Source organism: Aulonocara sp. 'chitande type north' Nkhata Bay, linkage group LG7, assembly GCF_057382095.1.
Source record: "Aulonocara sp. 'chitande type north' Nkhata Bay isolate Kocher_YH1m ecotype deep benthic linkage group LG7, A_spYH_male_GT1.1, whole genome shotgun sequence".
NCBI classification, from domain to species: domain Eukaryota; kingdom Metazoa; phylum Chordata; class Actinopteri; order Cichliformes; family Cichlidae; genus Aulonocara; species Aulonocara sp. 'chitande type north' Nkhata Bay.
In genome coordinates this window covers 20770076-20842164 of record NC_141350.1, presented here as the reverse complement: position 1 = coordinate 20842164, position 72089 = coordinate 20770076, and the positions used below count along the sequence as shown (strand labels likewise).

At 40.5% G+C, this 72089-nt stretch overlaps 4 protein-coding genes across 6 annotated transcripts; 2 read left to right on the top strand and 2 right to left on the bottom strand.

The window, feature by feature from the left end:
- The first annotated feature begins 21225 nt into the window (after nt 1-21225).
- On the top strand, nt 21226-68324 carry LOC147325064 (uncharacterized). 3 transcript variants are annotated; one of them, XR_015130558.1, is made up of 3 exons: nt 21226-21372; nt 52723-52807; nt 67193-68324. XR_015130558.1 is itself a non-coding variant. In XM_086302407.1 (3 exons), the coding sequence occupies exons 1-3, from the start codon at nt 27457-27459 to the stop codon at nt 67316-67318; spliced, it is 387 nt and encodes a 128-aa protein (XP_086158533.1). In that variant the 5' UTR covers nt 27341-27456; the 3' UTR covers nt 67319-68324. The 3 variants fall into 3 exon arrangements, 1 of the variants encoding a protein (XP_086158533.1); XR_015130559.1 differs by having other exon boundaries at nt 21341-21441; XM_086302407.1 differs by lacking the exon at nt 21226-21372 and adding an exon at nt 27341-27632.
- Nucleotides 22768-26462, top strand: LOC147325067 (uncharacterized). Its single transcript, XM_086299341.1, has 2 exons — nt 22768-23081; nt 24103-26462. Exons 1-2 carry the CDS (start codon nt 22768-22770, stop codon nt 24485-24487), a joined length of 699 nt encoding a protein of 232 aa, XP_086155467.1. The 3' UTR covers nt 24488-26462.
- On the bottom strand, nt 24714-26994 carry LOC147325066 (uncharacterized). Its single transcript, XM_086299340.1, has 4 exons — nt 26793-26994; nt 26400-26651; nt 25742-25831; nt 24714-25570 (listed from the first exon to the last, which is right to left on the bottom strand). The coding sequence occupies exons 1-4, from the start codon at nt 26920-26922 to the stop codon at nt 25311-25313; spliced, it is 732 nt and encodes a 243-aa protein (XP_086155466.1). The 5' UTR covers nt 26923-26994; the 3' UTR covers nt 24714-25310.
- On the bottom strand, nt 56489-58118 carry LOC147325065 (uncharacterized). Its single transcript, XM_086302406.1, has 2 exons — nt 56806-58118; nt 56489-56562 (listed from the first exon to the last, which is right to left on the bottom strand). The coding sequence occupies exon 1, from the start codon at nt 58101-58103 to the stop codon at nt 57156-57158; it is 948 nt and encodes a 315-aa protein (XP_086158532.1). The 5' UTR covers nt 58104-58118; the 3' UTR covers nt 56489-56562; nt 56806-57155.
- Nucleotides 68325-72089: the final 3765 nt, after the last annotated feature.

Sequence of the window (72089 nt, the reverse complement as noted above, 5' to 3'; positions counted from 1 at the left end):
GATAGAGAGTTTTGAGATGTGAGAGATTTGTGATGTTTAGCGTGTTTGTAGTGTGTAGTTAATGTGTTGTCTTGTGTAGTTAGTGTGTAGTGTTGTGGATAGTTTTGTGTTGTGTGTCAGAACAATGAGGCGACTGCTGAATGAAAACAGGAGGAGTGATACACCTCCTGCTGTGATGTTCTCCTTTATAGTGCCAGAAATTATTTTTTTGGAGTGGCACAAATAATTTGTGTGGCATCTTATTGAATGCAGAACAGCTGATTGTTATGTAAATAGTTTGAAATGGTTATTTTAAAAAAGGGTAAAAAGTAAATGGCTGCAAATAACTTTGTTATTTGCAAAACTTGTGCATATGATTTTAAAATTGGCAATTTATATTTGCATTTAAAGTTATGAAATATGATTCAATAAACATGTTTGTGTACAGTAAAAAATATAACCTTTTTTACTCGGATTTTGTTTTTTGTCTGATTTCAGATCAATTGTGTTAATACAAAAAATGTCAAAATGAAAACATAACTGTAAATTCAGACAGGCGAGGTTGTGCTTAAAAGAATGATACCAAACAAGGCAAAGTAAATAGTTTTTAAAGGTGAAATGTAGAGGGAACATCGAAAGTAGTTAAAAATGGCCAATTATACCCTGGACCCCAGAGGGTTAAACTTTTTTTTTTAAGTAGCATAATAGTTACTTTTCAAGTAATTAATTACTTTTAGAATATTGTAACTCAGTTACTAGTTACTTCTTCAAAAAAAGTAACTATAATTAATTACTTTTTCAAAGTAACTTGCCCAACACTGGCGTATGCTTATATCAGCATGCACAACAACATGGTTGCAATGTTAGCATGGATGACAATGCTCATTTACAAATGCTAACTTGCACTGTAGTACCACTGAGGAAGATGTGATTATCAGCAGCTTTTCATTTGGTCTTTTTTCAGTATGAAGAGATCTTCAAATGCTTTAAAGGAAACCAACATTTCTATACAAACATTCAAAATGAGAAGGGTCAGAGAAACAGTGAGGAGGGACAATACCTGAAAAAGGGGTACATCCAAGAATCCAGTCTCTGGGCACGAATGAAAGCCTGTTTACTATTTCACAGCACTTGTTGCTATAGTCATTAAAGGCTTAAGTATATTTCCAAAAAAAAGGGGTTAACTGAGAAATTAACAACATTATCATAAAGACAATGGAGGCAAAATGTGTGACATTAGTAAGTCTAGCTTTCTCAACTGTTACCAGCCTGATTAAATTTGTACTGCACATTTTGTTCAGTAGTCTCATTTTTAGGTTAGTCCATTGTTGAGTGTAGCTGATAAAACAGGTGCATTTGCTTAGTGTTGCTTTAAATTGCCTACCTGCAGAGTTTGAGTTTTTTAATCGAAAAAGCACGGCTGTGTGATAAAGCGTTACTCATCTCACAGTTTTTCACATTTGACACAGGTATCAAGTGCCAAGCCAACTGGCTGGTTTAATGGAGAAATATGACCCGGCAAACTTGACCTATTTTTAAACATATCTGCACTCCAGCCTAAAAAACATCAGGCTTTTTGTTAATACAGTCATCTTGTTTTGCATTGGAAAACATGACATTTGTAGGATGCGTTCTCTGTGATGCAGTTTGAATCTAAATGTCAAGATTCATCAAGATTCAATAGGATTCCAGCGTCATCATTGCAATCTGATGTCCCATGCCTACAGCCATTAAATTTTGGAATATAGCAAACAATTATAAACAAACTGCTATTAAGAACAATAATTTGCAAATATTGAACAAAATAGAAATGGAGTGTGACAAAGTGGTGCAAAAAGTTCACTCCTGGAGCCTTTCTGTGTGGAGTTGGCATGTTCTCCACAAGCCTTCGTCTCCATATGTCATCAGATTTCAGTGATGACTGCAATCTCAGTGAATTTCAATGAAAGTGGATACTCTTATCAACTTTTAGAAACTTCCTTCCACTGTGCAAAGACATTAATCTGTGATTCTAAATTGGCTATAGGTATGATTGGTTGTCTGTCTCTCTCTCTGTTAGCCTTGCCATAGACTGGCAACCTGTCCAGGGCCGCCTCTCATCCCATGACTGATTAGATAGGCTCCATCATCTTCCCAACTCTAAATTGGACAAGTGGTTGAGAAAATAGATGGATGGCAGAGTGTATAATCATTAACCACTTTTTTTGCAAAGCCTACTCATGTTTGAGTGGATGCAAAGTTGTGGCCTTTGTCCATTTAAAAATGGTAAATATAGTTACAACCAAGTTAGAAAGTTTTCAGAAAAGCTTGTTGAATTTTTTTTTTTGCAATCTGTACTGGGTATTTGTGGGCTTGGTAGCCTGCAAGCATGTGTCTTCTGGATTTGATGTCATGTAGCATGTAACATGTACACATTGTTTTGGACTATCAGCAACCACAGTTCTCCCTTTTAATTGGTATTGAAGTAATGAGCACTCAACAAAGTTTCTGAGACAGATTTGACAGTCACTATTCATTATCAAACTGATACTTGCAGCACCATTTAGCTCTTACACAGCTGATGGACCAAACACTGGCACATTATTCACAGCATGACAAAGAATGGAGGGCTTCTGTCATGACTGTTTAGGATATCCATTATCTTTTAGCCCTAAGATGCACAGAGTAGCTAAGTCATTGAACTGGTGGAGTACATTCAGCTTGATGATTGCTTTGCACTATGCAATTTCTAAACAAAGTAAAAGGCTTACTATGCTGCTTGTTTGATACATACTCTGCATTTGTGACAGACACAGCATAGTTGTTTTTGTCCCAAATTAATAGACGGATTTTTAAGTGGATGACAACATTGCAGCACAATGTATAATAATTGAATATGAGTCTCCGTATCAATGCTGTAAAGCAGGATGATCAGACAGATTAGATGTCTCACACATGGTGGCCTTAATTCATATGCGCAAAGATACTACCGGTACAGCTGCTACACAACACAGGAAACCTGAGTGACACTTGACTTGCAGATAAGGTTGACAGTGGGAGTTTTTTTTCTCTTATCTCACAAGGATGCAACATGATCAGGGTATCACTCATGGGATTAGAAACATGAGGATTTTTACTTTCAGATAAAAAAATTTTTTTTAGCAAATTATGGATTGGTCAAAAATATTAGACTGGGCAAAGCATTTCACATACAACCTCTAAAAACTCAGAGATAAGGTCATATACTCAAGCCACAGAGACTCTGTATTCACAATGTATTAGTATTTCAGCTGCAAAGTCTGCACTGCATGACAACAGCCATGCAACATTGCCATTAACAAAGTTACAAGTGATTAACAAGACCAATCTCTTGCAGTAAATATATACATTAATATATATGCACTAGGGGTGCAACGATATTCGTATCGATATTGAACCGTTCGATACAGTGCTTTCGGTTCGGTACGCATATGTATCGAACAATACAAAATTTGTAATTTATTTTATCAACTTTCCTTCTGACGATGCTGTCTGTGTGGAGCGCTCAGTGAATCTGCGTTCGACTACTCCGCCTAGGCTGCACTGTCGAGCGCAGATCCACTGAGCGCTCCACACAGACAGCATCGTCAGAAGGAAGAGTGCAGGGCACCTCCCCCACCCTCATTCAGATGTGGTGTTTGGAATTATTTTGGTTTTCATGTGGTGTATGACCCTGAAGGTAAGCGCGTCATGGACTAAAGTAAAACAGTATGTTGGATGTGCCATGCAATGCTCAATTACATGGGTGGGAACTAGTGTGTTAGCGCAGTTAGCTCGTTAACGTGTTGGCCGTCCAGCCCCATGCACGGGGCGATCGGCGGTAGCTCGTTAACGGAGATTTGCCGTGTTGTGGCGTTAAGGTCATTTCAACGAGATTAACCTGAAAGCACTAGTGGGAACACAACGAATATGACTGCACATTTACGCCGACATCATCCTAGTGCAAAGACAAAAAAAAGCAAGCATGCTACTAACTTTAGCCGAGTCATTTAGACAGCTGTTAGCACATGATTCTCCTTATGTTTAATATGCTGCTGAGAATATAGCCCAGAAGAAGCGGATAGTATAGCTTTTATTTTGGAAAGAGACATTTCTCTGTAATAAACTCTCTTTTCCAAAGATGAGTGATTCCTCAATCAGATACAGGGCTTGCAATATCGCTAGCCCGACGTCCTGGGGCTAGCGATTTTTTCAGTCGGGCTACCAAAATCTATCTCTGCCCTGCCCGTCGGGCTATTGTAGGAAGGAAAAATATATGTCAATGCTTTTGCATTCTTTCAGAAATGTAGCTGGGTAATTATGTCATTGGCATCGGTGAGCCACTGTCAATATGTGACATATTGAAATCGCGTTTGAATTTGCGCTTGTTTTTTTGCTTTCACTTTGCAATCGCGCGAACTGTGTATAGAGAGCGACAGCACTGATCTGTGAGTGATGATAATTTGCGCACCAATTCCTCTGACATCGTCTTATTAATCGTTAGCTTACTATGCAAACATGACAAGTGAAATCTCCCGCAGCAAGCTTAAACATGTGAGAGGTTGATCGCGCAGAGAATCGCTGAGCTTATGTGAGTGCGTGTGTAAAAGCAGCAGGATTTATATTTGACTACGATGACCTGGATGACTGAGAACCTTCACAGACAGATATATATTTTAGTTCTGCTGAGCCAAATAAGACAGGTCAGGGTGAAGAAGTGACAGCCAAAGAAAAGCTTACCACAAAACGGAGAAGTTATGACAAATCAGACTATAAGGCAAAAAGAAAGTGCAGCTTTATGGTTTCATGGACAAAATAATTTCTGTGGCTGCAATATGACGAGCTAAATAACCAGGGCTGCACATAAGTGGTCCGCAGGTGCGCATTCGCTGTCAAAATAAAAAACACGCACAAGGGTTAGGGTTAAATTTAAAAACTGTACTTTTGAGTTAAAATATATATTTATAATTTTAATAAATGACAAATTAAGAAGGCATGAACATTTTTTTGTATCGAAAAAATATCGAACCGTGACACCAAAGTATCGAACCGAACCGTGAATTTTGTGTATCGTTGCACCCCTAATATGCACATTTAATTTTTTGCACGCTTGTCTTCATAATATCTGTATGTCACATCCCTCCGCCTCACTTGAAGGACCAAGCTGTAAGCACCGCTAACCTCTGAATCCACTGGGAAGCAGCCAGCCACCGTGCCAACCATGGTGCTCTCCTGATGCAGGAAACTAAGCAATCTAACTACAAGAGGCACCCAAGAGTGTCACATCTGCTAATTACAGCAATAGTGTCTACTGAAATGGATATACACATGGGCTGATAATACACACACACACAAGCACACCCCCTTTAATCTCCCTGCTAATCAAGGCATAATCAGTAATCAAGACGGTGAAAACGTTTCATGTCTTCAGGTGGTACACCCTCTTCTGTAATGTATTTCACAGATCAATTTGTTGAATGTGGAGCAAGCTCATAACAATGAAGCTTTTTTATGCTGAGATTGCTTTGAGTACAGCATTATTGCTTGAGGTCGGAGCTGTAAGATGGATTCAGTAAAGTCACATGTTAGCAGCGAAAAGTCAGCAAGGAAATGATCGAGCCTGTTCAGCGAATAACATTAGGTATAGTTCTGCATTCTGACTGACATCTTCCTGCTGTCTGGCCGAACACCAGTTACCATGGCAATGCAATAAATACAGCTGGTGTTCCCTACTGTACCCAAGGCGAACCGATAAAGAGTGCATAGCATAGAAAAACCCATATAATATGTGAACAGCAATATTTTCTTTAATAAATTATGTTGTGGTTTCATTAAAAACAAATAGGCAGCAGTGTCTCGTAGCTCTGTGAGCAGAAAACGATTAAGAGCAACCCTGAGAAGCAAAGGGTAAGAGTGAATTTTTTAAATAATAAAACAGGCTTTGTAAAGGTGTGACCTGGGATTCTGGGTAATTGTGATGGAGATGTTTCAGTATTTCTAAAAACTTTATGAAAAATCAAAGAAATCATGACCATACAAAACACTTCAAATTACCTAAGCCAGCTGCAATAGAAAAAAAATGCTTTTCACATTACTAAATTAGGATTAATAATACATTGATGTAATATGTATAATACAAGAGGCACTGAGGCTCGTTTTTACTTTTACATTTTACACTTTAAATTAGCAAATTTTACAAGTATAAATTGTCTGATCAACGACTGATAATTAGATGGAAAGAAATGACCTTGTGAAAGAACGGGATCACCAGCACTCTCCAAAAAATCCTTCATTACATTTATTACAGGACCAAAACACAACTTGTTTCAGTGATAAGCCAACATCAGTGACCTTGATGACCTTGATCAGTCTGATCAACCTAACAGCGCACTTGTTTTGCTCTTTCACTCCCTAACATCCTGACTGCATTGCATGATAAATTCAATGACAATGCTAAACTGGTGCCACAAGTGTTGAAAATAAATGTTCCCGAGCTATAATGGTGTGTTGTTGTTGAAAATATTTCTCACATGTGGTGCACTGTTGCAAAGCATTTCCATTACAAGATCAAGGCTCGTGATGTTTGCGGTCTTCCTTTCTGATCCAGTTCATTTTTACAAGGTTGCCCCGCTTAGCTGTACTTCAATGCTGATCCACACTGCTTTGCTCCAGCAAGGCCACGCTGACTTAGTCAGGTCATTGGGTTACCATACCAATCATAACTGAGCCTATATTTACAGCTAAACATCAGGTAGGAATTGCAAAAAGAGCCATGGCCTGTCATACATTGGTATTTACTAGGGGTGCAACAATACTCGTATCGATATTGAACCGTTCGATACAGTGCTTTCGGTGCGGTACGCATATGTATCGAACAATACAACATTTTTTTTATTTATTTTATCAACTTTTCTTCTGACGATACTGTCTGTGTTGAGAGCTCAGTGGATCTGCGTTCGACTACTCCACCTAGGCTGGACTGTCGAGTGCAGATCCACTGAGCGCAGTGCAAGCTAGCAAGACAGAAGCTAAGCTCGTTGCAACATGGCAACTGCCTCAACGCTACCCGAAATTGAACCTCCCCCACCCTCATTCAGATCTGGCCTTTGGACCTATTTTAGTTTTCATGTGAAGCATGACCCTGATGGTAAGCGCGTCATGGACAAAAGTAAAACAGTATGTCAGATGTGCTACGCAATGCTCAATTGGTGGGAACTAGTGCGTTAGCGCAGTTAGCTTGTTAATGTGTTGATGCTGTCCAGCCCCACGCACGGGGTGATCCGCGGTAACTCGTTAATGGAGATTTGCCGTGTTATGGCGTTAATGTCATTTTAATGAGATTAACGCTGACATCACGAGTGGGAACAACGACTATGACTGCACATTTATGCCGACATCATCCTAGTGCAAAGACAAGTGGAAGCAGACAAAAACAACAAGCACGCATGCTACAAACTTTACCCGAGTCATTTAGACAGCCGTTAGCACATGATTCTCCTTATGGGGACCTGATATTTTTAACGTGCTGCTGAGAATATAGCCCAGAAGAAGCGTATAGTATAGCTTTGTGTGATTTCTCGATCAGATAGATTTTTTTATTATTATTATTTTGTTGTTTCAGCAACATTAAATTTAAAAACTGTAATTTTGATTTAAAATATATATTTATAATTTTAATAAATGACAAATTAAAAAGGCATAAACATTTTTTGTATCGAAAAAATATCGAACCGTGACACCAAAGTATCGAACCGAAACGAACCGAACTGTGAATTTTGTGTATCGTTGCACCCCTAGTATTTACATATCACAAGTGTATTCTGTGTATTATAGTGTATTATATATTTGCAAACTTGATCTGCAGATTTCTAAGTTAATGTGTTAAAGTAAACTGTGAGCAAATGGCTTCGTGTCTGCTGATGATCAGTGTTCTCAGGAGATGTCTGCAGTTGTTGGCAAAGTAGGCTATATAACAATAATGCAGTAATAATCTGTGTGATTATTTTCTGCTGACAGAGGACTGCAAAAGCAGGCAGTGCCAACAACAACCATTTAAGTGCAAAGTGCAAAATGCAGCAGGTGATTTTGTGTGGCTTTAAAGAACTTGAAACATGGTTGGGATAATCTGTGTTTTCCTTTATATAATAACAAGGTATTATTTAAAGTACCACTATATTAAAATAGGTTATAATCACTTATGTGATCACATATGTTATAGAGAGGATCGTTGTTCCAAAAATTCAGTAGCATGGGATATCTTTTGCCTTACATCCTAAAAGATTTTTTTATGCATGTATGTTGTAGAGGATTCAGTTTCTGTTCAGTTACTTTTATCTTGTGAATCCATTAGCACCAGTAGAATCTCTCCAGAAAACAGTCTTAGGTGCTCAAATCTCAAAAGTTACTGAGAAGACACTGATGTGATTCATGATACAGCCTAATCCCACATCTATCATCCATATGGTAAACACATAAACAACATCAATGCGCCCACACTTCCATGGATCATTCGTGAACAGTTTGTCAGTTTTGTCCAGCTTCGGGTACTGATTCACGAACATATAACCCTGCAGAGAATTCTAAAAAGAGCTGACAGCAATAAGACTTGTCACAGCTGAGTCATTTCAAGCCTCAGTATTATTTATTGAAGGACAAGGAGCACACTACAGGATATGGGATTCTCAATATAATAAGCAGTGACTGAGAAATCAGCATTGATTTGAATTTGAGACTAGAGAGTCACTTAAACCATGAAAGCATTTGCCACCTACAGATTCCTATTTTATGTTATTTTTGTGCAATACGGGTTATGAACTCCAGCCATCTTTTCTCCTAAACAAACTCGTCTCCCTGAACTGCCAGCGTTGGCAAGCCAAGGCAGCGGCCCATTATATTATATTATAGCAGTGGAAAAGAAGGAAAAACAAAAACTTATCAGACGGGAGATTCCAGCGATTTGACTTGCCATTTGAGAAGACAGGGAGATGTCTGCTGCATGTGAGACGTAAGGTAGAGTCTCAGGTCTGTTTGCACCAAAAGCTCCCGTCATATCAAGTCTGACTCCTTTCTGAACCCTCTTTGAACTTCTGACAGCTTGTGTGATATGAAATGCTCCCCTCTCCCCATCCAGAACTTTTGTCATGCTTCACAAAGCGGCCGACTTCCTATGGAGACCTTGTTCCTCTTCGGTATTTGACAAAGAGATGGTGGGATTTGCTGGTGAGATTGCTAAGTTTTGGGTGGCTTTCCTCTTTGGATTCTGCCAGTTTAGTATCAAGTAGTCAGAAAGCACACCGAGCACTGATGTGTCTCCTGCTATTAAAAGGGATTCAGAAGGCTTCCAGCCATCATATCTGTCATCAATTTTACTTTTTATATATCTTAATTGTCGCGCGTTTTTATGCAGTTGGCCCAAATGAAGACTATTCATGCAAACCTGCAGCAAAAAACACAAGTTGTCAATCACTGTTTTTATATTACCAATGCATTAAATTATATCTATGTGCTTTAGTAGCTAGAGATAAATACTACAATAATGTATATACACACAAACAAAATGATGATCTGATCCTGGTGACACTGAACAAGAAAAGGGAGAAACAGATATTCTGCATTCATCTGGTTCCCAGGAGCAGGCAGCAGCGGGGATAATGTCATGGTTTCATCCAGGAATTGTCTTAATACAATTTTGAGGCCAGAACATTTATACTGAGGGTGTCCTAAAACACAAATGACTTAAAAATGTCCTCAAAAACCAATAAAAGGGTAAAGAATGACTAAAGTACCTATAGTAATCATAGAAGAAATCAAATTGTATTTATTTATTTATTTTTATTATTTATTTTAACTGAGAATCACACTTGCTGTAACTATGAATGGCTGTTGACAAATTTAACTCAGTGGTATCAAACTGAGTGTTTTCTAACAGCTGTCAGAGAGATTAAAATGAATGAATTGAACACTATGTTGTTCATCAATACAGCCTAATAGGCTTTGGGCCCTTTTGGTTAAATGTCTGGATTGAATCAAGCACTAAATGTTATTTGGACTTAAGAACAATGGTCTTAACTACAGTCTTGTGATAAATGTATGCATCCCACTAGTTGCTGTCTATCCAGCTATAGCAGACAGCAGTCGGCTCAGCCACTCTGCATGGAGCAAACTGTGGGCTTGGCTCAAGCAGAGGGGACACACTCCATCAAGCACTGCAGCTTCTTTCCACTCCCCCTATGCTTCCACTGCTCTCCCGCTAATGATTAACATCATAAATCACACTACACTGTTTTCTCCTACTGCCAGCAGTGAGGGAAGCAGCTCTGCACTGACCCTAAGCACTCAACAGCACTAGGGGATACTTGTGAAGTGAAAATAGTGTTTTTGGGCTGGTTTCTGCCTGTATTTAGGTTGATAGGATTTTTGGAAGTACTAGAATTTGTCCTTTTCCATTTATCCAGTCTAGTATCACTGAGAGCAAACACTGATTATTAGACTGGCAGAAAACCGACTGAATACCTGTCCAAGCAAACATAAACTGGCCAAGCTTTACCTTTGGGATCTACTGGCTGGTTCAGATTTTCTGCTTTTACACCAAAATGTCAGATTCGCTTAAATTTAACTGTCCAGCTTGAAAAACTGAAATCTAGAAAGTACCTAAAAATAGCATATTTATGTATTTTGTAAAATTTTTATATTTTTTGTTATATTTTTCAGTAACAAACAGCAATGCTGTTTCAGAAGAAACCGTGATAACAGTGATACTTGTGCACAGACCAACTGTATCCCAACCCCAAATTAAAAATATCCAGAAATTATTTTGGTTTTTTAGTTCTATTCTAGCCACTCCATCCTCCTTGTAAATTAATTTGACCTATACCTTGTGTTTTGAACATTTGTTCTTAAATTTAAAATTGTTTCACTACAAAATTATACTGCCTGAGACATAATTGCAACCATTTACCTCCACATTTGTTGGTGTACTGTCATGTTATCCAATCAAAGTATATCTGGAACAGGCTGAACCAAGCACCAACCTACCAACAGAGAACTAAAAATGCCAATCGTATAAAGACTTGGAGCTGGCTTCAAAATAAGAATGTAAATGAATGCAGATGTCAAAATGCCCAAAGGAGGGGGAGAAAAGCATTTACAGATTGGTCCATGAAGCTTTTTTGTCCTTAATTTCATTTTTCATGAAAATTGTGCAGAGGGTACACATTTATATGACTCACCTGTTACGAATGTACTAAGCTGTGAGCTCTTGGAGTGAGAAGTGACATTTTATGTTCAGGATTTGGTTTTACTGAAAGATGCTCTAAAAAGTTGGCTGCTTGGATTTTTAATAAATACTTTTTTAAAGCTTAGGCTAAATCCAAAATGTATTTATGCAAGCCCAATTGAATTTGCCTTATTAACCAATTAGCCTGGGCTAGCCAGCCAATTGGCCTGGGCTAGCTTTAGCTCACATCTTAGCATGGCTTAACATCAAACAACCTGGACAAATGTTAAGCATGTGATATCAAAGCTGCCATTACTGTCAATCTCATTGGTTATTTTTTGCTTTTATCTGTGTCTTTTTAAAAATCTGAAATAAGGATCTAGGATATTTCCTAACTATCCCTACAGATTTGGTATCACAAGCTACAGAATGGCAACAATCTAGCTCTTTGGGAAATGTGTCGGTAATGGACAGCCCAGGGACAAACTGTAGGAAATATTAAAGTATAACATCAGCCCAACCTCAGCTGTTATGACTCACTGAGCCCTCACTTTTAATTATTGATGTAAACATCCACTTTGACACTTTCTCTGTCAGTGATGACAACCCAGCCGCTTGCCCAACACATGAAAGAGTAATGATGTACTAGTAGCCTCGCCATCGGCAGGGGTTCAGGGGATTAGCCAGAAATTTGCTGTCCAAGCAGTAATGCACTTGGTTTTCTTTTCCCTCCAACACCCTTAGTCTTTCTGATAAGACACATTTCACAAAAGGTAGAAACCTTGAAAGACAGGGGCTAGGAGATCAAAGTGACCTATGTTGCTGATCCTTGAGGGAGGAGGCCAGGGCACATTTATACATCTGCACAATACCTAAGAGTCAGGCTGGAAACCCAACAACGATAAACCTTGAAAGACAAGTGCACATTTGAAGACAGCAAACAAGAATCTGAATGGAATTCTTTATCAAAAATATAGAATTTTATAATTTTATATAATGATACTCCCGAAACATCAGCTTCTGTTCTATGGGAAGCAGGGAAAGCTGTGATGAGAGGTAAAATAATTTCTTTCTCATCACATAAAAAGAAAAAAGAAAACAAAAATATTCAGGAATTAGAAAAAAACATCAAATCACTAGAAGAAGCCTACGCGTCCCACCAAGATCAGGAAACATTGAACAAAATACGCAAAACAAAACTAGAATTAAATGAGATAATTGATAAAAAAACAAAATTCTTAGTACAAAGACTACGCCTACAAAATTATGAACATGGTAATAAATCCGGTCAATTTCTAGCAAACCAGCTAAAAATAAATAAAGAAAAAACAACTATATGTGCTGTTCAAGATTCATCTGGGAACACAATATATGATCCGATACAAATAAACAACATTTTCAGGGATTTCTATAAAACGTTGTATTCACCACAAATAAACCCATCTAAAAAAGAAATTGATCAGTTTTTGGACAACATAACTCTTCCAAAATTATTGGACACTCAAGCAATGGCACTGGATTCACCACTGACACCAGGTGAACTCCAGGAAGCCCTGATAAGTATGCACAATAATAAGGCTCCAGGTCCAGATGGCTTTCCTGCAGAATTCTACAAAGAATTCTGGTCGATTCTAGCACCAGTTTTCTACAGAACGTTGTTGGAAATTAAAGAAAAGGGCAGACTTCCATCAAATATGAATTCTGCAAACATTAATCTCCTGCTAAAACCAGGCAAAGACCCTGTATATCCCTCAAGCTATCGTCCAATATCCCTTATAAATGTAGACCTTAAAATAATCTGCAAAGCTCTCTCAAAGAGACTGGAGAAAATAACCCCCCTCTTAATTCATCCTGACCAAACTGGTTTCATAAAAGGTAGGCACTCATCAACAAATACACGTAGATTACTTAATTTGATAGACTACTCATACAGTAAAAACCTAGAAACTACAATATTCTCTTTAGACGCAGAAAAAGCATTTGACAGAGTTAACTGGAAATTTCTATTTACAACTTTACACAAATTTGGTTTTGGATCCTCTTTCATAAACTGGTTAAAAATATTATATAATTCCCCAACAGCTTGTGTTAGAACAAATGACCAGACATCCTCCAGCTTCTGTCTCTTGAGGGGCACCAGGCAGGGATGCCCACTCTCCCCTTCACTATTTGCAATTTTTATTGAACCACTAGCAGCAGCAATTAGACAGAATTCAGTAATTAAGGGCATAAAATGCAAGAACGTGGAACATAAAATCAGCCTTTATGCGGATGATGTGTTACTCTTTCTCCAAAATTCACAAACCAATATCTCTGGGGTGATTGAATTGATAAACTCTTTTGCAAGAATATCAGATTACTCAATTAACTGGTCAAAATCTACAGGCCTACCGATTAATTGCTCCTTCCATAATTCCTCTTCTACACCACTGCAATCGGGAAATATAAAATATTTAGGTATTAATGTTTCTCCCAAGCTTGCAGATCTAACTAAATTAAACCATATCCCACTTTTAAAGAAGGTAGAAGATGATCTGGCTAGATGGAAATGTCTACCCATATCACTCATGGGAAGGGTTGCCGCTATAAAAATGATGGTCTTACCAAAAATAAATTATTTATTCTCAATGATCCCAACTAAACCGCCACAAGATTGGTTCAGATCTCTAGATTCATGTGTCCAAATTCCTTTGGAAAAATAAACCCCCACGTATAAGCTTAAAAACACTACAAAAGACCAAAGATAGAGGAGGATTAGAACTACCTAACTTTCAGCACTACTTCTTAGCCAACAGGCTTCAGTTTATCTCAGGATGGCTAAAACACACCCTCTTAGATGAACCTTGGCTAGATGTAGAACAAGCACTCTGCAATAATCTAGAGATCTCAGACCTACCATTTATCAGCTCAAACATCCAACGACATGAATGCTTTAAAAGCATCAACATCAGCTCTTCTCTGACAGCATGGTGGGAGTTTCTAAAATTGACGGCGTCTTCATTAATCCCATGCAAACGTACACCTATCTGGAACAACCCTGACATATTACAAAACAATAATATGATAAACTTTTCAGATTGGAGTGATAAAGGAATCAAATATTTAGAACATATACTAGAAGGAACAGAATTTATTTCATTTGACGGACTAGTTACACAATATGGGATCAACAAGAAAAGATTTTTAGAATATCAACAAATTAAATCCATAGTAAAAAAGAAATTTAAACCGGGTCAAGTTGAACTACAAACACCACCAAGTGTGGTTCAATTTCTTACTCTTAAACCCCCCCAAATTACTATCCAAAATATACAGAATGCTTTCTAAAACAGATGAATCAATATCACTTCCTATTGCAAAATGGGAAGCGGATTTATCAGTTAACTTAGACCAAAACTTCTGGTCTCAGACTTGCTTAAAAACCTTTCATCTAATTAGAAATCCCAGTCTTCAATTAATTCAATACAAAATATTACATAGAGTGCACTATACAGGTCATCGGATGTTCAAGATGGGCTTTACGTCTACCAACAACTGCTCACACTGCCAAACCAATTCACCGGACAATTATATCCACACTCTTTGGTTCTGTCCACCAGTTCAGAAGTTTTGGCGCGAGATATGTGAAGACTTATCGAAGTGTCTGAAATGTAACATTCCAACTTCCCCCTTAGTGTGTTTGTTGGGCAGCTTAGATAATGTCACTTCAGAAAAGAATATCGCCCATATGGTTTTCACTGCCCTATGCATAGCCAAGAAAACAGTCCTCATGAACTGGAAAAATAAAAATAATCTTAATTCTAACCAATATAGAAATTATCTATTAGATTACATTAGTCTTGATACAGCCTCTGCCACCACATCAGATCAATTGCTCTGGGCTCCTTTGATCAGCTCCATCACCTAGTGGGGGTGTGGGGTCATAGTTTGGTCCCGCCTTCACTGTTGTGATTGGTGTGGGGGTAGGGACAGGCTTAGGGCGTCGGGGGGGTTCCCCGGAGGCATCTTCCTTGGGGGGCTCAACCCGGGGTAGCGGTCATGTCCGGTTAGGGGCTCTGTTGGCTCTCCGGTGACTGTTTCCTCGCGGCTGCGTGCAGCGGGGCTAGGGGAGGGTCTGTGCTGACGGACGTGGGTTACTGACCTGGTAGCCTGGCTGCCCCTGGGTGGGTCCGGGATGGGCGTGAGGTTCTGGGGGCGCTCCGTCTCTGGGCTGGGACCCGGACCGGGCCTCGGGGGCTTGGGTCCTGGTTGGTGTGTTGCCGGGGTTGTGGGCGGGTGGGTGCATGGGGGCCCAGCCCTGGAGCAGGGTGCCGCCGGTGCGTCGAGCCACCTGGGGGGCTCTTCAACTGGTGGGGGAGATTGTCACATCTTGCAGGAGCTTTCCTCTCCTCAGGAGCTGCCTCTGCAGGAGGGGGAGATACAGGAGAGGTGGAGGAAGATCTCAGCCTGGGTGTTTATTGTCTTATGTAGTCTGGAAGATGAGTGGATGGTGGGGTGGGTGCAGTTTTCTCTGTGGTGGGGTTGGGTGGACTGTCCCGGGCTCTGTGGGGCCGGGCGGCGCTGCTGCACTGGGCCCGGTCTGGATGGGCCTGGGCCCCCTTTCCCTGGCGGGTCGCGGAGTATGGGGGTGCCTACTGGGGTCAGCGGGGGAGCTGGCCCCAGGGAGGGGTCACCTGCCCCTCCCTTCCTTCCCTCCCCATCTCCAGCTGCCTCCCTCTTCCCGCTCCACCACAACCACCCACACATGCAGGGCCTTGGAGTAGGGGTATGTCACCAGGGTGCAGAGGAGGCTACCCCCCCCCCCCCCCCCTCTGTCCCCTTCTGGCTGCCTCTGCCTCAATTTTATCCCACAACTTAGACATTCACATTACTCACACTCTCATTACACATACATATAGGATCTTGGGGGTGGGCACGATACACGGAGTCCAAAGTACCATCAGGGTGTACACCCCACCCCTGGCATCGTTGCCCACCTCTCAATTTTAAATACACGTAGACATTGAGGGCTAGCAGGAGGGACCATGCGCTTACCTGCTGCTCTCTGGCAGGTAGCTCCAAGCCCTCCTGGGTTTTAAATGCACCTTAGAACACACATGCATCAACATTACAATGAGCGGGTGGAGGGAGGTTCGGAGTCTTCTCTCACCCCCGTTCTCTGCGACCTGCTGGAGCAGGGGGGCTAGGACTAGGAGGAGGAGTTGGCCGTCCGACTGCGGTCTGGAGTGTGGAGCCTTCCTGCTGCTGCGGAGTCGGGGCGGTCTGCCTCCCCCCACCGCAGGGAAAAGGGAAACACCACCTGGGTCTGGGTGCAGTTCCCCCCTCCAGGGGCGGGGGCACCTAGACCCGGTTTGTAGAGTACGCTTGGGGAGTGTGATCGTGTGTACAACGTCTCTTTATGTCTGTCTCCACGTTGGTTGAGTGTGGAGTAAGTGCATATGAGAGCATGAGGGTGGGAATGGATGTTTGTATCTGTGTGTGCCTGTATGTCTGTGTCTATATGTCAGGTTGGGTGTCAGGCGCCACCTCTCTGGGGACATCTCAGGCCCTCCAAGGTTTGGAGGCCTATCTCCCCCTACCACCACTTCCCCTGCCAGTGGCGGACCCCCTCAGACATCGGTGCGTTGGTGGTTCTTTGTGTCCGGGGATGGGCGTCCAGGTACACACCGGCTCACTCCTTGGCGGCCGCTTATCGGGGCCTGGAGCCTGGGGCTCGCTCGGGCCACTTTGGAGGTGGGGTGCCCCCGGCCTCTCGGCCTGGGGCTCGGTCACTCAGGCGCGGCTGGCTGCCGGCGGAGCTCACGGGCGCGTCACTGCAACTCCCCCTGGCTTCTGCTCCGCGGCTGCTGAGTGAGCCCTCATCTGGGACTCTCCTCAGCTCTTTCCGGGACAGTGGCGCAGCTGCCCCTCTGTTGGTCTTCCTTGGTCTCTTGTGTTCTGGGGGCCTCTGGATGTCTGGAGTTTTGATCTCCTCCACACCTGCTTCACGCCCTGGAGGACGGGGCTGTGGCCCCCCCACACCCTCTAGCAGATTATTACATGAAGGAACCTTTTAAAAAAACAAAAAACAAGCGCGTCCATGCTCACAGGTGTACACACGGGTGATCACACCCACAAACTACACCCTTTTTGGCTCCTACCTCAAAGCACACTGTGTTCTGTTGATCTTATGTGCTGCACAATAATGTTTAACATTTAGTATTTACTGTCATATTCCCATATATCATTGTGATGTTGTTTATTCTATTACTCTTGTTCTCTTCTGCTTGCTTTCTTTTTTCTTTCTCAGCAGGTGATCCAGGTGATTGATATATGCATTTTTTTTTCTCTGCCCGTTCTGTTGGTTTTTGTCTTTTGCCCTTCTCCCCTGTCCCTCTTCTCAGCTGTTTCTCTTTCCCTCTTTCTTTCTCCCCTTCTTTCCCCCAGTCAAGTCTGTCCCGTATTCAGTAAGTGAAAATAAAATAAACAATAAAAGGTGAATCAAATGGACCATTACGGCAAGGCTGGGATGGTCAGTTTGGTAAAGTAAATCCGTTGGGCATCTTTCTTTGCCTTTAGACAACAATTCTGATGGCAAAAGAGCCAAACGGGACAGGCCAAAAGAAAAAAAAAAAAAAAAAAAAAAAGGTTGTCCTGGTACTGTCACTTTATGTACCAAAGACATTTGTCAGTGGTGTGATTTAACTTGAATAGTCCACCACTGTGCCTCTTGCTGATATACTCTGTTGAGAGAAATATTTGTCTATCTTTTATACTCCCCTAATGTAGTCTGTGAACACAGTAATTGGAAATTTTATGCTAACATTTAGATACTAGATACTGGAGTTTAGGTGTACTCCTGTAGTTCATTTTACTACCTGGAGTCTGGGTCAGGCTAGTTTTCAGATTAACATGTACCGGTTTGAAATTAATTATACATTTGCAATATGAGTACAGGGGTTACTGATTCGTGTACTGTTCAGGTATGAGAAGTTCTTTTCATTTTCCATCTTTTGGTGGTAAGATGAAGACTTTTAGTCATCCTTTCATGTTATTTCTTCATTTTGGTAATAAGTGTGCAGTATTAACCTGTACAGGCCTGGGTACCACGCTTGCGTGGGGAATTTCTACCCATTAGTTAGCCAGCACACCGATCTGCAATTAACTGATCACCTTCAAGGGGAAAAAAAGCCAGATAAAACATCCACTCTTTGTTAGATTGTTGTCACTCTTTTGGTAGTAATTGGGCAATACTCCTGTGAGTATGGCGTGTCTTTTTTTTGTTTGTTTAGTGACTGTGCTGTATTGTCTCCTTTTCCAGTTGCCTTTTGGTATGTGTTCTGGCTCATTCCTAAAGAAGCCTGCAGGTTAAGTTAAATGCAAGTTTAGATGACTAAGTGGCTCACCTGTAAAAGTAAGAACTTACTTAACTTTGACCAGCCTCCCCTGCTGGGAACTCTACAAGGAAATATAAGTAAGAATTCAACTGAATTCTGAACAAGAAAATCTACCAAAAACAAACAAACAAAATAAAACCCTAATGCAACACTAACCTGCTGCTGGTGTTTTGCTGTTTGGATTCCTGTACTGAAAATACCTTACTTGAACTGTTCGTACCTGCATTCTGAGCTCCAACTTCTACTTGTTCTACTTGATACCTTGTTAAAATAAAGAAACTTGCATTTAAAAAAAATATATATATATATATATAGAATTTTAATTAACCAAAGCCTTCTATCACCATTCTAGATTATGCAAGGACTGTTCAAGCCAAGACCATTTCACATTAATTTTCACAGTAATACTGTAGGAGCTCCTGTCTTCCTGTATTGCTGCAGCACATGGTTAAGTAGAAAGTCAAGTCCACTGCTAATCAGGTTGAACCTGCCTGCCCTCATTCGGTCTCTTGCAATGAATTTTAAAAATGCAGGTTTTTTGGGGGGGGTTGGGGGGCGGGATTGTTACTAAAGCCCAAAAAATAAAATAACATAACTGTATGACATTCATCTTTTACTGTAATATTATTGGAGATTCACTTTTTTCACTTTTTCCAACTGTTTCAAAATATGTTGAAATATAAGGTATGATTATTCTATCAATATATGGAATGCAAGTATAGCCACAGGCTACAGTAACCAGTACCCATAATATTCTTAGTGGATGTGCTGCAGCTTCTTGGCAGAGCAGCAAACTTTGATTTAGAGTGTCAAGATGGTTTTCAGATGGTTGCTCGGAGTTTTGCAATCCCCACAATCACATGGACTCACCCTAAATGTTATAGGTGGAAAGTCTCACTAAAACTGTATGACTTTAATCATAGAGAGTTTTGCTGCCATAAAGCCCCAGTCACAATTTACTGACGATCAGTACACTAGCAGTTCTCAGAGGCGCTCAGAGACGTGATCTGATTAAATCAATGTATTTGGAGAAATTGTTGCTCTGTTAAAATTGGAGACAAACTGATTTCTTTAAGCACAGACAAGGAGTTTCTCAAAACTGCAATCCATTTTGCAAAGTCCAACTTTATCTAACATCTAACAAGGAGCTTGCTGTTCAGATGGAGCAATGCACTCCTTGCCTCTACATCCGAGACAGAGAGGTGAAACCTCTGTTTTATGCTGATGACCTTGTTCTACTGTCTGCTGTTGGACAAGAAATACAGCAAACAGCTGATCATCAAAGAAAAAAGATAAATTATATATATGGTGTTTCTTTTCAAAAACGATTTAAATGTCAGGAAAACAGATACCAGTTTAGCATAAATAAGCTACATCTACCCTGGTATCACCATAATAGTATCAGGAAACGTCAATGTGACAGTGAATGCATTAAAAGAAAAGTCTCTCTACAGTAAGAGCTCTAAATGCAATTACACTGTCTAACTTTCACAATCCAATTAAAATGTGAGTTAGAATATGTAATGGTGTCATCTTGCCCCTTGTGCAATATGTTAGTAAAGTATGGGGTCGACTCAGTCATCAGAGCTTTACCCACTGGGACAAACACCCAACAGAAGCTCTACAAGCAGAATCCTGTAGATGCGTTTTATATGTGTACAGAAAAACACCAACATATGAATTATGCAGATGCTTAGTGGCAATTAACGTCACTTTTTTAATCACCTTAAATCCAGCCCCTAACACACTCCCCATTCCAAAGCCTTTCAAACCTTAGCAATGAGCCCTGAAAAGACTCCCCTGTGCCAGTTCATGATGAGACTAACTGCCCCCTCTTAAAACACACTAACCAGTCTTACATCAACTTTGCTTTCCAAACACCAATCAGAATAATGCAAATTAAAGCACACTGCAAAGAAAGTGTTTCAGAAATATCTGAAACACTAGAAAGTTAAGCAGATTAGAACGGTGTCTGACCTGAAGCTGTGATTATGAATTGGTCTGGTCCTAATCAACAAGCGGCTCAGTGACTACAAACTGGCAATCAAACAGGGAAAACACAAAAATCATGGCAATGGGAACATGTGATCACAGTTTGGCAGGTGTGGTTAAAATGCAAATCATTCAACAAAGTTGTTAACATTTCTTAACATTTCAAGATTATAAATACTCCTCGGAGAAGAAGACGGGGCATATCTGGCAGATCTATATTTATCAACAGGTCACAGCCTGGACATGGAAGTAATACAGTCTCAGATCAAAAGTGGAAAATAACAGAAACACTATTGCAATGAAGAGATTTATTTTAAAGTATAATAAAACCAGTCATTTAAAATTCTGAATAGTACTCTGAAATTTGTTTTTCTGTCTATAGTTCAGCAGAGTGACACAGTAAGACAATGGAGTGTAACACCCACATGCCGTGTCTGTCACCATTAGCTTTGAAATGATTAATACAGGATTAATTTTTGTCAAATCTGATAGTTCATACAAAAAGCATATTGTCAGTAGTCTGCAGCCATGTGTTGCTGCTTTTAAAGTCATTGTTTTCATGACAGTAAATGATTACGCTCTCAAAACACACAAATCTAATTACCCCTCCTATAAATTACAGTGCGGATGACCAGCTTTAGAGATCAAAATTAACGTCAAATTAGATTTGCCTCCTGTCAGAACACAGCGTTCCAGTTTCTGAGAGGACACACACTACTTCAATATGATGGGTGCTCTGGGCATGCAAGTGCCTGAATGAACTAATTAATCATCCCACAATGTTTGAGAACAGCGTCATTTTTAACCATGAAGGTAATACTGCTTGATAAAAAAAAATCCTAAGCATGACAAAACTTAGATCCTGCAAATAATCGTCTGAAGGTAAGAAGCAGAGGATGTTTTTCAATTCTTTTTTTTTCTTTTATAGTCAAGCAGGGTTAAGTGTTCTCTTGAGACAACAGCGTGCATGCAGTGAAGTTTCTCAGAAGTGTTTAAGACTGTTTATTCAGAGTTGCAGCAAAAGTTATTTTTAGAAATGTGAGATTGGTTTCGTGCAAGAAATGGCATTCAGTTTGCAAACTAGACACTTCTGTGAAAATAATTATTCCAACAGTTGGTGTGCAGAAGTACTTAAGGTGGATTTCAATGGGTGCAGATTACTATTGATTAACATCTATGGTGGTTAGTTGGATTTGTTAGAAATATTTGAACTAAACATAAATATTATTCAGCAAACCTGTCCACAGGTTGTATGAACTACACGTGCCTTTCTCAAAAATACTTGACTGTTCCCTAATTTGTACCTTTTTACAACACTAACTAGCAACTAACATCATCGAGACTTATTTAATGTATTTTTGCATCATTATTGCTCACCAATGTTTTTCCTGCTTTCTGTGGAATTTAAATTGGGTTTTAATCAACAGACAGACTCAGTGTCCCCTATGACATTTCAGGAAATTAAATTAAAATTCATTGGCTTACAAAGGAAAGGGCTGGGCCAACTTTATCTGTTAAATAACTGTTTCCTCAGAGCGCGGTGCTAGTCCATATCCCAGCAGAATTATTTTTACAGTAGCTTCAACTTATCCCAGTACACATAGAGTTCCCTATATACAATGGCGTGTCCAGGCCACCCCCCCAACCAGACTGGCCACCCCAGGTGCCACCCCAAAGGCAAAACAATACAATTCAATCAAATATCAAATGTCCGATTATGTTTTCACGGTGAAGCTCAGATATCCGAGTGTAAGTGAATGCAGCATCGGCTTCTGCGCTATGCGCATCACGTTAGCAAAGGTAGGAGAGCCAAGCACGAAAGACGGCACCGCTGGAAACAATTTTTCGGTGAAAGAAAATGAGGACAGAATAAATGTCCCGGTAAGTAATATTAAGTTTGTTGAGTTTAGTAAACTTCGGTGAAATTAGAATACCAAGGAAAAAATAACACTTAAAGAATTATTGCAGCCCTCGAATATTTCAGACAGTATGCTACTGAGGGGAGCTAACATAAGAGTTATGAGTTATATCATCTAACGGTGTGTTCACACCGAACGCGATGGACGCGAATAAAACGCCCCAAACGCCCCTAATTTGACGCGTGTACATTCGCGTCTCAACGCGTGTCCAAGAAAAATCCATCGCGCGTCAAAATATCATATTTTGACGCGCGTGAACCGGAAATGTGGGAGTTTCCATCTTTGCAAGATGGCAGCTGTCGAGCTAGCGCTTGAAGAGAGAGTCTCCCTTCTCTATTTACTGTGGAGAGCAGAGCAGCAGCGTAAAAGACGTCCTCGCCGTACCTGGGTCCATCAAGTCCTCCAGGCGCGTGAGCAGTTTGGTGAGTTTCACCATTTGCTCCAGGAGCTGCGCCTGGATGACGGCAGATTCCAGCGATATCATCGTCTGTCACCCGGCCAGTTTGAGGACCTGCTTTCCCGCGTCGGTCCCAGAATCGCCCGCCTAGACACCAATTACAGGCGCTCAATCCCACCTGCAGAGCGCCTGTCCGTCTGCCTGAGGTTAGTAAAAGTGGTCAATACGGTAGTCCTTTATTGATACCTGTGCTAATATATGCTAAACCATCCATTTATACACTGCTAACATGGATGTGCTATGCTAACAGTGAATGCTGTCGGCGTTTACTGATGGCATAGCACATCCATGTTAGCAGTGTATCGTGTATACACTGCTAACATGGATGTGCTATAACAGTGAATGCTGTCGGCGTGTATAAACTATCGTTTATACACTGCTAACATGGATGTGCTATGCTAACAGTGAATGCTGTCGGCGTTTACTGATGGCATAGCACATCCATGTTAGCAGTGTATCGTGTATACACTGCTAACATGGATGTGCTATAACAGTGAATGCTGTCGGCGTGTATAAACTATCGTTTATACACTGCTAACATGGATGTGCTATGCTAACAGTGAATGCTGTCGGCGTTTACTGATGGCATAGCACATCCATGTTAGCAGTGTATCGTGTATACACTGCTAACATGGATGTGCTATAACAGTGAATGCTGTCAGCGTGTATAAACTATCGTTTATACACTGCTAACATGGATGTGCTATGCTAACAGTGAATGCTGTCGGCGTTTACTGATGGCATAGCACATCCATGTTATCAGTGTATCGTGTATACACTGCTAACATGGATGTGCTATAACAGTGAATGCTGTCGGCGTGTATAAACTATCGTTTATACACTGCTAACATGGATGTGCTATGCTAACAGTGAATGCTGTCGGCGTTTACTGATGGCATAGCACATCCATGTTAGCAGTGTATCGTGTATACACTGCTAACATGGATGTGCTATAACAGTGAATGCTGTCGGCGTGTATAAACTATCGTTTATACACTGCTAACATGGATGTGCTATGCTAACAGTGAATGCTGTCGGCGTTTACTGATGGCATAGCACATCCATGTTATCAGTGTATCGTGTTTTGGAATTTGTAATTTTGGAATTTCAATAATGTATTTTGTAACTGCAGTACACATAATACACATTTTAAACAATTTTGTCCAGGTTCCTTGCCACCGGGGACTCCTTCAGGACCATCACGTTCAGTTTTCGAGTCGGTGTGTCCACGGTGAGCCAGATCATCCCCCAGGTAGCGACGGCCATCTGGGACTGTCTAGTGGACGATTTCATGGCTGTGCCTTCAACTGAAGACTGGCGGTCCATCGCAGAGTGTGTGAAGGCAACGTGTGTTCTCCACAATTTTCTGCGCTGTGTGGACGAGAGAGGGGCACCTGCTGTGAGGGGTGTGGCACCTGCTGTGGTGGAGCCGTTGCAAGGCCTGGGTCGTGTAGCAGCAAACAACTCCTCCAGAGAGGCTGTCCTGGTGAGGGAGAAGTTCATGGCCCACTTCTCGGCAGAGGGAGCTGTGTCTTGGCAACCAAAGGAGTAGCCTGTTTGAAGTCTGAGTGACTTCCCCACAACGGCTCTTTTAAGAGCCACCCACAAACCTCTAAAGAGTGTTCCTGTCTTTTTAAAATTTTCTTAATAAATGGATCTCTACTCCAAAATAACCTAACCTCTCTTTATTCTCTTAAGTAACTTGTCTTCACTATGTTCCTATAACCAGTGTGATGCAAAAGTTTGAGCAACCTTATTAATAGTCATTATTTTCCTGTATGAATCGGTTACAGTAAAAAATGTCAATTACATATATCATATAGGAGACACACACATTGATATACACTACATATTTATGTTATTTCTCTTTTTATGTGTTGCCAATATATGCACCTGCTTTATTTAGTGTAAAGTTATTGCACACTTTCTGTAAATCCAGTGAACTGCATTTCACTTCTCAAATATCACTGTGTGTGTCTCCTATATGATGTATTTAACTGACAATTTAAATTGTGACAAATAACGATTTGTACAGGACAATGATGGCTATTAACAAGGTTGCCCAAACTTTTGCATCCCACTGTATCAGTATATTTTGTCATTAGTATAATATGAAATAAATTCTACTTGTGTCAAGTCGGGTGCCAATATTTGCTGTGTAGTAGAACAGAGACATTTGTCATTATAAATGTTTATTTGATAAAATATATAAATTCAGTAATAAAAAGATTCAACATAAATATATGAAATTTAACTATTTACAGAGAGACAGGAATAAAAAGGACCCAGCTTGGAGTGGAAGAGCCTCAGGGGAGAAGGAGGAGAAGAATAAGAACATTGTTTCTGCCCTGGAGAGCTGCTGCCTCATCAGAAAACTACTGATCATTAGGGTCCAATGTTTCCAAATTTAGCACAGCTGTGCTGTTGTCAAAAACTAATTTATGAATTTGGAATTTCACGAATTCTCGTGTCTGAGGCGGCATGCTCTCCAGAGCAGGAACAAGGCCGAGGAGGAAATACTCTGTTGCAGACGGGCGTGGCCTCTTTAGGGACTCCAGGATAGCCAGCTCCACCGCCGATGGACCATCCTGGGACCCTTCCCTCGACCGCCTTCGAGCTCTCCTCCTCTGTGGGCCTGTAAAAAACAGAACAAAACACCACAAAGAAATGAGAAGGCTGCTACTAGATTGTCATTTTCAAAATTGAAAAAAACCAGGATATGAACAGATTGGTTGTAGATATTTAGTAAAGGTGATCACAAGGGAATCCAAGCAAGTAAAAAGCTATCAGTGCTTGATGTTCATACCTGTGGGTGCAGCAGCAGGAGTGGAGGGACCAGGGACTGGGGAGTCAGGAGAAGCAACAGGGGAGGACTCTGCTGCATGATAACTTGACTCTATCAAGACAATATTAAATGTTAACAGGTTGAAGACAATAGTCATAGAGAATATTATATTATTATATACTTATTATTATATACAGTGGTCTCCCATTTATTGCAGCACATGAACAGTAGTCACAGTTCTCACAAGTTGATTCTCAAAGTGCAAACCTTTGTCGATTTTAAAACGTAAAAGTATTATGCCGCGCTTTTTCTCCGTCTGCGGCGCCACTTTTGTGCGCCTTTTTTGCTCCCGGTGCAGGTGTCTATTTCCGAATGAGGGTCATAGTTATGAGTGTTTTTGTGCTGTTTTTTTCTATTTGAAGTGATGGTTATCAAAACCAAACATGATAAGTTTGGCAAGCGCAGGAGACACGACACGGAGGAGATTTGTCATTTGGGCTGCAGAATGCAATGCGCATCGTTGAAAGCTGTACGGTGCAATAAAAAAAATCAGCGAAAAGGCGAGGCAGTGACGGATGAACAGCGGGACTACTTTATACTGTTTATTAATAAACAAAATATATTCCTGTATGACAACACGCATAAATTAACTGCCTACATTAATTAATTGTAAACATACCTTCTGACTGACACTCCCCTGCTGCCTCTTCGGGCTGTCCCTGGTCCTCGGGGGAGAAGTTCTCCACGGTCCACACCATATTACCGCTGGTCTCCCGCGGGGTGAGGAAGGGGTCCAGAAACCCCATGACCGCGAAGAACTTCCATCTCCTCCCCGATCCTGCTGCAGACCCACTCCTCTTCTCCTTCTCTGACCTCTTCTCCTTATTATAGGTGTCCCTGAGGCTCTTCCACTTTCTCCTGCAGATGTCCTCTGAATAAACGCATTATCTGGTTAGCGGAAAGGTATTTGTACAACAGTGGGAAAATCGCGGGACAGTAGGCGCGCTTGCTAGCTTTTGCACGGCTTCATCGGGTCAGTCTGAAAATTAAAAAGAAGAAGGAATGAACTTACCAGGTTGCCCGATCTCCTCACTTATGTGTCTCCAAGCTAGGTCCTTTTTATTCCTGTCTCGGTAGAAATAGGAGCTGGCATCATATAGCTCGGGGTGGTTAGCCACGGCGCTGATCAGCTTTTCCTCCATACTGAATGAAGAATGAAGGGCTTTGGCTGGATCTGCCCCTTTGACCTAGGTCAGAGCCACGTCACCAGGCTCCTGATTGGTTGTCGCGGCGCGATTTGACGCTGGAGTTCAGATTTTTCCAACTCGACGCGAAACGCGCGTATGCACAAAGTGCAACACAAAAACTCACGCGCGTGGTTTTATTCGCGCGTCAAACGCGCCTGACGCGCTACACTGACGCGCGTTTCGCGCGTCAAACACGCCTGACGCGCTACACTGACGCGCGTTTCACGCGTTTTGGCGTTTTCGCGACGCAAATCTGCTTCCGAATTTTCGCGGGACCCGCAATCGCGCGTCATCGCGCCTTTCCATTGACTTTACATGTAAACCTGACGCTCTATTCGCGTCCATCGCGTTCGGTGTGAACACACCGTAAGTCGTAACATTGCTGTATGGAGCTGCAGATTTGGTTGCATAGCTGGACTGGCCATCGGGCATACCGGGCATATGCCCGGTGACTTATTTTTTATTTTTTATTTTGTAAGGGCATGAACAATGAGAGGTGGTGGATTGGCCAGATGCAGGTCGATGTGTAAAAATAACTCAGTTGTTTGGTGGTGGCTATGGCGGGGCTTCCACAGAGGCCAGCAGGTGGATGAGGGAAGGGGAGGCAGGAGGAGGAAAGACCCGAGGCAGCCGCCAGTCCGAGTGTCAGGTGAACTGAACTTCAGGTAAGAAGTTATGACCTGCAGTCTATCTGGGTCAGATATAAACTAAGTTTAGGTGCAGTTTATTTTTGTTGTGCTGACTTTTTACTGTCAGTTGCAATAACTCATACTGCCCGAGCTAGCATGAAGGAGTTTCTGTACAGCTGTTCAGTTGCTATGATGTTACTGATAGTGAACTTTATTTTATTCATAAGGTTAGTTAGTAGAGTTGCCAACGGCTCCTTAAAAATGGAATGGTCCCTCATTCAGAGAAAATATTATGCATTTGGTATTGAGCTGAGAAGAGACGCAGTTTGTCCCAAACTTTAGCTAGAATGGAAAAAGACAAAGCTGGATTTATTCTGTGTGTTTACGCTGCACAGCTGCCTCTTCTTCTCTCATTCTCTCCCCCTCCCTCTTCTGTTGCCACTTCAATCATGAAACTGATCAATGATCAGCTGATCGGCTTTTCTCTCTTGTTTGTTTATCGCCCACTTTGGGCCAGAAACAGGAAACCAGCAGATGTCGCGCTAAACAACAGCAGCACGTTTAAGCTTGATCAGCTGTTGTTAGAATTTATTTAATATTAATTTCAAGTATCAGCTGATGTTTGCTGGAGCCACAGCTGTAAAGCTGCTGGTCATGATGTCGGTTTGGATATGTGGTGAGAGGGAAACATGAAGATGAAACCAGGAGATGTCCTTACTGAATCATCAGAGCTGAACAGGTGATGGAGAAACAGGTTTACCTTTTAGGTGACAGGAATGAGTTGAAGGGAAGTTATGAACTGTTTCTGAGAGACAAATAACACCAGGATCCTTTTTTACGTAGCTGACAGCTGGTAACTGTGCAGGGGCGGGTCTAGCAAAGTTATGCCAGGGGGCCAGGTAGGGAATTAACAGGGAAAGGTGGAGCACAAAGAAATTACTTTTCTTTCTTATTCTCATTTAAAATATCTCGCTTTTATTAAATAATTATCTAAATCTTACAACCAAAGTTTTTATCTGACGTAAAATGTATAGAAATCATACATATACCAACAAGACTGTACATCACTGTCACAACAGCATTTGTTTTCATTCAAAGGCTTTATGGTTTTAATACCTGGTGGGCCGGTCTGTAGTCAAAATGCCTGATTTTCTGTCCCGGTCCAGCCCTGCAGGTTAATACTGGCAGTGTCACCATGCCAGCTGACTGTATTTCATCATCAGCCAGTGTTGTTCTTTATCAATATTACCAAAGTTTACGATAAGGCAGCAGAGAAAGTATTTACTTGCTTTCAGGTTTTATTCAAATGTTAGTCTTTTCAGTTGTTTCCCCACTTTTTTCCTGTTTCAAAATCAAACACCAGTTTGTGAGAAGATTATCTTCTTTTTTTAATAAGCAGATAAAGTTTTGCATTGGCATTGGCTAATTTGTCAATTGTTTGTTACAAATGTTCGTATTTTAATATTCAAAAATGTTTTTGCCCAAAACATATGTGCACTACATGTCAGTAAAAATACTATGCAAATATTGCTGTCCTTGAATGCTGAGTAAGCACTGACAAAGCACTGATTGTATCTCTTGTACTTTATCAACGCAGTATCTAAAAACTTTGCACCGTAGTGGTTAAAATCTCATTCTAATAAGAGTTAAAAGCGCATTCGGTTATTAGGTTTATAGGGTTATTGAATTATGGTTAATGGTTGGTAGAATTTTTTTTTAAACATTATCTGCCAATTACATCTGCCACCCTTCTCCAAATCTGTGCCCCTACCTGGCCCCCCCAACAAAAATTTTCTAGACACGCCACTGCCTATATAATGCCAGATCCAGAATATGTTATAAATGGCAGCATTATCACCCTGGACTGAAAAAGTACAGACTCTCAGTACCAACATTTTTAGTTGTCTGATGGAGATAAATGATCAATGTTAAGTCTACTGCCTGTTGTAGGCATCAGTGTGCTTTAAAAAAAAAAAGCACGTTAACCCTCAATTTTGGCAGTAATCTGTTAGGTTAACCGATGATTCAAAATTGGTAAAATAGATGGATGCATGCATGAATGGATTTATACTACTTACATCTATTTTGCAGTGTGTTAACTGCTTTCGGAGCAGACTCATTTCAGTCTGTGAAATTTTCAGTATTTTTGCATTTAAACCCGTAGGAGTTGCGTGGTATCTTTTTACATGAATTCACAATAATTTGCTAAAAGGTTTAACTCCAGTTGTTGACCTATTTATTTATTTAGCCCTAAATGTTTTTGATGCAAAAATGTAGCTGCCAGTAGTCCCCAAGGAATCCATGGGCTTCTGTTCCCAGTACCATCTCGCAGAGATCGCGTCATGCAGAATCAACATTTTAATTAAGGGCTCTAATAATATATGATTGTGTGCCTGCATGGGTTAAGGTTTAATGGAGGACATTGCTTTAAATAACAACCTGATCCGAGTCACTTTATCAATAGAACATGCTCCCTCACATGCACCTCGCAGACTTCCTAGTTATGCTTGAGGGCACTTACATCTTTGTTGGCACCTTGGGTATTCCATTGCACACTTGACATGCACTCCCATCTGAGACTGCTCGTGTCACACTTTGGCCCGAGGGTTATAGCAGGCCAGACGAGCGAGGGAGTCAGACTCTCTGCCTCACCTCCCTGTGGAATGAGGCACAGATGCATTGTGAGCATGAACTGACTGGGTTTGTCACAACCCGCCCCACACCCCTTACCTTCCCTCCTCTCCTTTTCCCCTTGCTCTAGTGTGCAGCCCCTGCATCAGCTTTTTTGTCATCGTGTGAAGCACACTGTCAAGTGCATTGTGAAAGTAAGATTAAAATGGTTAAGACAAATAAAGAAGTAGGCGTTTATTGATTTATTTATTTACGTATTTATATGTCCTTGCAAGCCTGAATTCCACAGCGGAAGAAAAAGCCTGTATGTTTGTATGCATGTACACATATATGTATGCATTTATTTTTCTTTGCCAGCAGAAAAAAAATCACAATTGCTCCTGGCATCAACTTCACTGACAATCATTAAAAAAGAGTAACGGCTCAGAGGGCAGGATGACCTATACATGGTCTGTTGGTTCTAAGGCTAGGTCACATGGCAAAGGTTTATGCCATAGTCTGCACAACTGGTGCCTCAGTAAGAGATGGACAAGGCAAGTCAGGCCCATGGTCGATGCAGAAAGCCTTTTTTTTTTAAATTAAAGATCACTTATTATATCACTTATATAGAGTATTTAGCAAGATCTTATTTACAAATGAAACTAATGAAATCAACATACAGTAGGTATAATTACCGTACTTTCTGGACAATAGAGCGCACCTGTATATAAGCCGCATCCGCTCTATTTTTAAAAAATAAAAAAAAAAAAGATATACAAGCCGCACCCAGCTATAAGCCGCAGATATCTATGATGAAAAAATAGATATTTACTGCATGTACAGAACAATCTTGTAGTGCAAATGTACAAGTATGTACCTGAACAGATTCTTTCCGAACAATGCCTTTTAACACGGCAGCAACTTTGCTGATTAAAACGTAACAGAACCAAGAGAAAATAACCGCTATTTATTTACCTCCATTTTTCCTGTATTTGAAACCACATGTCACTTTAATCATCTTCGCTGAAACCCATGAAGTCGTCTTCTTCAGTGTCGGAGTTGAACAGGCTCAGAAGCGCTTCATCACATCTGTCTCCATCAGTCTCGCTCTCCGTGTCACTGTCATCCTCCAGTGAAGTTGGCTCTGAAGGTGCGCCGCTCTCTTCGCGCAGCAGTCCAGCCTTTCGGAACCCATTGGTGATGGTGGATTCTTTCACAGCACTCCACGCTGTTAGGATCCACTGACAGACATCAGAAAAGGATGCTTTTCGCATGCGGCCAGTTTTTGTGAATGACTTTTCACCGCTTGTCATCCAAGTCTCCCACTCAACCCGTAGTGCAGCTTTAAATGCCCGATTTACACTGATGTCAAGTGGCTGCAAAAACTTTGTTGTACCTCCAGGAATCACAGCTGGAATGGAGTTTGTTTTCTTGATCGCTGCTTTCACAGAATCTGTGATGTGGGCCCTCATGCTATCCAAAACAAGCAGTGCTTTTTTCCGGTGAAAAAATCCTCCCGGGCGCTTCCCATAGCACTCCGTTAACCATTCCTTCATTAGACCTTCTATCGTCCACCCTTTGGTGTTAACTTTGACCACTATGCCTTTCGGGAGTTGTTCTTTCGGCATAGTTATGCGCTTAAAAATCACCATTGGTGGAAGTTTTTGTCCGGATGCCGTGCATGCCAGAACGCAGGTGAAGTGCGTCCTCTCATGGCCTGTTGTTTTCAACAACACGGATGATGCACCTGTCTTGTTAACGGTCCTGGTCAGAGGCAGATCAAATGTTAAAGGTACTTCATCCATATTGATTATGTCGTCTGGTCCGATGGAGTTTTCTTGTATCTTTTTTTCAACGAATTTGTGGAAGTTTTCAACTTTTTCCTGATAGTCAGGGGGGAGTTGCTGACAGAGAGTGGTCCGTGCCCTGACGGACAGGTTTTTACGTTTCATAAATCTGAAACACCATGACGGCCCACCTTTGAAATCTTTAATATTCATTTCGCGGGCGATTGTTTTGGCTTTCAGTCGGATCTGTACAGTGGATACACCTCGGCCACCTGCTCTCAGTGTCTTCACCCATTCCTCCAGGACATTTTCAAGTTCAGGCCACCTGCTTTTATGTCCTCTGAAAGCTTTTCTCGACTTTTGGCATTGCATGAGCTCTTCCCGCTGCCGCCTCCAACGTCTCACCATAGACTCATTGACGCTAAGCTTGCGTGCAGCAGCGCGGTTTCCCTCCTGGATAGCAAGATCGATGGCCTTCAACTTAAAACTTGCATCATACGAACTTCTTCGTGTGGTTTCCATGATGAAGGGGCGAGGATTTGAAAATAATTACCAGTTGGTAATTTGTTGTGCGTGTTCTATCTGCTAAAGAAAAAGTAGTGTATTCTTCTTTGCATTGATTTTTCATCTATCTTGTTTTTTATTCTAATTCTGGTTAGAGTCCCCCTAGTGGTGGAAGAAAAATCCACAGAATAGCCGCACCTTTGTATAAGCCTCATGGCTCAAAACCTAGGGAAAAAGTAGCGGCTTATGGTCCAGAAAGTACGGTAATAAAACTTTGTATAGATTAAATGAATTTGGTACCTTGTAACTAAAAGACAGAATGTTCAGAAACATGTGTTAAACCTTATTAACCACACTTATTTTGTTGTGTCAGAAAAGCAAACCATCATCCACTTCACCTGCAGTAGATGCAGCTGTAGGGATTTACGAGTTCTGAAGCCGACTAGACTTCTAGGACTATTGGAAATGGAAAGTGGGAGTGACACAATCTCTGTTGAATGTAAATCCAAAAAACAACAAAAAAAAGAATGAGTGGAAAGTATCTAACAAAAGCCTGAACTGTGTGTGCTTACTTGATGAGACGCTTATGCAGTTACAACTCCAACACAATCAATCTGGTAAATGATGTCTGAAGCCCAAGGACTACATTCAGTTCTGAGCTCGAAAATGTATCTGGATAATTTCTAAACACATAATTAAGTTCCTCCATACTTGGATGCTTGAGGGAACAGTTGCTGAAACTTAATTTCAATGAAACAGGCCTTAAAAAACTCTACTTTTGAGACTAATGTGCTGTAAAATAAATGCCCAAACTCATATCTTATTAACTTTCCTTTTCTCAGGGAACAATGTCACCATGTTGAAGCGAAATGCATGCTGTCCTATTTTTAGGTATCCATCTCCCGTTAGCTGATGTCAAAGGCAAGAGAAATACACAGAAGCCACACAGTACAGTCTGTAAATGGCATAGTAACTAATTACGTGTTGTATGACACCATACAGAAAATGTCTGTGCAAATGAATTTTTAGTGCAATGGTTTGCCCACTAATTTAATTCTTTCTTAGATCATCATTGAACATTTAGAATGCAAGAACGTCATCTGCCACAATGAATATGCATGACTACATGAATGTTTTATAAATGATGATAGGGCAGGCAACACTACTAAAATTACATTTCTCGAATAGCTTTTATGTGCCAATTACACCACAGCAAAAATGAGCGACCCTTTGATGTAATCTAAAGCAAAGAGCATTAATGACATGATTTGCATGAGGTGTTTAAGAGCAAAGTTACCTGAGGGGCTTCTGTTCTGATTAACTAAGTCTAGTGTCACACTACGCACCACCCAGATTTACAGTCACTGGGTGATACAGATGATTCAAGACAAATCCTCACTTAACACAGAGAATTCTAAATATGGTTAATGTACTAAAGAAAAGTGGGTTGTTTGCAGAATGAGGAAAAGTGGCAATAACTGCACACCTGACTTGACTGCTTAACTTTTATATAGTTTTTTCTTTCCGCATTGAAATTAGTGTACATAAAAATTTTAATTAAATTCACAGAGCACCTACTGTAAAATACATAAACATACATACATAAACTGTATAACTAAACAAATAACACATATAACAGTTTGAATGTACAATCTTTCTAAGCATTGTAGGAAAACCACAAATATAAGCCTCAGATGTTGCAGAGTAACAAAACTGACATAATTATGTATCACTCGGTCAAAATGTATAGAATCAGTGTATAGCAACCACAATTCGGTACGCTCAAAAAGATGATTCTTCAAACTCAACAAACATGAAGCAACAACTTTGAGAAATACATTTGAGATGTATAAAATCAAAGGTTTACTGTAATAATCATTTAGAAAATGTGCTCAGTATAAACTGAAAATATATCAGTTAAATAAATGTCTTTAGACTTGATTCCATTAAACTTAACATTTCACATTGTACCAATGTAACAAAATTGCATGTCAAGTTGTAATTAAATTAGTTAAAGTCAGCCTTTTATTCATTTATTTTATTTTTTGAGTGTACAAATTAACCAGATAATATGAGTCACTGGCAATGTAATATTCTTATAAAAGCATTTCATGCTAAGATATTTGTGCTTAGCAAAAAATGCCAATACACTGAATAACATAACTTTAACATCCTATCATGTGAGGCAGATGCATATAGGATACCACATACCCGGAAAAAAAAACCTGATGTTGCGACACATGATGGGCATGTTCTAATTCATTTTCTAAATCTCCAGGTTATGTCACTCGTCACTTGGGGGAATGGGAATGGCTCTTCTGACTCCTCTACTGCGGTTTCATTCTCATTAAGCTTGAGGGCAGTGAATTTCCTTTCAGCTCAAAGTAATAAAGCGATTCTCAGTCAGGTCCAACTTTGGAGTAATTTAAATGGTCTTTCTTGAAGTTTGATAGACATTTCTCACAATGCAAACCCCGCAGCATACCAAGCAGAATGGGAAACTCATCTCTGTTAAACATCAGTAGAAAAGTTTTCATGTTATCTTTGCTGTTATGTACTTTCATGACCTCTGAGTGTCTGTATCACTTGTGTGATTGAACTAACTCAGCTTGAAAGCCACTTCACTACACACATGTGCTTTCTCATTCTCCACATATATGTCTAGCTGTTGGCCCTGTGGGCTTTTATTTGAATGGATATTCAACTTTGTAAGTGGTGCCATCGCCCAGAAAACTGGGAAGACTGAATTATGCTGCTGACCTTCCACATAGAGCTTCTGGTCTTGTCTGCATGAACTCTGAAAGAAGAGGCCAAGGCTCTAATCAAGTACAAGCACTTTATATTGATTTCCTTAAAGTTCTTTTATTCTTTTATTGCAGACGAGTCCCAGCAAAAGGCTTTGCTTGGCATCTTGTCATTAGGGTTTATTGGTCTTCCAGAACAGTCACAGCCAAAGGGTGTGTGGTGATTGCTCTAGTTAGATTTCATCACAGAAAGTTCTGCACAGTCTTGTAAAATGAGAATGTGTCAGACTTTGTCAGCAGGGCTGGGAGCGACTAATGAGAAAAGACAATAAAATGGCCTTGCTACATTATTTTTAGTTTTGTCACGCTGTGCTACTACATGACAATCATCTGAGCGGAAAAAAATCCACTGACTTCCTGAAAGAGACTAAATCAAATCTATAATCAAGATCAATTATTCTGAGCCATGTGGAGTAGCTTATACATTTAGCAGACTGAAAACCATAAAAGCTCTTCTGTGATCTCCTGTACACAGGAGATATTCCCACGATATAATTTGATTCAATCAAGCTTGTCTTGATTTTGCTCTGTGGAAATGGTTAAGGAATGTTCAAGATTTTAGCATTCACTGCTAATGAAATGTAAATTTCATTTGTTTAGCGCTGTTGACAAAACATTTTAAGTGTCTTATGTTCTAATGAGTAATGCACGGTTGGTTGATTTTAGTCATTATTACTTGATTTAATGAAGATGCAGACATCAGCTGTCAGCTGGAGTGCTACAGATCTGCTACCAGAGTAACTGCAAATTATCCTGAGTCATTCGGAGCCGAGACGTATTATTTACTAAGCCCAATCCACTTAGAGTTTTATCTGAAAATATATGTGAAATTTTCTTCCGTGGATGTTGTTACTGCCTTGATAACATAGGCCTTTATTATAACTGTTATTATAGTATATTATTTAGTAGGCTTAAAAACAGTCACTGTATGTGTTCCAGGTTGGTAGGGTATTGGAAAACTGAGAACCAAAATTCTCTTGCTAAATCAGTCATGTGGCAGTGAAGCAATCAATATAATTTGAGTCTCTCAACAGCCAAGGTTATCAGGCTGTGTTGTGTTCTGCCGGTGGTAAAAACACAGACAAACCAGGGTGAATTTTAAACAATTTCAAGCCAAAGGGAAATTTGATTTATCATCACAAACTATTTTAGCCAATATTTATTACCATCACCATAATACAGTTTTCAAAAAGGCATGGTTATTACTGCACGGAACAGTGTGTTGCCTTGCCACATGTATTAGTACTCTTCTTAATTTCACATGCAAAGAAAGAGTGTAATTTCTGACGGCATGTTTAATACTTGACTTTCAAATCCCCAAACAGTTCAGTTAATCTGGTTTTGGGTGTATGCACTAATGGTAGGTTCAGACTGCACATTATCATCCTGGTCGCATCCTGGTCTGTGCAATGTACAAAGAAACAAAATATGGTCATTGTACACAACCGTACGTCAACCTAACTGACAATGTTAGATTTTATCAACAAGGTTTAGAACACAAAAACCTCTGAAAATGTTTTTTTCTTTAGCCTTTAGGTAAAAATCTAATATTTTCAGTTAGGTTGACTTGACAGGTTGTCTTATATCAGCTTTGGAAGGTGTACAACTATTATTTGATAGACGAACTGATAAATAAATATATTACAGTGTTTTCTCTTTTGTAACATCCCAAGTGCTTAAGCTTCCTCTACTTTAAATGCACAACCAATGCTCGTTCTAGGCTTGGAGTGTGTAGAAGGGCATGCCTCAAGTTGAAATCAATTCTGGCCAAAGACCAAACACTCTAGGAGCACAAGCATTTCAAGCAAACTGAACCAGTCAGCCAGTATTTACCAACTGGTTCAGCTTATATAAGCAAGCAAATAAGGCATCAGGGTTAACTAGTGTTCATCGGCCAATAATCAAATTTTCTGTCCTCCAGAGTTATTATAATTTACACATCCAGTCTGCACACACAGGGAACAACTATTTGATACACAGCACATCCATGGTTCACTAAGGTGGCCATCATGTCCATCCGTCCATTTTCTTTGGCTTTTCCAAAGCAATCCCAGCTCTATACCCTTGACAAGTCGCCAGTTTCTCGCAGGCCTGGCTATCATATCCTCTGCAGCCAAAACATTCTGACCACTCACAGTTGACATAAGGCTGATTGTCTCATAACAATGGTGCATGTTGAGTTCTCTCAATTCTCATAATTAATGTTTATAACAGAAAAGCCCTGGTGTAAAGTCCTGAGAGACTATGACAAGGAACAATTGTTATAGGAGAATGACATGCTTTAGCTGCTTGGTGCCGTTTGGGTGTAAAGGAAAGGCCCAACAGTATATTAGGTACAGATGTCTGTAATGTTTTGGCTCATTGATGTAGACTGCAATGAAACAGTTCTTCTATAATAAACTGTAGTGGGGGAAAAAACAAAAATCCCTTGCTTAGCTTTTAACCAAGTTAGAGCTGTAAAAATCCAATATAGAAAGAGGTTGTGATTAGCACCACTAATGAGATTAGACACTTAAAGCATAAAAACTAAAATAGGGGCTACATTATCTTATGAATCATGAATGATAATCGTCTTACATCTGGCAGCATATCCCAAACCTTTTACAAAGGACTAGTGTGACATTAACATTGATGCCAGAAGCATTACATGACCCTTCTATTAGTGCAAAGTGTAGTATTTAGTATTTACCTACAGCCACAATGTCAGCAGCTCCTACTTCACCCAAACAACACAAAGGATATTATGCATTATCATGATCACATTATCACAACAGTTTTACAGAAAACAGCAGCTATATAATCATGTGCAGTGCTCTGTATGTTTCATTTCCAGTGAAACTATGATTATCTCAGCCTGGGTCTGTGCCACTTCTTGGATGCCAGTGTGAGTCCTGCCATTCTGGCCTGACGGACAGTCATGCAATCATCAAAGGTGGACCTCTCACACATCTTTGTATGGTTATCAGGTTTTTCAGGTCAGAGGAGGGAGGATATTGGCTCCTGGTGACTCTGCAGGATGCCTTTACCCCATTAACATTAGCCGTCTAATCCCCTGGTTGGCTGCAGCTGGAAGGATCTGACAGAGGAGTTCTGTCTCTGTCTCCCCGTGTCTGAAAACTGCCCTTTGCTGAAGGTGACAGCAAAATTCATTCCCCTAGACTTTTTAATCTCAGAGGCCTGTCAGGGAAGCAGTTTAATTATGACTGATACGGCTGCATGTGTCTGCGTAAGTTTGTGTGTCTAGAGAATATCAGTGTCACTGTGTCTGCGCTGCTGCCAGTGTGTGGGGGGTAGGCAACGGGGGGTATCCAGCTTTTCAATTAAGAAGCAAGTCTGGACATGGACTGAGCTATGCTCGCCATTACACTTGCCTATTCAGAGATAAAAAGTGCTATATTATATATGGCTAGGCCATATGAGGGTCATTAACTACCACATACTTAGTGCTGTCAACCAACTTTCTGCTGATATTTTTGATATTTGCATACACTGGTATGTATGTATTTGCATTGACTGATTTAAGTGCTTCATTTGTCGTTTTTCCCTGAATTTTTTTCTTTCTTTAGCCTTCATGCAAAAATTACAAAAAGACAGAAAACAAAAGATGGCAGTACAACTTGACTTATGAAGATACTTGAAGGTAATAATTTATTAAAGCAGACTGCATGTTATGAGCAAGACATCATTGTAAACTTCAAGCTGCAAACAGCATATTTCCTTATGCCGTGTATCTAAAACAGATGCTACACACAAAAAACCTTTCAGCACATAAATGAATTTAGATGTTGTTTTGACAGCTTAACTGCAAAGCGAGTTGCAGGCTTGTGACCTACACACTCTCACTGCACAGTGTGGAAAAAGCAAGTTAGTTAGTTGGGGTTGCAAAAGGCGAGTCAGAGACTTAAGCTGCAGACAACTTAAAGTTTAGGCAGCTTCATGGTGGAAAGCATATTTCCTGAGTAACATGCTGAGTCGTTTTCCAACAGCACAGAAGTATTATCAGTATCCAAGTACAAAAATCTGCTTATCTAATGTTAGTAATCAACAATGGATTAACTTCATGCTTTCATGCAAGGGAGTTGGATTTAACTACTTGTTTGGCTAAAACCAGCTTTATATTGCTTTCAAGTGGGTTTTGTGAAAACGATTTAGAATTTATACTGACATTTTTTTAAAAATACAAATAATCCAGCCACATCAGATTTATCCGTTTCAGCCTGTTGCCAGGTTGTGGCAGCAAACTTTCTCATCATCTTTTTCATGGTGTATGTCTTGCAGAGAGTGCGAGAGCTACACAGACTGTGACACTGCTGCCAACATTCATCATCCTCATGTTCCTAAGAGCACTATACACTTGATACTACAGTATACGAGATAGGTGATGGCTAGTGTTCATCTTTGCTGCTTTATGCAGAATGTCTCCTTTTACCCTTTCTGGACTCTGAAGGTTCATTGCAGGTATAAAGATAAATAAAAATATAAAGATATTTTGTGTAAAAGTGAAAACACGCATCAAATGTGCATTAGTTTGGTGAAGAGCAACAGTACCGCTGAGGACCGGGTCACAAGAGGTTAATGTGAAAACTACCATTAAGCAACAGCTGCATCTTGTCTGAGGAAATATGGCCAAGGTTCTTTAGGATTAGCCAAAGTGGATTTAATTGGAGAGCAAACAATAAGGGAATGCGCAATTAAAACTGCTTCATTAGACAAATGCCTCTCTACATAAACATATTATTAGCCAGGGAAATGGCAGGCTTTTTTTCATAAGTTGACTTTATTAGCAGTTCCATTGGTCAGGGCCTCTTGAGGTCAGAAGGCTTTATGAATGTGAACAGCTTTTCTGGTGATACTGCTGCCTTTTCATTCCTAAATTGACTTTCTTGGTACTTGGTGAGGTCAGGTTGCGGTAATAAGTGGGGAAGAGGTTGATCCCCCGTTGCTAATTACACGCCACATGGCATTGTTATTCTTTGCTAATTGCATGCTGTGAGTTGCTGAAGGCGCCTTGCCTTGGAGATTTTTGATCTATGTATTAAGCCTGTGTATTTGGCATTGGCGCTGGCGGCTCTGTAGCAGTCAGTAAAACTGGCCCCACCATAAACATTCAGTAAGTCCTCTGACAGAAGTGAGGGTTATTGCTTCGCTTATATGAATCACTAAAGCTAAGTAGTTTCTGGTTAAATAAAGAACACGAAGAGTCTGGTACAAGGAGGAAATATGCAGCACACATAGACTCGGTCCAGAACATTTGCATATAATGTGGGCATACACGCTCCATGGAATAATGCATATGCTTGTCAGTTGCTATTTCTGTGTATATGAATTTGTTTTGCAGAATTTGCATAAGTCTTGAAAAGAATAACATGAGACTTTCAGCTATTAGCTATTTTGAATTTCAGTTGTGGGCTGTGGATACTGGATTCACCGACATCCACAACAATCTACCGAGCTTTAAATCAGCAAATGAGAATATTCCTGTTTGTCTGATTTGTTTCAAATGCCTGAGATTTTTTTTAGCTATATTTGCTTCATCATATGGGTCTTATTTTCTCCTACTATTTATCACTTCTCAGGCCAGACAAGCCGCTAGGAAGTAGTGAGTGTTTCGGAAGGGTGAGATTATGCAAATGACTTGTTTTTCCCTACTCGAACTCTGAACAAATAGTGATTTAATCAAGAATAAAAACTCACAAATGACACTCCATGAGAAGTGCATCAGTGTCAGCAAAACTGTGACAGACATGCTTTTGAAAAGCAAATCCATGAAAGTAGCTTTGATAGCTACAATTTGGCCTGACAAAAACCGCACATTTTGCAGCATGCTGTCATCTAAGAGGCTTGACGTTTTAGAAGGGCAAGAATTTCTCCCGTGTCAACAACTTCCTCACCCTACAACTGTTAGACAGAAACCACACTTTTACATTTTCCACAGAATATGCTTCTTACTTGTCTAGACAGTGCATCAGTTAGCATTATGATGTGAAAGAACAGGGCTTTATGGGCATTGATCCTTGCGAGGAAGCAAATTAACACATTTATTTTGTCTTTGTTCTACACACTGCATGCGCATACACACGTGCACACATATTTAATAAGGCAGGAATGTGCAAATGTGAACACAATATATTCATGAGAACACATAAAACAAGTCATCTGGAAAAACTGGAAGAGGGTGTAACTGTCAAGTGTAATGCTGTCACTACCTGTGAAACATTGATGCCATGCCAATGGCAATCAAGTTCCTTTTAGCTTGGACATTCTGCTATAAGGGTAAAAAATTCAGCAAGACTGAGCACTTAAAGCATTGACTGTATACAATGATGAATATAGCGAGTGATGACAAGCTCATGGGTTTATGTTGGAGATGAACTGAAGCCTAGAGAATGGTATTAGAATGTTTTCTGGTTGGAGGCAGAATGTCCCATTTATGGGAAGCAACGTAGGTCAAGCAAGTGACATTTGAAATATGGTAGCAGCTCATAGCTGTGATGTCTTATGAATAAGGTGCCTTGTAGACATATAACTTAAGATTCCAATTTCTTATGAAGTGTATTTCCTTCAAAGTCATTAAAAAAACATTAGCTAAAAAGAAAAAATAAATAAATATCAGAATCTCTTGAGGGAGTGTCAGTGCAATTAACCAAAGAACAAGCCATAATTACAGCAAACCAAAAATGGATTAAAACTTGCTGACAAATGGCTAATTTTGTCTGAGGAAACTATATTACCTTCTCCCCTAACACATAACAAAATAACTGAATCAAAGCAATGTGAGTGCAGCTTAAGTTCACCACAGAATGACCCCTCAGGCCTGCCTCATCCATGTCACTCCAGCACAGGTAGGAAAAACCCTCAAACTACCTTTTTAAAGGACTAATATCTACATAATTATGAATATTATTTTTTGAAATGACCACCAGCACACTCATCAGAATGAGTGGACTTTGCTGATAACCTTCTAATGACTTATGATAAAACAAAAATATTGTCTTAGTATTTAGTAGAGAATATAATACTGTTTGGCATGTACTTCTGCAGTTCTTGGAGTATTTATTGTTGCCACTTAGTTTAAAGTCCCACTATAGTCTGACTTGGTTCACCAGGTTGAAGAGTTGGCTGAAGCTAGTATAATGAAGGAAACTGTTTAGGAAATTGGGATGAAAGTTGTTAATAGACAGTTAAGTTGGACCTTAGTCACATGGGCATAAAGATCTGTTGATGATTGGCTCTGTGGGAAAAATGTGTTTCCCAAGTAGTCCTGCATAGTCGCCAGTGCTTCCTGGCAGTTGCTAGCATGAAAATGGTTGCTAAGAGGTTGCTGTACCAAAAATCTCCCTATCATTGCTGTGGTTGCTAACAAGTTCCCACGGTCACAAGTGGCTAGCATGAAATATGTCCCAAATGCCATTCCAAGCAGTGATGGAAAGCATGACAAAGCATTAATGGAGAACATTTGCCCTGAAAGCAAAAGTCCCACTAGTAAGTCACAATTTTAGTCTGAAGTTGAATGTTCTCTGTTTTCAGTTTGTGTCGCACTTTTTCAAGCTTCACAACAGCTCAGAGAGACAGTTGGCATGTTCCACACAAACTACTAGATTCCCAAAACTATAATGAAGAAAGTTTAGGGCTGAACCTTTGTGACGAGTTTAAGCAGCGATCAGCTGCAAACACCCAAAACCAATCACCAATCTGTCAGGGGAATACACATTTTCTAACAAGGACCTCAAAAAGAGACATTGCTTTCCATGTCTCTCGCTCCCTGTAAAAAGAGCAAAAGTGGTGAAGCAATGACACCAACAGCTAACATAGCAACATAATTCATTCAGCATCTAATTGCTCTGTCTGCCCTCAAAGAGCTGTGTACATCCCACTTGAATCCGGTTGTGGGTTTCCAGGCCGCGTGACAGATGGGTTGAAATTGTATGTAGTCCTTGGATTTTCTGAATAAACTGTGTCATGTCTGGCAACTCTGGTAATATTAAATAGATACACAAAACTTATGGATGCATGTATCACACCAACTACAGGTTTTTAAGAGATCTCAAAAGAAAGTGCAGGAAGTAACATTAATGCTTTATTCTATTTAAGGTGAGCCCATGATAATGGGGCAAAAGCTGAAAATCATAACTGTCTGTACAAAGTACTGTGTCAGTGGAGTAGTGAAATATATTTTCAATATATTTAAATATTTCAAATGCATATCGATGTTAACCCATCCAGCAGTTCTTCACAATAAATGTTAACCTCATTTGGTGCCAGAGGAGAACTTGATGGATCACCACAGGTTTCATCCTCTGAGGAAAGTTTTCAATGCAGCAACTTCATATGACTCAAAGTGCTGTGTAGTTGGATACACTGCCATCAGTAGAATTACTCTCAAGTGTGGCTTAAGCCAAAACAATTACACTAAATATCAAGCACTAACATTTATATCACTTCTCCAAGCAATAAAGGATACAGCCGAGTAAACCTGTATGCTTCAAACTCTCATTAAAAGTCTTATTCCAGCTCTGCCTATCCCTCCAACTCTGCCAGCCAGCAAGCTGTAGTCTCTAGACACCATCTTCACCTAAATAAATTCCTCTTCACTAAACTCAGTCTGTTTCAACTGCAACTGTCTGCAGAGTATGTTCTCCTTGTGTCTCTGTGCCCTTTAACTGTTGGCTTCACTGACAAAAAGCTGGAGAATCTATCTGTACACGTGTGCATGTGTGTTCGTGCAAAATCTGTTTACATCGATGGCAGCATGTGAATATCTGCACATGCATAGTCAGGCAAACAAGGATTTCTTCTTTCTTTAATACTGAAATAGGTCAGAGATCTATGTGTTTGTGTGTTTGGGGAAGCGTGTGCAAGGCAAACAAGAATTACATTTCAAGCTGCATTTCAGTTCTAACAAGAGTGACATTTTTCTGTTTTCATCATGACATTTTATCACAGACATTTCTCTGACCCGAGGGCCGCTGGAGAGAAAATCCGGAGAATGGCCGAAAGGGAACCAGCAGAATAGGCTACATATTTTGTGAGCCGCAGAAATAAAGTCTATCTAATTAGGATCTCATGTATTGTCTTTTTCCAGAGGCAGTTTCTGATTCTGCCATTATTAACATTTTTCTTTTCTCCACTTCGTGATCATTTCCATGCCACGGGTCTTCTTGTCATATTTCTGCCATTTTCCGTTTTACCCAACAAGTTTTCAGTTGAAAACTCATCTGTTCAGGGTTTCTGAATGCAAATACTAATGAGGTCATTACCATGCTCTGGTTGTTTATATTTCCCAGCTGTACATAAAGTTACTGAATAAATTATTAGCAAATGTGCACACAGTAATGATAATTGCAGAGAATAGCTGCATTGAGAGGAGATTGATGTGGTTTACGCTGATAAATAGTTATTTGGAAAACACATTTGTTAGGTTAAATGCCTCGTGCTGATAATTTAATGACAATTTTTTTGAGGAACTTTCATGATGCAGTTAAAGCTATTTGTAGACAGGATGCATATATAAGCGTGCAACAGCAACATGCAAAAGTAATATTTTATGCACTTCAATAAAAGAAAAACAAAGAGGGTAAAGAGTAGGCTCGTTATTGATATAATCCCACAGACTCTTAAAAAAGCCAAAACAAGGCTGAGAACCTTTTGCCCTGAAGGTGCTAGTGTGTACTTAGTTCAACCTTTTTTTGTATGAGCACTCTCCTGCATATGGCTATTAAATTTAGCAAATGAGCGGCGATCTAGAAAACATCTTATTGGAACATTTCATTGATATTAAGTGAAACCCAGTGAAAACATCATATAATAACAAGCTGCAATGTTTCATATGCTTTAATGATGAAATTGCTCTGGAGCTATTTGACGTAACAGTTTGTAAAACCTATTTATATATTCTTAGAAATGATGGAGCAATGTTGGGCCGATGACTTTGAAGGGTAAATGTGAAGGGGATCAGCTATGGTCCAAAACACTTATTTCTACAAAGAAAATAATTTAAATCTACTGCTGTATGTAGATATGTTATATATACTACATTACTCCATAAGATTTTAACTCCCTCAGTTGCTTGGATCATGAACAATTTGCATTCTTGGCTCAGTGATAACTGATTTTAATCTTGAGCTAGAAAAGAGAAGGAAGGAAGGAAAACACCAAGAATGACTTCTAAGAGTATTTTGATACCATTAAAGGCCTTGTGTCTCTGATGGTCATTTCAGCTTTGCCATGTCTTTGTTGTTTCACTGACAATTTTTTTTTTTCATTATGGTGATATTATTTTAAAAAAGGGTAAGAACATGTAACATGTAGAGCAATATGGACTGAGCATTATGGAAAAAATCTTAGTATGATAATAAAAATATAACATGATTATTTGCTTAAAGGTTCCTTTTTACTGCTGAGTGAAGCGATAAGATTGTACTGTATGTACTGTACTGTAGAACCTCATACAATTGTATTTAAAATAAAAATAAAAAACCACTGGTATATGTAATAAACTTGTCATGGTTGGCTGTGTGGCAGGCGAGCAAGCAGGAGTGGTGGACCCAAAATGCAGAACTCAGACACGGAAGTGAAACTTAAAGCGCAGCTTTATTGCTGGGAAAAACCTCGTACTAACTAAACTCACCAAAAGACAAACAAAAGTCTGAACAGAGAAACCGAGGACTGAAACCCTGGAAAAGAAACACTAAACTGGAGCAGAAGCCTAAACACTAGAAACAGAACACACAGCTAGTTGAGGGTACGACGCGACAGGGAACACGCGAAAACACAGGGCTTATATACACAACCTTTCACAATAAAACGGGAAACAAGAAACAGACACAGACTTGACACTGAACTGAACTTATACTAAACAATAGTGATGTGCAGATCGATCCTGAAATATCGATTCCTCCGATACCAGTCATTTATGTTCTAGAATCGATTCTCACATTAAAATATCGATATTTTAGTAATTTAGGGTAAATTTCTAGTTTATCATCAACAGGAACACAGTGGAAAGAAACTATAACATTCGGATTATCTACATTTGAAGGAACTACTTCCTCTTTCGCATTTCATAGTCATGTGCGAAATACCGCTGTATAAATGTCTCGCAGCCCCTTGGCATGCGCACTTGCGCACTCAAAACAATGGCCGAACGCAAGCGAAGTCATGTGTGGACATATTTTACCTCCACAAACAGCCAAGACGCGGTTTGTGATGTATGTGGCAAGACAGTGAGGTGTTGTGGCAACACCACTAACCTCGTAAAACACCTCAGAATTAATCATAACACAGAATATGATGAGGTCATGTCGAGGCGAACCGAAAAGGAGGAGAGGAGAGGGACAGGTGCTGCTAGGGCGAGACAGACGTCTCTCGCGGAGTCCTTTAGTGCTGCAGGCAGGCACTATCCAGGTACAGAGGAGGAAAATGCTGGGTACATAGGCTAGGTCGCATTAAAATACAGAGTACTTGCAGTAAAACAGGCATTGTAGTCTTTAAAACATAAAAATTCAGTTGAAGATTATTTCATAGATAAGAGAAACGTTTTATAGATACTATTATTATCTATTAGCTTTATTATTATTTTCACTCAGTTTAATTTTTTTGGCTGAGTTATTTGAATATTTTAAAATGCAGGTATTGACAAACTTATTTATTCCTTTAATTATGTATTATACTGACAATTTCATTCACACAGCATTCTATGTAAAACAGCAAGTATATGTAAACTATCAATTCCTTTCCCCTTAGGCTATTTTAACAGACTGCATACATGACTCTAAAAAGATTAAACATTCAGTGCAGTATACCCCATCTTTTGTTTTGCCCTTTGTATTTTATTTTCTTTGTAGATGATTCCCCAAGAGCAGCAACACTCACAAGATGCCTTGTAGAGATGATTCTGAAGGACCTCCAGCCTCTGTCCATAGTGGAGGACCAGGGTTTCCAGGGATTTGTGAGCGCTCTTGACTCAAAATATAAACTCCCAGGAAGAAAATCACTGACTGAGACTCATCTTGTAAATTTGTTTGATGAATGTAAAAGCAAAGTAAGAGCATCTTTGCAAAATGCTTCCAGTGTTGTTCTCACCACTGATATGTGGACCTCAGTGTCCACAGAGGCATATTTGACTGTAACATGCCATCTCATTGAAAACTGGCAAATGAGAGAATTTGTCCTGGAAACCCACTCTTTCCATGGGCAGCATACAGCAGATAATATCAGCTCAGCACTTAAGCAAATCACAGAAGAATGGGGCATAACTGAGAAGGTGGTTGCAGTTGTCACAGACAATGGTGCAAATATGGTTGCTGCAGTGCACAAAGCTGGATGGAGGCATTTTCCATGTTTTGCACACACACTGAATTTAGTTGTAAAGGACAGTGTAAAAGCTGTCCCAGAAGTGGTGCAGGTGCTGGAAAAATGCCGTGCGATTGTGTCCTTTTTTCACCACAGCACAAAGGCTACTGAGAAGCTTAAGGATATTCAGCAACAGTTGAAAGTGGCAGAGCACAAGCTAATTCAGTCAGTAGATACCCGCTGGAACTCTGTCTTTTACATGTTGGAGCGGCTCTGTGAGCAAAATGAAGCCGTGACCACAGCCCTCTGCCTTTTAGGGAAGAATCAACTATGCTTAAATGCGGGAGAATTATCCCTGATCAAGGAAACAGTTGTTGCACTACGGCCGTTTGAAGAAGTAACACAGGAAGTTTCATCTGAAAAACATGTTTCAGTCTCCAAAGTTATTCCACTTGTGTCACTCATTCACAGGGCTGTAGCAGCCTGTGAACATCAGGGCAGCTCCCTTGCCACACAGCTGGCACAGCAATGCCAGCGCAGATTCAGGGGTATTGAGAGCATTCACTGTCTAGCTGCAAGTACATTTCTGGATGTTAGGTTTAAACACCTTGGTTTTTGTGACAAAGACAATGTTGAAGTATTAAAGAAATGTCTCCACAATGAAATGCAAGAAGTCTATCAGACAGGACAGTCTGCTCCCACTCTAACTGTAAGCTCAACGCCTACTGTTAGCTCTGCCTCAGGGCCTTACTTCAGGGTCTACCCCGAGTCCTCCACCCGCAGGTCCAGCTGCAACAAAAGGAGGGATATGGACAGATTTTGACATGCAGATTGTGTCAACATCACCGGTCAGCTTCCAGTGATGTACTCATTGAAATACGCCGGTACTCAGAGGAAAAACTGATTCCCCGAGATAAGGATCCATTGGTTTGGTGGCAAGAGCATGAACAAACCTTCCCATCCCTAAGCAGACTTGCAGTGAGATACCTAGGAATCGTTGCTTCTTCTGTACCTGCAGAGATAATCTTTTCAAAAGCAGGAGAGGTTGTGAGCAATAAACGGAGCAGACTTAGAGGGAAAACTGCTGCTGCGGAGTCGGGGCGGTCTGCCTCCCCCCACCACAGGGAAAAGGGTAACACCACCTGGGTCTGGGTGCAGTTCCCCCCTCCAGGGGCAAGGGTACCTAGACCCGGTTTGTAGAGTACGCTTGGGGAGTGTGATCGTGTGTACAGCGTCTCTTTATGTCTGTCTCCACATTGGTTGAGTGTGGAGTAAGTGTATATGAGAGCATGAGGGTGGGAATGGATGTTTGTATCTCTGTGTGCCTGTATTTCTGTGTCTATATGTCAGGTTGGGTGTCAGGCACCACCTCTCTGGGGACATCTTAGGCCCTCCAAGGTTTGGAGGCCTATCTCCCCCCACCACCACTTCCCCTGCCAGTGGCGGACTCCCTCAGACATCGGTGCGTTGGTGGTTCTTTGTGTCCGGGGATGGGCGTCCAGGTACACACCGGCTCACTCCTTGGCGGCCGCTTATCGGGGCCTGGAGCCTGGGGCTCGCTCGGGCCACTTCGGAGGTCACTCCAAACCTCGGTCACTCAGGCACGGCTGGCTGCCGGCGGAGCTCACGGGCGCGTCACTGCAACTCCCCCTGGCTTTTGCTCCGCGGCTGCTGAGTGAGCCCTCATCTGGGACTCTCCTCAGCTCTTTCTGGGACAGTGGCACGGCTGCCCCTCTGTTGGTCTTCCTTGGTCTCTTGTGTTCTGGGGGCCTCTGGATGTCTGGAGTTTTGATCTCCTCCATACCTGCTTCATGCCCTGGAGGACGGGGCAGTGCCCCCCCCCCCACACCCTCTAGCAGATCATTGCATGAAGGAACCTTTAAAAAAAAAAAAAAAAAAAAAAAAAAAAAATCAAGCGCGTCCATGCTCACAGGTGTACACACGGGTGATCACACCCACAAACTACACCCTTTTTGGCTCCTACCTCAAAGCACTGTTCTGTTGATCTTATGTGCTGCACAATAATGTTTAATATTTAGTATTTACTGTCATATTCCCATATATCATTGTGATGTTGTTTATTCTATTACTCTTGTTCTCTTCTGCTTGTTTTCTTTTTTCTTTCTCAGCAGGTGATCCAGGTGATTGATATATGCATTTTTTTTTCTGCTCATTCTGTTGGTTTTTGTTTTTTGCCCTTGTCCCCCGTCCCTTTTCTCAGCTGTTTTTCTTTCCCTCTTTCTTTCTCCCCTTCTTTCCTCCAGTCAAGTCTGTCCCGTATTCAGTAAGTGAAAATAAAATAAACCATAAAAGGTGAATCAAATGGACCATTACGGCAAGGCTGGGATGGTCAATTTGGTAAAGTAAATCCGTTGGGCATCTTTCTTTGCCTTTAGACAATAATTCTGATGGCAAAAGAGCCAAACGGGACAGGCAAAAAAAAAAAGAAAAAAAAAAAGAAAAAAAAAAAAAAGAGGGAAAACTGTAAACATGCTGTTGTTCCTAAACAAAAACCTGTGAATAAGGGAAAGTGTTACTGTCAAATGTTTTTGTTGACATGTCCAGACAAGATAAACGTTAAATGACATGTTAAATTATGTTGAATGTCTTTATTGACATGTCCAGACAAGATAAACGTTAAATGACATGTTAAATTATGTTGAATGTCTTTATTGACATGTCCAGACAAGATAAACGTTAAATGACATGTTAAATTATGTTGAATGTCTTTATTGACATGTCCAGACAAGATAAACGTTAAATGACATGTTAAATTATGTTGAATGTCTTTATTGACATGTCCAGACAAGATAAACGTTAAATGACATGTTAAATTATGTTGAATATTTTTGTTGACATGTCCAGACAAGTTATCGTTAAATGACATGTTAAATTATGTTGAATATTTTTGTTGACATGTCCAGACAAGTTATCGTTAAATGACATGTTAAATTATGTTGAATATTTTTGTTGACATGTCCAGACAAGTTATCGTTAAATGACATGTTAAATTACGTGTTCAAATAGCACACAACTTCAGGTTTTTTTATTTGTATATAATAATTCTGCATTATTAAACAGTAAAAAAAAGTAGTCTGATGTTCTGTAATCAATTTGAAGCTAAAATTTGAAATACAATGTACAACAACTTAATGTTAAAAAGTATCGGTATCGGATCGGTATCGCCGATACCACCCTGAATTTTACTTGGTATCGGATCGGAAAGGAAATGACTGGTATCGCACATCACTACTAAACAAGAGACAACGATGGCACTGCTTCAGATTCAGACGATTTGTGGCGTAACCTCATGAACGTGCTTTGGAGACAGCAGTGTATGCTACTCGTCTTGTCTTTTTAGTCTTGCTCTGTGTCCGTTGGGGTGTCATATTCACTAATGCGTGTTTTCATTTACATTTTCTGATTTGATTTAATCTTTTACCTCCCTCACAATGTTCTGATGTACACAGCTACACTACAACATTTGCATGTGTGCAAATGTTTACATACTGACAGTGTTGCTTCAAAAAGTGATGTGCTTTTCTGTTAATGTCTAATACCTTTTTTTATATTGGAAAATAGACTGTAGTTAATATATAACCAAGGTGTTATACAGAAAATAAAGAAGTTATCTTCTTTGCAAGTATTTTTATGACTCTGTATTATTGCAACTACATTATTATCAATCCAGTACATTTTAGCCACTTACAATATCTTTATAGAACTGTGATCTTATACACTTTTCTGTGCCCCTCTTGACCAAATCTTTCTTGAAAAAGACATTTTTGATGTGAAACACATTTTTTACCTGGAGAAAATCACCTTTCTAAAAACAGATTGCAGCTTCAACCTTGTCAGGCGAATGTTCTTTTTCAGTCAAAATGACTTGATATCATTTATGAGAGATATGTCTGAGATATTGTTGAGATTATAGGTCAACAACTCATTTACAAAAGTTAAAATATGAGAAATCAAATTTTGGCAAAAATCTTTTTTTGGCAGTCAATCGTTTTGGTACGACACCGGCTGTTTGTCCTACACTGTTTCCATCAACCTTGTTGGCTCTAACGCTGTTCCAACCACATGATTGGTTTTGGGTGGCACTCATTGTCATTTGCCTTTTGTGTTGCCCATGAAATCAATGGATGGAATGTGTTCTACCAACTTTATATTGACCACGTCTGATATTCTATAGATGAAAATGTTATTTCACGATAATTATCTGTACTGTTTTATCACCAGTGGCTACTTATAGAGTGGGTTAAATGCTAATAACCGAGAGGATAGTCCTTCGGAGGCATTTAGATGTACCTGTCTACAAAACTAAACAAACAAACAAATAAATAATGATGAAATATTTTACCAAAGCACTATATTTTTAGTTAAACTGTACATGTACAAAGCAACTAAAGATGAGAAGGGGTGCTTTTGACTTTGTATGGGGATTAATGGTGGTAAACTCAGAACATAAAATCTCAAAATTAGTGCCTTCTCTATTTTAGTTTTTTATATTTGAAGTTGCATAGTTTAATAATGTGTTGTTTTTATTATTAAGTCCCCATTTCCCATTGCAGACAGGGGTAATAATTTACTTCCTGTGGATGCTGACTAGTCAAACAAGCTCTGAGAAAACAAAGCAAACTGTCATGGTTCCTTAAAACTGTCTAAACCCCTAATAGGAAACTTGCAATGCCTCTCTTTTCAGTAAGGAAAAGGGTACATTATATCTAAATGGCAAATTTAAGTAGTCAGTGCAGCAAGTATTGCTCCTGATCGATAAATGAAAGTTGCTCCAATCATTTAGGCTTTCCTTATAGTCACTTGTTAGCAGGATTTGGATTTCAAATAGATTAAAGATGTGGTGACATCCATTCTGTCGCACTAAGAAATTACCTGCAGAAAGCTTAAGGAAACCATAACAGAATCAATGAGGGTGGTGCTTTAATTTCATAGGCAAGGATGAACTGAGATAAATGTGATAAAATTAACCAAGTCTCAAGGGCAGCTTTTTCTTTCAGCTGAGTGACATTTGTGTTTCTGCATTATCTGAACTCTGCGTTACGTAACTCGAGTCTCTCACTTTCCCTTTGTATAGAATTAAAAGGGAACCTGTGCTCTTCTGTTTCACAGGTCAATGGCAATAAAAGCACTGTGCCCACCTGACAACCAACTGCTGCGCGAGGACCATGGCGTTCTACACATTCCTACTCACAAGGTACATTGCAAGTATCCGCACATGTTGGAGTGAGTAATCATTCCCTTCAAAACGTTGTAGTCATTTCTCAAATCACGACAGCAATTGTGCAGAGGCTGAATGCAGCGTGACCCAGACTGGCTTATGATTTTCCTGAAGCCGCTCTATGAAATGAGCTCGAGTCTGATAGGGTTGATGAATCCCTTCATTGTCTGTTGATATAGTTGGTCATGGTGTTTAGGGGGCCATTTTTGATATCATAATCAAGCCGCATCAGATCCATGAGTTCGTAGCATTATCTGCGGGCCTGTTCATTTAATGCCGCCATGGGCTTTTAATGAGAGGCACATTATAGAGGAAGACTAGAAGCAATGTGATTTTAATAGGCTCACTATGGTCCACTGGCAAGGGAAAACAGTCACTGCATTAGTTCTTTCAGAGCGCATAATTTAAGTAAGTGAGAGCAGCCAGGATGCTGTCTGCTTGTTGAAGTTCAGTCTTATAGCCGCCCTGTGTCGACGAGACGGCGTGTCGTTGTTTAATGTAGATAAGGTGCTTAGAATATGTTAACCTTTTCCTCATTTGTTTTGTGAGTGTACCCTTTTTGTTCCACCGTGAAATGAGAAGTCTTTGGTGCTACAGGGCAAATCGGAACTCGCATGGGGCTCACGAGGCAGAGACATGTGGCACCTGAACATTAGCCTTCAATCGAAATGAGAAAAGACGAGGGGAGAGGAGTGAGTGTGGGGGAAGAAAGAAGACAAGAGATTGAGGAGGGGTTTGGGTTGGGGCAGCAGTAGTCTGTTCAGGGTTTGGGTAACAGCTATTTCTTGTCTCCCTGGCTCATTCTATCTTTCTTTTCATTCTCCCTCTTTCCGTCTGTGGCCGTTAAAGCTCAGTACCTGAGGCACTGCAATTATTGGTACGGTAAAGATGAAAGGTCACAACTGTTAGCAGAAGAGAAGGAAGTGACAGAATGAGGAGTGAGGACATTCCAACTTTCTAAAGCTTCAAGTGGTGAGGCACAGAGAAAGAAAGGCTGTCAGAAGTCCTGCTTATTGACTATGCAAAGCAACGGTTCTTGACCTTTTTTTTCCTGTTTCTTTCCGAACCTATTAACCATTTAATGCAAAGTGTTTTAAGCAAACTTTTGACCTCTGTTAGAAACCACATTGTCAAAAGTAACAATATCCTTTTGTCAAATACTCCAAATGAGGCCCAAAGCAATCTCAGTGGCCTAAAACTGGCATATATAGTTTAGTAACAGACTATTCAGGAGAACAGTTGTATCAAGCCCAAATGGCCAGCCATGATAATATGACAAATTACTTCTCTGCCTTAAATGTATTTTTTTTTTTTTTTATCTCAAAGGTGAAAACAATAAAGGATCTGTTTTTTAAGCTTTGGGTATCAGATGTAAAATGTTAAAAGTTTTGAGACTCTACAAAAAGTATTTTAAGTGCAATCCCAGTGAGGCTACACAACAGGCACGGAGAAATAAACACTATTATGCAAGTGCAGTGGGCTGCAAAAACACAAAACCAGGGCCAGAGAAAACTTTCTTAACCTACGTACTGGGTGAGTTCATTTAATTTCAACAAAAAACAGGCCATGTTAGACTACAGCACCCTGCTCTTACAGTTTATCTGTGGGTCCTTTAGAAAACTTTTGGAGTAGATGGAAATTCTGCCTTTAGTCACTAACATGGGTAATGCACACTATCTGACACACCCGTGTTGGTGTTGTTCCTACATCATCATTGCATGTTGGTCAAGCGTCAACAAAACTGACCAATCGTGTTGCTTGGGCATTCGGTTAGCATTGGCCAAAAAAGTTAGCTAATGCTAAAAGAAAAACAATCACAGGCAATTATGCATTAATTAATGTTTGAAATGCTCACCATTTGTTCCAGAACAGGCATATAAACAAAGACCATTGTTTTCCTTTTCTTCTATATTTCAAAGCCACAATATCATAACAACATGACTGATCAGTTACAGTGTTGATGGACCAATTCAATTCAACTTTATTTATATAGCACCAAATCACAATAACAATCGCCTCGAGGCGCTTATTGTATCAGATATCAGATATACAAGGTAATACTATGATGCTGTTGGTATCTTGTCAGCTTACTCGTAACTGTTTATTAATCTTTGCGTCTTTTGTGTGTGTGATTATTGTGACTAATAAATAAATCAACATTATAATAATATTATTTCTAGATTATATAATTACTACATATGCATGAAATTGAAAATTTTCTTTGACTTTGGTGTTCATTAGCATTTTTCACTGAAATGTCTTGTGATGTCCCCTGTCTATCTGGCTTGAAATTTAACCGTAAATACTCAGCAAATTATTAGTCATTCAACAGAAAACACACACTTATTTATATTCTTTCACCTGCACCTTACCTACCCACTCTGAGAGCTATGCTGTCCCTAGAGACTCCTTAGAGTCTCTGTTGAGAGTTAGGACATGACAGAAGGACAAGTCAAGTGGTCGAGTGAATGCAGAAGTGGGAGGATAAAAAAAAGAGAAAAGAAAAAAAGATGGATTTGGGGTGTAGCTGTCCAGGCAATTGGTTTGTAAGTGGAAGATGAAAGACAGGAACTGCGGGCAAAAAGACCATGAGAGTATATGAGACAGCAAATGAGGAAATTGGAGGGAAAGTAAAATTAAGCAGAGATGTTGAGAAGGGAAGGAAAAGGCAAAAGGGAGCCTGGGAGATCTATTCACAAGGGGAAGAGTATTGTATTTCAAGCCCATATTTTTGTGCCATTCAAATGACTGCAGGTTTATCATGCCCCAGGCTCTTCTATATAAAGCTCAGACAGATGCTGGATTTTCCACATTATGGCTATAGCATCTGATTAATACAATTCCTGTCCATGTTTTTACTGTCATCAGCCAGCATCCAGGCGGACCTGCTTTCAGAGGTCGCTGGCCACCTGCCTCCTGTGCATTGCTATAGGCGTTATAAGGCAATGTCGAAAATGTACACACTGCCACCAAATAAAAAAATCACTAGGCATTGAGTCTGTCATTCAATACTGTATGACAGCATTTTAACACTGTAAACACTTTGCTGGTGTTAAATATATATAGTAATTCCCATGCAGTTTTTCACTACTGCAAACTACAACATTTGAATTAATACATCCAAATTTAAGGTTTGCACATAAACAAAGCATGTTGATGACTTTCATTAATTTGGAACTCAACCTCAACAGTGTGGTTAAGGTCGGTCACAAGTCTTGAGTGATTAATTGGTTAAGTATTCCAGTTTATTCCAAACATGTTTATAGGATTGAGTTCATGGCTTAATTCACTAGTAATGTTTTTCCATACTATACTTAAAAAGCATCATAAAGCCTTTCGCAAGATACTGCAAAGCCTTTTTCTCTACATTTTATTATGTGTTATGGCATAAGGTCTTTAATTGGTTCCATAGGTACTAAGAGCAAACCCTGATGAATGACCCTATATCAAAAATGTATGTGGACAGTAGTTCTTACTTCTCTGACAAAAATATGTAGACAAATATTTTTTATTTTAGTAATTTGGGATTTTATGTAATATCTCTACACAAGGCAGCTACAGACTGTGATATAAACAACAACACATTGATAAATTTAATTTCAAGGTGTAGTGTTCTGTTGCAGAGTGTAGCAACTCCGATCAAACACCAAGCTAAACCTCTGTCAATGAATACACGAGTCCGAGTAGAGTTGACTTTTTACTCAGAATCTTCATTTGACAAGCGGTGAAAACTGTAGTTGAAAAGAAATACAGAATAGAAAAAATGATCGTTTACATAAATATTGCATCATGAAATAACTCAAAATGTGACCTTACACCTTCGTGTTAGCTTTAGCAACAGTAATGATCATCAAAACTGCCCTTTTTTAACATGTACAAATCAACCTCCATGAATCACAAATAAAATATAATTTTTAACAAATACCGCTATTTATGCCTTTTTAACACCTTCACCATGAAATATATACACTTACGACGTTGCCTGAACAATGTTCCCAAGTGGATGGCTGTGGATAAGCCTCAGAGCAAGACCGCATGTCCCTCTCCCTCTTAGAGCAACCAGGAAGAGGAATTAAACAGGAAATGAAGTAATACAGGTCACCCACCAGGAAGTGAGGTCACCAGCAAGCTAACCTTCAAATTTAAAGCTTCTTAACATTTTGAAGTCTTTTTACTGTTCTTTTTAACTTAAATACATACAAAAGAATTACTTTAAGCAAACATTAAAGATAAATGAAATAAATGCCTTTGAGGCATCACACTCCCCACCTGGCCTGTGTGAGGCCACTATGAACTGGAATGAGTCCAAACAACAGTCCTTAAATCAGTCCTTAGGCAGAAGAAGAACTACTTCTGCAACTGGCCTAAGGAAGGTTCTTGTGTCACCTTGGTCGGTCGTTTTTACTTCAACCTTTCTCACATGTCCATCCTTCCCAGGAAAGGTTGCTGTGACTATGGCCATGGGCCAGTAGTTGCGGATGGTCTGCTTGTCCCTGAGGAGGACCAGATCCCCAACTTGAAGGTTTCTGCGTGTCACTGTCCATTTTTGTCTTTGTTGTAAGGATGGTAAGTATTCTTTGCTCCAACGGGCCCAAAACTGGTTTGCGAGCGCTTGAACTTGCCTCCATTGTTTTGTGAAGAGGTCCTTGTCTGTGAAATCTCCTGGAGGAGGTGGAACTCCTGATTTCTGTGTGAGGAGCATGGCTGGTGAAAGAATGAAAGGTTGGTTTGGGTCTGTAGACACAGGTAGGAGTGGACGTGCATTGATGATAGCTATAATTTCTGCCATTAGTGTTGACAGCACTTCATGGGTCAGGCGACTCTTTTGCTGCAAGAGCATTGAATCAAGGATTCTCCTGGCAACACCAATCATCCGTTCCCATGAGCCTCCCATGTGGGAAGCATGCGGAGGTCTGAAGTTCCAGCTACATCCTTGCTTGCTGAGGTACCCCTGTACAGTATTACCCATCTCCAACTCCTTGCTAGCTCCAATGAAGTTGGTCCCACAATCAGACTGAAGTTCCTTTGCAGGGCCTCTGAGAGCGAAGAACCGCCTGAGAGCATTTATACAGCTAGATGTGTCCATAGACTCAATCAGCTCAATGTGGACGGCCCTTGAACTCAAACAACTAAACATCATGGCCCACCGTTTGCTCTCTGCCTGTCCTCCTCTAGTGCGTCTGGCTACAACAGACCAAGGTCCAAAGACGTCAAGCCCCACGTATGTGAAGGGAGGGCAAACCTTGAGACGTTCCGGCGGTAAGTCAGCCATACATTGTTCTTCCGGTCTCCCACGCAGCTTCCGGCAGATTACGCATTTGTGTAGGACTGAATTGATTAGTCGCTTCCCACCCAAAATCCACAGTCCAGCTGCCCTCACTGCACCTTCTGTGAGATGTCGACCCTGATGTCTCACCTGCTCATGGTGATGTCGTACGAGCAGTAAGGAAACGTAGCTGTCCTTGGGTAGGATTACTGGGTTCTTTTCTTCACATGTTAGTTGAGAATGTTTCAGTCTGCCTCCAACACAGATGAGACTACTCTCCAAAGTTGGACTGAGTTTATTTAACGGGCTGTTTGTGGACACCACTTTGTTTGCTTGGAGGGCTGACAGTTCCTTGGCAAAGGCTGGCCTTTGTGCTGCTTGCAGAATGACATATTTCGCTTGAGCTATTTCATCCACAGTACGAGGTAAGCGGCATCTGTGCCATCCTGTACACCTGCTGTTTTGGTTTGAATGTTTGTGAGATCTTGCCACATGGATAAGGAAAGCCACAGCTCGCAGTAGAGAGGTAAAGGTGGAGAAACGGCGAAAGCGATCAGGGGTAAGTACAGGTTCCTTCAGATGAGTAGTGTAGGTGCGTACCTGTGGTCGAATCTCTGAGTCATTTCCCGGGTCGATGAGCTCAAACGTCTCACTGGTTTGTGTTGTTTCTGCAGATAACTGATGCAGGAATGAAGGTCCGGTGAACCAAGAACTCTGTGCCAGATGGGATGCAGGCAGAGATCTAGATGCATGGTCCGCAGGGTTTGCTTCCGTGCACACATAATGCCATTGTTCTGGTCTAGTAGATTGTCGGATACGTTGGACTCTGTTATGGACATATGTGTAGAAGCGTTTTGTAGTATTACAAATGTACCCGAGCACCACCTTACTGTCCGTGTAGAACCTCACAGCATCCAATTTCAGATCCAGCTCCTCTCGGATGAGATCCGCCATTTCTACTGCAAGGACGGCAGCGCAGAGTTCGAGCCTCGGGATTGTTGGTTCAGACTGGGGTGCTAATTTGGCTTTGCCCATAACAAATCCTACTTCCACTTTTCCGTCTTCCTGGATGGCTCTCAAGTAAGCGATAGCCCCAATGGCCATAGTTGAGGCATCTGAGAATACAAACAACTCTGTGCGCACAGCTTTGGTGAGCGAGGTTGATGTGTATGCACGTGGCACATGAAGCTCCTTTAGGACTTGAAGAGAATCTCTCCAGGTTTCCCATTTCTTCAGCTTGTCTTCTGGGAGAGGTGCATCCCAGTCAGTCAGTTCTGAACTAAGTTCCCTAAGAAGAGCTCGTCCCTGGATTGTGACAGGTGCCAACATACCCATCGGATCAAAAACACTATTGACGGTGGAGAGGACTCCACGTCGGGTGAAAGGTTTGATAATAGTTGATGCAGAGAATGTAAATGTGTCTTTTCTGATCTCCCAAAGCAAACCCAGGCTGCGCTGCATGGGTGCTGTCTCCCCACTCAAATCCAGATCCTTAATGAGCGGGACACAATCTTCTGGCGGGAAAGCTCCAGTGACTGCTGGACTGTTCGACACAAACTTGTGCAAGCGGAGGTTTGATTCAGCAAGTGAAGCCTGAGTTTGTTGGAGAAGGTTGATTGCTTCTGCTTCAGATGGGAGAGACACCAAGCCAGCATCCACGTAAAAGTGCCTTTCCACAAATTTAATTGTGTCGGCACCGTACTTCTGGGCACCTTCAGCAATGGCTCTTCGCATACCATAGATGGCCACAGCCGGAGATGGTGAGTTGCCAAAGACATGAACCCTCATGCGGTAGTCGATAACCGCCTTGGTGAGGTCGTTGTCCTCATACCACAAAAACCGGAGGAAGTTACGGTGCCTTTCGTGGACCAAAAAGGAGTGAAACATTTGTTGGATGTCGGCGAGGATAGCTACTCTCTCCCTTCGAAAGCGTAGAAGGACACCCAAGAGAGAATTGTTGAGGTCGGGACCAGTCAGAAGCACGTCATTGAGGGAGACCCCACAGTACTGAGCGCTGGAATCAAAAACCACCCTGATTTGGTTGGGCTTTTGTGGGTGGTATACCCCGAATGATGGAAGAAACCAGCACTCTTCATCTTCCTTCAAGGGCGGTGCCACCTCTGCGTGACCGTTGGCAATGACCTTCTCCATGAATGCCACATATTGCTTCTGCATCTCGGGTTTCTTCCTGAATTGGCGTTGCAAGGATTCGAACCTCTTAACCGCATGCTCTTTATTATTTGGCAAACGTTGCCGTGGCTCCTTGAATGGCAATGGAGCAACCCAACTACCAGTGTCATCTCTGTGGACATTTGTATCCATGATCTCTAGGAAAAGGATGTCTTCTATTGATGGGGCAGGTTTGTTATCATCTTCAGATTGTTTAAACACTGTGTGTCCTAGCATCCTCTCAGGCGTTTTGTTAGACCTGCTGAAGCTTGGCTGTGTTTCTTTGACATGCATGAAACTTGCACAGGGCTGAAATATGGAATGGCGACCGCTGTCTACCACATGGGTCTTGAATGTGTCCACTGTTGGCTTATGCACATTACCTAGGCACACCTCCCCTATCACCACCCAGCCTAGATCGAGACGTTGTGCAAAGGGAGCGTTGTGTGGCCCGTTAACTTGTTGCCTGACCTTGTGTGCTCTAAGCACGTCTCTCCCGAGCAGCAGGAGTATCTCTGCTTCTGGGTCTAGATCGGGGATGTGTTTGGCTATATGGTGGAGATGAGGATGATGCAAAACAGCACCTGGTGTTGGGATTTCCGCTCGATTGTTAGGGATTTCGGGGCACTCAAGGAGTGGTGGAAGAGGTATGAGCACGTTGCCGTGCAACGACTCTATCTGGAATCCCTCTGCCTTTCTGCCATACGTTTCGATGACACCGGAGCATGTTCTGAGATGGTATAAGAGTGGTTCGTTCTCCACACCAAACAGCTCAAAGAACTCTGGCCTGGCTAAAGAGCGATTGCTCTGGTCGTCCAGAATTACATAAGCTTTAATGGCTTTGTGTTTTGAATGTTTGGGGTAGACCTTTGCGAGGCAGATCTTAGAGCAAGAACGACCCCACTGGCCGGGGCCACAAACCTCTGTGCAGCTGGTTCTAACATCAGTTACGTTAGAGTCATCTTCTCCCTCCCCGCCATTCTCTTGTGGTGGTGGTGGAGCCTTGGCGAGTTGAGGTTGTGGGCCAGGGTGCATGGCTGCATCATGATAGATGCTTTCACACTCTAAGCATTTCACGGAAGATTTGCAGTCTTTGGCAACATGTGAAGTTGAAGAACAACACTTGAAGCATATTCCTTTCTGTTTTAGAAAGGCCTTCCTGTCATCGATGGACTTGTTTCTGAATGTCCTGCATTTTTTAAGTGGGTGAGGTTTATTGTGCAATGGGCAGTTCTTGTTAGCGTCGTTGTTGATTGTAGAGACATCTGTTTTGTGAACCGCGATAGACTTGTTGGTGTTAAAGCTCTTCATAGGTAATCTTTCTGGTTTTGTGGGGCTTGCGCCGTTGCTTTGACGAATAAAGCTGGGGTCATTTCGCTTCTTTGCCTCATGACAAACAAAGTTACAAAAGTAACTAAAGGGAGGGAAGCAGCCGTTATTCTCTTCTTTGTACCACGACCCAGATGACACCCACTTATCCTGGAGCCCATATGGGAGCTTGTCTACAATGGGTCCGATACCTCTGGAGGTGTCTAGATATGACAGCCCAGTGAGGTATCCATCCTCCTTTGCGCCTTGTATCTCCATAAGCAAATCCCCAAGTTCACGTAATCTGATGTGATCTTTGGCTGCAATTTTTGGAAAACTGTCAAGTCTCTGAAACAGTGACTGCTCGATCATCTCAGGGGCACCATAGCAGTCATTCAGCCTCTCCCATGCCTTGCGCAGAGCCAAACTAGCATTATTCACATGCACTGAGCGTATGCATCTTATTTGCTGTCCAGACTCTTTTCCTAACCATTTGGTCATGAGGTCTAATTCTTGTGTTTCTGTAAGTTGAACCTCAGCCACAGCGTTAGTGAATGAGGACCGCCATGCACGGAAATTCTCTGGCTTATCATCAAATTGGTACAGTCCTGACGTAACGAGATCACGTCGCGCCAAATATTGTGCCAGAGGGTCTGGAGGTTGTGGCACGCTCACTGGAAGCATATGCTGGGGTGTTTGTGATTGAGCACTTATATACATGCGAGGGTTTGTTCTTTCGACGTCGGTCTTCGATTCAGCTCTGGTCAGTTTAGACAGGTTTGTTGTGGGTGGATGCGTCCCATTATCCACTTCAGGCTTGGGCTTGCTATTGCTATGTTGGAATTCCGCTAAGCTTACAGGTGGATGCCATGTTCTAAAACTGTCTTGTGATTCTGTACGGTCTACAGATTTAACAGGTGGGACAGATACTGGTGCGAAGGTAGACTGATTCTGATCATTTTGAGAGCAAACATATTCACTAGTACGTTGCAATCTAAGCCTGTCTTCTGACTCAGATTTCATATTTTCTACATTTCCATGCATTTCTGCTACATCTTCTAACACCTGTGCTTCAGCGATGGCTGCGTCTGCTTCACGATTTAATGTTAGCACTTCCAGCTCTGTATCAATTCTAGCAGCTTCCAACTGATTTTGAGCTTCTCTAGTTTTCCTTTCTGCTTCTCTAGCAGCCTTTTCCAATTTTAATTTAGCCTCTTGGCTAGCATATGATGCTCGTACCTTAGCAGCTTCTGCTTTAGCTCTGGCGCGAGCCGCACTTACAGATGATGCTGATGTCACGTTGCTCCTGGTATTTGATACCGATGACTTGTTGCTTGCTGCCATCATGAACACGTAGGACCATCGAGTGCCGTCTTTTCACTGTAGTGTTCTGTTGCAGAGTGTAGCAACTCCGATCAAACACCAAGCTAAACCTCTGTCAATGAATACACGAGTCCGAGTAGAGTTGACTTTTTACTCAGAATCTTCATTTGACAAGCGGTGAAAACTGTAGTTGAAAAGAAATACAGAATAGAAAAAATGATCGTTTACATAAATATTGCATCATGAAATAACTCAAAATGTGACCTTACACCTTCGTGTTAGCTTTAGCAACAGTAATGATCATCAAAACTGCCCTTTTTTAACATGTACAAATCAACCTCCATGAATCACAAATAAAATATAATTTTTAACAAATACCGCTATTTATGCCTTTTTAACACCTTCACCATGAAATATATACACTTACGACGTTGCCTGAACAATGTTCCCAAGTGGATGGCTGTGGATAAGCCTCAGAGCAAGACCGCATGTCCCTCTCCCTCTTAGAGCAACCAGGAAGAGGAATTAAACAGGAAATGAAGTAATACAGGTCACCCACCAGGAAGTGAGGTCACCAGCAAGCTAACCTTCAAATTTAAAGCTTCTTAACATTTTGAAGTCTTTTTACTGTTCTTTTTAACTTAAATACATACAAAAGAATTACTTTAAGCAAACATTAAAGATAAATGAAATAAATGCCTTTGAGGCATCACACAAGGTAATAGCTGTTACAGTATATTTGTACATTTTCTTTACACCTGGTGATAGAAGCAGTGTTAACCTCTATTACTGTGCTGCTATCATCTCTCCATGGAAGATTTGAAAGGCTCTTTTATCTTGACTCAAACGGTATAAAAGTAGACTAAAAGTACTCCATAAAAGCCATAATTTCTTCAAATTATAATGGATCTGGCAAATGCTGAAAGCCAGCTATTTTATCAACCATCCCTCACTTCTTCCCATTACAAGTCTGAAGTATCAAGATGTCTGACCAAGGTCAGCTCGCACGACTCATATCAAGGTACCCTTAAATTTCTGCAGAACAACCTTAATTATCACATTTCTATTATCTTCTTTGTATGTTCATATTTCTCACACTAGATGGAGTGTCTCTCGTATGCCATTATAAATTTTTGGTCTTTATGGAAGCATACTGTGTAAAACACTAACATGCAACTGGCAGAGACAGCCTTTCCTATAATAGCGTTCAGGTTCCTGCAGAAGCTTGACTGTCAGCTTATACACAAGCCACACATATGAGTTCACATCTGCAAGAGAGTGAGGTACATAGACCGCAGAAGTACATGGAAATGTGTGGATTATATCATCAGAAATATTCTCAGATACATGCAGTACAGATTGGGCTTATAGCATAAATAATGCTACCATATACAATAGGCATTCGTCAAATTAAGATAAGATAAGATAAGATAACCTTTATTAGTCCCACACGTGGGAAATTTGTTTTGTCACATTTAAGAATACAATTTCTATAGTAAGTAAGTAAGTAAGTAAAATTTATTTATATAGCGCTTTTCACAGATAAAAATCACAAAGTGCTTTACAACACAGGAAATGGAAATATAAAAACAATATAACAGTAAATAAAAAATGTAAAACTATAAAACTATAAAAACAGCATAAGAAGAAATTAATCAAATGCTTTTCTAAATAAAAATGTCTTCAGCTGTTTCTTAAAAGAATCAATGGAGTCCATGCAGCAAAGAGACAGTGGGAGAGAATTCCACAACCGTGGTGCCACAGTCTGAAAGGCCCGATCACCACGAGTTTTAAAACGAGTGCGCGGTACCACCAGCAGTCTCTGGTCTAATGACCGAGAAAATGTATGTGGTTTCAGCAGGTCGGATAAATATTGAGGAGCTTGACCATGTAGGGCCCTAAAGGTTAGAACTAAAATTTAAAAATGAAACCTAAAATTTTCATTTTAATTTGAAAAGTAGTAGTATAACTTGGCATGAACAAATTCCAAATGCCATCTACACTGGAAAGTTTTTGGTAATAGAAATTTAGAAAATTAACCACTTTTTAATAATAATGTATAAAAAAGAAATTATGATGATCATTAATTTTTTAATTTTTTTATATAAAAAAAATCAATTTGTATATAATTTATAATTTTTCCCATCTACCTACTGCAAAGTGGGGAATTTACTGATTTCTTTTCACACTCATGATGCTACACTGAATACTTTGCCTTTTTGTGATTAGATTAAATATGTGAGGTTGCTTGGGGGGTTTTTGTTTTTGTTTTTCATTTGAAAACCAGTTGTGTTTAGTAAAGGTAGTTATCTGAGTAGCAGGCTAAACCAAGTTTGTTAAATGTATTTCTTATTCCAGCTGCTCACAGATGTAATTAAAAGCTTGAAGCTTGAGCATTACCATCCTGACACAGATTAGGTCTTGGTAGAGTGTCTGTGTTTCACCCATTGGCCTGACAGTAAGAGAAGGTCAGACAATTAACCTATGTGTCCTGCACCGGCCGGTGTCATGCCATGGGTAAATAAAGCTGTTACACTTTTGGATGTTTCTCTGTCGTCCCCCATTTTTGTGTCTGTTTCTATGCAACAGTGTGTACCATGTGTTGTTGTTGTTGTTGTTACTTTATTTTCCAAAGTGGATTTGAAACAGAGAATGTTTTATAGAAGAATAATTAGGCCTTAAGGTACTGTGGGCTCTCAAGTAATCTTCTCTTAGGTGTTCCAGTGTGTGCTAGTTTAATAACCTGCAAGAAGCAATTTAAAAAAACATACAATAGTCAAAAATTTCTCGTAATTTTTGTATTATTTCCTCATGGGTTTATTCATTTAATTTTCTATTCTTCTCTTACTGATTTGATCCATTCATTTGATATTCTTCAAGTATGATTTCAGTTTTTCTCATGTATTGATTTAGTCATTATATAACTTGCTCAATATGAAAAAAATCTGAAACAAACAAAGGCCTATGGCTAATTTTACCACCTAAGACAACCTTAAAATATGCTATGATATGATCTGATAAAAAAGATCAAACTTTTAAGCAGCTCACTTTCAGATTCAATAGTAAATCAATTCCAAATGGCTGAAGTGCAGATTTAAAGAGAGATACAATGAAATTGTTTGATTGCAGTACCATCACTGTGCTGCTTTTGACCCTTTTCGTGTGGAATTGTTTTTTTGTGCTAGTAAGGGAAAAACACACACACAACTCCTTGTTTGTCCTTTCTGGCTGAGTGATTCCTGCATCAGTCAATCAATACTGAACCATAGCTGAACCAATATTTTTTGTTCCTTCTTTTAATATGACCAACGAGACATTGTCTGCCAATGGATATCTGGGTTGTTTGGCCATGCTGGATGCTTGCTCTGTGTCAGTCAGAATCAACAAATACCCTGTGCTCAAATGCCCTTTTGTCAGCGTTTGCTCTCGTTGTTACTTACAAGTTGGGATGGTTTGTACCAGTCTATTTTGGCCAGGGCAATCGTTGCAAAGGCGCTGGCACATTTTGTCTGATCTTCAACTTTTATTGGTGTAAGTAAACCAGCACAAACACAAGGCAAAGATTAAAAATGTCCACACAGAAACAAGTTCTGAACCTTGTTGCTGTGAAATGACAGTGCTAACCACTGAGCCACTATGCCACCTCCATACTGGTGATAAGTATGTGAATGCTTGGCAAAGACTCTGTCACGTTCAGACTGAAAGGGTAAATGTTTTTCAGGCAATCTGAGCCATCTGGTGTGTGGTGGAGACACCAGCTGGAGGGAGGCAGGAAGATGGGTTCAATCAGTCTGTGAGAAAATGGCATAAGTAAGAGAGTAAGGACTGTGAATCAGGTGATGTCTCACGATCAGGGCGAGAAGTCCGGTGAGTCAGTTTCAGTTGTGGAGACCTGCTGAATGCCAAGACTGTAGTCTTCTGTTGCGAAAAGAGTGACGGCACACTCAGAATCCACCTCAACTTGTCAAATTTACATTTTCTTTTGTCTTGTTCAGCATGGTTTTCTCTAATACCAGTCCAGTGCAGCTATTCAACAACTGTTGACTCTTTTAAATGGAAAAAAAGAACCTTCTGCGTAAGTTCAATAAGGAAGATCTGTAATCACTCCTCTGCCTGCTCTTCTGGGTGTTCGGCTGCTTTTCCGTTCCTTACATGTCTAGCGCTTTCCCATGCTATCAATCTCAATACCGACATCATTACTCTAGTCCAATGATCCTCTCGCCCGCCTTCTTTGACCTAACCAGCCTCTACTTTGCATGGTTAAAATCTTTGCTCTCTGTCATTCTCCCTTTCAGGCTGTCTTTCTTGCAACCCACCGCCTCCCCATCTCCACATCAGACACCTCAGCGACAGCTCCATTCAAGCCTCAGTCTTCATCTTCACCACCGCCAGCGTCTAGACTCCGGGGGGTCCTCTCCTAAATCCTGTCACCACTGGGATTCCTTTCTGCCATGATGGTTCATCAGAGTCTCATCACCAAATACATTCATTTTTCATCATGTTCAATTCTTCCAAGTGATGTCCCCTTATTGCACTAAAAGTTGAAAGACATTTTACTCTTCAGACACTGGGAGCAAGACCATACCTGATTATGTTAAACTTTCTTCAGCATAACTATCTGTCTTATTTGAGTTACGTAACCTAACATTGGCAATCAGGCAGAGCTGTAACACAAAGATGGTTATAAATCTAGTTTATTTTACAAAGTACCATCCCAAATCCATGGCTCTAAGAATCCTAACATACCATACACATAGCGCGTTCATTATAACAAGTTGTCAAAATGCTGCTGCCATTCAAGAAACTTTTAATAATGCAAATATAATCACTTATAAAGATTACAAATAAGACAGATGGGAGAAAACGGTCAAAGAACCACACAATAAGCTGTCAGGTTCAGGCTTCTCCCCTAAACTAATATAATTACGCTAAACTAATAGGACCACAATCAGAAACAGAACTGCTGGTATCTCCTAACCCTCTGTTTTCAGATCACATCACTCTATTAATACTTACTATTAATGGAGAATAAAATTGTTGAAGCAAACAGGGAAAAAGTAGGACAGGACGTGTTTTTAAGGTGTCTTTTCTCTAATGAAACATGTAGTTGATTGGTTCTATCCTTTTTTAATCAAGTTGTCTTACATCCTACATATTTGATATCCAAAGTATTATCACACCTAGCCATATTCGCCCTAAGATGCACTCCCAAGGTCATTTCTGCTATAAAGACAGTTTATCTGCCAAAACAGCTGGTTTTTGGACATATTCACCTTTCATGATATTTAGCTTGGCAATAACAAGGATGAAATGTACTGGCAAGAGCACTTTCTCAGAAAATATGATTTGGAGGAAATTCCACTGGATGTGGGGCATTATGTCATAGTAAATAGATGGGACGCCGTCAAATGTAAGGGTGACTTATCCAATAAGGTACTTGATAAGATTCCTTTATAAAAAGTGACAATTGTCTCTGTGCCTCCAGTCATCAGATATGTCTTTATGACAGCTCATGTCTTGCTTCTCTGCTGTAGTATGACCTTCCACAACACTACTAATAACCTATGTTTCTTATTGATGGTTAACAGCGAAAGTCAAAGACTTTAGATCTTTAAAAAAAAAAGTCCCTCATACACTGATGTCAGAGGGCATCTCGTGAAATAGTGAAACATTAATTGATTCGCCTGTATGTGTTTTATACTTCTTAATCTCTTATTTTAAACATAACCTAATCCAGATTAGTATAGGTAAAGTCTATAGCATAAGTTGCCACAGTGACAGGGTCAGTGTGGATTAAATCTGAAGTGTCATTCTACTTGGTAGTACAGGCCTCAGCTAGAGGCTTGCTTAAAGTTAAAACAAATCATGGCTCTAACTGATTTCCACTGATGTGACCAAATTGCTCACTTATTACTTACATCCAGAAAACTGCATGGAAGAATGTAACATAATGAAAACTGCTAATAGCATAATGTAGATTGGAAGTGCAGTTACATGCATGGCAGAATGCAATGCAATCAGAATATGCTGCACTGCTCTTTGAGACGGTTTTATGTGGCTAAACATTCAGCACAAAATGGCAATTGCATCCAGACACAAATGTTGCTTTACAGGGGTTATCTGATTGGTTAATCAGATTTAATACTCCAGCGCTCTCCATTTGCCTTCTCCCGCTCTCTCGGTTTCAGTGTGCACAGCAACAAATCCACAATTATCCTCACAGCTGAGTTTGTGTCAATATGAAATTAAGATGTTGGGATGTTTTAACTTATCCAATAAGGAGGCCTACATAGATGCACTGGCTTGTTGAGGCCAAGTGTTTTGGCAGAAACTGCTGGGAGCTGCCAGTGACGATTTATGCAGCAAAAAACTCAGAATTCACCCCCGCCAGCCTATACCATCACTGCCACCAGTTGACATCTGCTCACTGGGACATCTTGACTGATCGCCTCATTGCAAATGAAGCAGAGGGCCATGACTGATGTGTAACATGTGCTGTCTAGCTAAGCCTCCATGTGACAAAGATGACAGCATTGGGAACAGATTTACAGATATATTTTGTTTCACAAACTTATTCTTAGTGGCTCAGTAACATTTTCTTGTGCATCCATTGTTAATAATAGTCTAATTGATTAACGCCAAGTAGACTTATGCTTCATGCAGTAGTAAAAACAACAAGCCAGAAAATTTCCAATTCACTGGCTTCCATACTTTAAAGGGTGGGGTTAAAGGGCATGACCGACACTGGTCTTTCGGTCTCTACATCAATACACAGCGGAAAAATTAGCCAGAGGCAGCAAAGGATCTTGGGAGCGGGAGGTAAAGTAGGGCCTCATATATCAGCTCAGGGTGACAGAAGCAGTAACTGGGACACCGACGCATCAATAACCTACAGGTACACACGTACAGTGCTAAAACTCACATGCACAATGGCACTAATGAGGTACAATAGAAAAGGTCACTGCTCAGTGTGGAGAACTGTAGCTGCAAACCATGTGATGGATGTAGAATTCCCAAATGCATGTTATTCACCTCTTAAGGATTCCCTTGGTTTTCAATAAGCACAGTGAATGAGGGATTCTGGCAAGAGATAAAGGACACCCAGAGAAGAAAACAGCAGGGAAGAATAGCAGCCAAATTCCTCCAGACAACCAGCTTGGAAGCTGAGGGAATTTTCATCCACCCTGCAAATATTGATTTTTGTCTTTGCTGCTCTTTCCATCAATGCTTTAAACTAACACCCCATCCCCAACTACCACCACCTCTCTATGCCCTCCTCTGGCGCAGGGCCAGCAGTGTCCTGGGTGGTTTAATAAAACTAGCACATTGAAGTCATGATGTGGTTCACTTACTCTTAACTACAATCTCCAGTGACTTCAGGCGTTCTACCATACCATTTTTCTAAAGTTTTTTTTTTCCTTCTATCAAAGTCAAACACTGAGGCAAAAGAGGATTTTTATTTTTATTTTTTTTAGCTGTGGGATGCACACATCATTGGCAGTGCATATTGCATTGTATTTGATTATAGTTCATATCAAAGCAAAGTCACTTTCAGGCCAATTGTGCCAAACTAAAAAAAACAAAACAAAAATCACACTAAATATGGTATGTGGGAAAAATGGTGATGTGCTGTGGGAATCTGTAATGAATCTGCCAAAGTAGCTAAGCTTTTGTGCTGTCACGCAGGCCGATATCTGCAAAACAATACAAATGGTGTAGGAAAAGTCAACAGATAAACAAAGCAACAGTTCCTAATATAGTGTAGTTTGATCACTGCCATGTCCTTATCAATCTCCTGAGCAGCACTAACATCTGCCTGTGGCTCAGAGACCTTCTGCTCAGTGGCTTTTTTATTTTTTTTGTTTCCTTTCCTCTCATCTCTGCGTATCAGCATTTACAAAAATCAAAAGGGCTAGAGCACTGCAATTTTAATGGAAGTCATCAAAGCAGCTATTTATTTATTAGCTGCTTTAACCTATTATTTATTTAATAATTTTAGCTTACCATAGATTAGCTACACAGAATCAACATGGGAGTTTATAACATGATGCACTTTCTATTCAAAACGAGTGAGTTTCTCCTCAAAATAGCTTTTCCATCAGCTGTCTCAAATTTCACACTAAAGCTCTAAACACACGGAGCCTGTCAAACCTTTATTAACATCCAGGAAAGCACAGTGAGAGCCATCTTTGCTTCATCTTTACTCTTCCAGTTTCAGTGCAAAATTACCCACACAGTCATGAAATTAATGACTCTGTCCAGATTGCTGGAGCTAATAGCAAGCTATGCGTTCTTGTACTAACGAGCAGGCATCCTTGTTGAGATAATGAACTCGTTGCCTTTTTCTTTCATGTAGTTCTTAAAGGCCAGAAAAACAACATGTTGACCTCGTCATGCACCTTCACTCATTTTGAATGATTTTTTTCCCTCAGCCTGAGTGTGCAACTTAGACAAGCGTCTAAAGAAACATACAATTAAGCCATCTGCGACTTCAGGTTCACATTTCTTTCTTCTTCTTTTTTTATATATGAAATTAAGTTAGTTAGAATTTAGCTCATCAAAAAATGATGTTAGATGATGGTCCAGTTTTGGCTGGTTGGTTAAAATGACCTTTCTACAAGATTGTCCTTGGCAAGCTACCCCATTTTCAGTGTTGGGAATGAAGCTTCAACCTAAGAAACAAAAGTTAATTAAAATCTGGACTCCTCACCACCCCATCATTTATATTTGTAAAAAGTGTTTGCCATTTGTAGATCATTGATTTAGTTTACTGCAGTCAGCACACAACATAAGGTTTCTTTCAAGTAAAAAAAAACCCAGATTTAATTTTTGCTGTAGGCTGCAAGATTAAAATGTAAGTAAAGTATCCCTTATTTCTTTATAGAGTGTAATATTTACAATATCTGGTGGTATATGGCTTATGATAGGTCTGCAAGACACATTGTGGCATAGGGATTATGGTTAGTTATAGACTTAGGTATTACCCATAGAAGGTATAGTAAGCCTCACTGTATAATTGTATAATGTAGCAAACGTAGTCTAAAAGTAGGAGGAGGTACTGACTCAGCTGCATTCTGCGTTCACTGCAGAACAATATAATATCTAAGACTCTTTTATTCAATCATGCCACACTTCCAGTCTCCTACGTTATTCACTAGTCCACGCATTCTATTTGACTGTGCCATCTGGCAC

Bases quoted from the DNA above. Each gene is read 5' to 3' on its own strand.
- LOC147325064 (XM_086302407.1), top strand. From the start codon at position 27,457: ATGAGAGGTGGTGGATTGGCCAGATGCAGGTCGATGTGTAAAAATAAC. The intron at 27,633-52,722 runs GTAAGAAGTTAT...TCTGTTTCACAG, and splicing joins TCAGGTGAACTGAACTTCAG to GTCAATGGCAATAAAAGCAC. The intron at 52,808-67,192 runs GTACATTGCAAG...TCTCCCTTTCAG, and splicing joins TACACATTCCTACTCACAAG to GCTGTCTTTCTTGCAACCCA.
- LOC147325065 (XM_086302406.1), bottom strand. From the start codon at position 58,103: ATGGCTGACTTACCGCCGGAACGTCTCAAGGTTTGCCCTCCCTTCACA.
- LOC147325067 (XM_086299341.1), top strand. From the start codon at position 22,768: ATGGCAGCTGTCGAGCTAGCGCTTGAAGAGAGAGTCTCCCTTCTCTAT. The intron at 23,082-24,102 runs GTTAGTAAAAGT...AATTTTGTCCAG, and splicing joins CGCCTGTCCGTCTGCCTGAG to GTTCCTTGCCACCGGGGACT.
- LOC147325066 (XM_086299340.1), bottom strand. From the start codon at position 26,922: ATGGAGGAAAAGCTGATCAGCGCCGTGGCTAACCACCCCGAGCTATAT. The intron at 26,652-26,792 runs GTAAGTTCATTC...GCGTTTATTCAG, and splicing joins TGAGGAGATCGGGCAACCTG to AGGACATCTGCAGGAGAAAG. The intron at 25,832-26,399 runs GTATGTTTACAA...TTGTCTTGATAG, and splicing joins AGGGGAGTGTCAGTCAGAAG to AGTCAAGTTATCATGCAGCA.